Source organism: Arachis hypogaea, chromosome 3, assembly GCF_003086295.3.
Source record: "Arachis hypogaea cultivar Tifrunner chromosome 3, arahy.Tifrunner.gnm2.J5K5, whole genome shotgun sequence".
NCBI lineage: Eukaryota > Viridiplantae > Streptophyta > Magnoliopsida > Fabales > Fabaceae > Arachis > Arachis hypogaea.
In genome coordinates, this window is record NC_092038.1 from 55292520 (window position 1) to 55364608 (window position 72089).

The 72089-nt window shown below is 36.8% G+C and overlaps 2 non-coding genes across 2 annotated transcripts; both read right to left on the bottom strand.

Annotated features, from left to right (window-relative positions):
• Nucleotides 1-35161: 35161 nt before the first annotated feature.
• On the bottom strand, nt 35162-35269 carry LOC112793268 (small nucleolar RNA R71). Its single transcript, XR_003197969.1, has one exon. It is a non-coding gene; the product is annotated as a small nucleolar RNA R71 (small nucleolar RNA).
• Nucleotides 35270-43874: 8605 nt separating this feature from the next.
• Nucleotides 43875-43982, bottom strand: LOC112793269 (small nucleolar RNA R71). The gene has a single exon (XR_003197970.1). It is a non-coding gene; the product is annotated as a small nucleolar RNA R71 (small nucleolar RNA).
• Between the last annotated feature and the right edge of the window lie 28107 nt (nt 43983-72089).

Sequence of the window (72089 nt, forward strand, 5' to 3'; positions counted from 1 at the left end):
AATGTATCAGACATATATCCTAAATACCACAAGCACAATTCAGAATATGCATTAAAGCATAAGCAGTCCATTCCTCAGGCTCACGAGAACAAACTGCTTTGATACCATAATGTAACACCTTAATATTCAAATCCTTATGCTCGAGTCATAAGTCAATGATATTACGGTAGTACAACTCTCAGGTGGATTATAATACATACATACATACATATATATATATATATATATATATAATTGAAAGGAAGTATAAATCGAGAAACCTGAAAAGAGTGAAAATAAAATCGCAAATTCGTAACATTCACATATCGACAATTAGAAGACAAAGCGTGAATCGAAAATGATAGGAAGATTTAGCCATAAAGAAGAGTAAAAATAAGACAAAGTATAGTTATGTAACATAAGTAAATAGCCACTAGTCGCGACCTGCAAAGTTTAGGCCGGCTAGGGTACAGTATAATAGTAGTTGACAACAATATCTCCTAATCACTTCCAAATGATACATAAAGGCCTCTATAGGCAAGTCCCAAAGGAGATCAATAAAAAATATAAGTTTTCAAAATAAAGGTGGAGAGAATCTAAGCAAAATATAAAGCAGAGAATACAAAGGTCTTTGCCAGCTCTCAGATGAACCACAACTCACTGCTGAGCACCTAGACCTGCATCTGAAAAACAATAGATATATACAAAATGAGAACCCCCGACCCATGGTTCCCAATATGAAAAAAGTGCAAAATAAATGCAATGCACTATAATAAAAATTCACTAGACATCCTAAACTTTCTTTATTCATATATTCATCTTAGGTTCTCACTAATCCATGAATTACGCAACTGTTCTAGGGGATACTAAGTCTAGTCAACTCCTCATCTTTCCCTTCTTTCCAAACCTCTTAACACTCAATTCCGAACAAAACCATAGATAGTAAATTTGAATTTAGTGCTTAAATATCAATTATCTCATTCTCAACCTGGAGCAAGTAAAATCACTTCACTGTATCTACCCAGGGAGCTCAAGTTACCTCATTCAATAATCATCATTTTAAATTAATCATCTCATTATTTCATTTCAACAAGAACATCCCTCAGCATCAACTGACACCAGCATGAGGGACCTTTCAGTTGTACAAATACAAGCAATATGATGAGTCCATATTTGACGATAATTTCTGGCTTGAATTGGATGGATTTCATCATATAAACTCACAATCAGCAAAAAAGCATACTTTTGTGATTTCTCTCTAATTTAGACCTAAATATGAAAACATGCATTTTTGTGCTTAAATTGAGCAATTTAATTCCACTTTTTATTCCATTCGATGCCGTGATGTGTTTTGTGAGTGATTTCAGGTCAATTAGGCAAGAATGAGTTGGTAGAAGTGGAAGGAAGCATGTAAAAAGAAGAGATTTCATGGAAAATACAAAAGGAAAGCACACATTCAAGTGTGCGTACGCACAACCTCCTGTGCGTACGCACAAGTGCAAAAACCAGTAAGTGTGCGTACGCACACATTTGTGCATATGCACAAGTCCTAGCGCGTGACTTCATTAATGAAGCACGGGGCTCGCAATTTTTGGGGCTCTTTGGCCCAATTTTGGAAGGCTAGAGGTTGAATTGAGTGCTATATGAAGGGGATTCATTCCATATCAAAGCATTAGCTTATGATTAGCTTAGGGAGCTCACTTTTAGGGTAGAAAAACACATTAGGAGTATGAGTAGTGTAATATAGAAAATTCTCTGTTAAGGTTTACTTAATTTCCATTGTAACATTTTATAGTTAAGTTTGATCTTAGATTTTGCTTATCTCATTGTAAGTACTCTTTAATTTCCTCCTTAATTTTACTACTCTAGCTACTTTGTCTTATGGTTCAAGCATTTTGTTAATATATGCAATTTTGGTTTCTTGAAGTTTTGGTTAATGAATTTAGTGTTTTATGGTTTATATTTGCTTGATTGCATGTTTATTGTTGATATTGTGAATAGTTTGGTTATAGTTTTCACTTTCCTTTGCAATTTTACATGTTTTGCTTTTATGCTCACAAGGTGTTTGTGAAAATGCCAACTATAGATTTTGAGTAGATTTTCACACCTTGGCTTGGAAATTGAGTTCCTAGGATACTAGGGTCATAATGTCTGACATTTAGTGGTAATTCTTGGGTAGTTAGTTGGCTCTTGTTTCCATTGACGCTAGCTTTTTGCTAAGTAATTAGTAAGTTAGCTAGGACTTATGAATTAAGGTCAATTATGCTTGTTTGACTTACTCCTCGATATTAGGGGTTGACGAAGCGTCACTGACTTATCATAGTTGTCATAGTTGATGTTATGAAGATGATAGGATTCTTTAATTCTCATTCCCAAGTCACGGCTCTTTTATGCATTTATAGCATTTTCACTAGTTTTGATCTTACTTCCCTTTAATATCCTTTTTGATCATTGGTTAGTTCATTTATTTCTTAGTTCTTTTAGTCTTTCGTTCTATACTTCAAAATCCCCTTTTCCTCAGAACTAAGAGTGTGACATCTTAATTGCATTGTCCGAGGAAGACGACCTGAGGTTAATTACTCTCGGTTATTTTTATTAGAAATTAAACTTTGATAGTGGGAGTTAGTTGCCGGTTTGGTCTATACTTGAAACAGAAGTTATTTTAAGTGGAAAAATCCAAACTGGTGCAATTCTCACTCATCACAATACAGATAAGTAATACAAAATTAAGGCACAAGTAGAACAAGTAGCACAAAATCAGGTAACATAGCATATATGATTTAGAAATCCAAAACAAATAGGCAAACTCAAACAAGTCAAACATATGCAAATGATGAATGATTGTCCTATCGTTGATGATATCATCTGTCGGTTACATAGCTAACCCAACATGTCTTGCTAGCTAACCATTGGACCGTCCCTGCGAGCGCACATCCCCAAGCTTAAAATCATAATCATTCAATATAAAAATATGAATGGGGGAGAGCTCATCTAGAAAGGTCTAAGTCTCCAGCCAAACTTACGACGCATGGTCAATAGAGTCTCGGATCTCCACCTGGAGCAAGTGGAGCCGACCCACTGCATCTACCCAAGAAAATCCGAAACTCAGATAATTTCTCAAACCTCAAGTCATTCTCAACTGGGAGCAAGTGGGGGCTAACCATTGTATCTACCCCAGGAGTTTCAAACCAAACCCGGAGCAAGTGGAATCACTCCACTGCATCTACCCAAGTAGGTATATCTCACCACGTCTAGGAGTAAGTAGAATCGCTCCACTAAATCTACCAAGGCAGGTGTATCACAATCAAAATCATATTCAATATTATTTTCATAACCATAATCACTCTCATCATCATTCTCGTCTTAATTCATACCCAATCCCCAATTTAACTCATTCATCATCAACCATTCATCATCATACTTACTCCTAATCGATCTCCGTCATCTCTCATTATCACAACCCTTCTTATTATACTTAATCACGATCAATTCATCGTTATCTCTCATTATCAAAAATTATTCCCATCATACTTAATTAATCAGTCATTCTCAATTCACTAAATCAACTAAAAAATTCTCATTCCCAACTTTTTTACACTCTAGTTCACCGGCTCTAGACTAGTATTGAAGTTTATAAAGATTTAGGAGGCCAAAAGAATGGTTAAAATACTTAAAAACACAATTTTTCAAAATCTGAGGGTTTCGTGTACACATGCAGGTGGCTCGCGTACGCATGCAATGAAAATTGGGGATGTCACGTATGCGAGATTTGGTCGCGTACGCGAGTCTTGTAGAAAAGGTAAAAAGCTGTTAAGTGTAAAAATCAGTTTTTGACCCCAATTTTCAAAGCTTCATAAGTTTTGCTACAAAATTCCTTTTTCAACCATTCTTGAACCGTTGGAAAGATCGTTAAAAGTACTTTCATAAAAATATAGTTTTAAAGAATTCCCAACTTCAAATACCAAGTTATGGACTGCTAAAGTTGGTCAAAAATCAATTTTTACCTAAAAACAGAAATCATCAATTTTTTTAAGGTTCACAAGTCAAATTTATTTTCATCTATCAAATTGACCCCAAACGAAGAAAATTCACCAATTTACACTCAACCAAATTCAAACACATCTCATCTATATAATCCAACCCAAACTCATCACATTCCACTCCTAAATTCCTAAATTCTCGTTATTCAATAATCATTCCATTTATTCACACATTCAATATCAAAAATCTATTCAATCTCATATGACATCACACAATACACACATCAACTCACTTTTCTTACCTTGTCCGGCCTCCAACCCAAAATTCACGGCCTCCAGTCCAACATCCATATATATATATATGTGTGTGTGTGTGTGTGTGTGTGTGTGTGTGTGTGTGTGTGTGTGTGTGTGTGTGTGTGTGTGTGTACACACACACACACATATATATGTATAACTCACAAATCACACAATTCATTATCCAATACTAATTCCAACAACACATCAATTACGCACTATTACATTAATCTCATCCAAACCCTCAAATACCATAACATATTATCTATGCTTATCGAATTCATCCAAATACATAATTCAAACCTAATTCTAGGGGCATTTAACCTAGGAATTCTCATCACACCACATGTTACTTAAATGAAACATAAATCGTACCTCTTGGAAGTCAAATTCAAGCCCTCACTTGGGAGTCTCTACCAAAACTCATCTCCAAGCTCCACCAAACACTTTCACAAGCAAGATTCATGTTCCAAAAGTGTACCAAATACTCTAATACACACATTACATACATACATCAACTTAAGGCTCACAAAATCTCATAAATTACAAGGGCTAGAGAAAAATAAAAAATGGGCAAAGGACAAGGAAATACTTATCACAATAACTATATAGAATCGAAAAGGGCAAAAAAGCGACGCGTGGCCGTAAATGGCTCGTTGATGCGTGAGCATCTTTCCTATCTTTTCCTAGTGAATTTACAACTAATTTGTTGAGTTTAATAAAGAATTAATTATCTTTTAGCCAATATGGATGCTACTTTGAGTCTTTTGCAATTTTTTTTATTTTAGGTAGCATTCGGCGGAATTTGATGGAGTTTCTGCAGCACAAGAATCAAAGGAGATGGCAGCGAGAAGCGACACGTACGCGTGACTGACGCGTATGCCTGACTGATGCATACGCATGACTGACACGTACGCATGATTTGGAGCTTTACATTGCGACGCGTGCGCGTGACTGACGCGTACGCGTGATTTGAAGATTTGCTCAGCGACGCGTGCGCGTGACCGACGCGTCCGCATGACTTGCGAAAAAGACCATCGACGCGTACGCGTGACTGACGCGTACGCGTGACATGCGCCACGTGCAGAAAATGCTGGCGGTGATTTCTGGGCCCCATTTTAGCACCCAAGTTAGGCGCGGATCCAGTGAAGCCAAGTGGTCCCCACGTTACAAGACGCGGAGTAGTTAGTTAATTCTGGTTTAAATTCAAATTTGATTTTAAAATAGGAAAAGATATTATCTTAATTTTAGATATTAGATTTTAAATTAATTAGGATTAGTTATAAAAAGGGGAGACTTCTCTTCCATTAGGAGGTTCCATTCGGGGGATTCCATTAGGGAATTCTATACAAATTTACATTCCACATTCTTGAGCAACTAATCCTCCATTGTTAAGGTTAGGAGCTCTGTCTATTTGTATGGATTGATTCATTTGATCTTTCTAATTTAATTCATGTTTTAATTTATATTTCAATAATTGTTTTTGTTCTTTATTTTATGAATTTGGGTGGAACGGAAGTATGACCCATGTTCTAATTGAGTTCTTGTAAAACTTGGAAAAACTTTTTACTTGAACAACAGCTTGAAAACATATTATCCTGAATTTCTAATTATTTGTATTTAACGGGATACGTGACATATAATCCCCTTATTTTTGGATAATTAGGATTCTTGTGGCATATAAACTGAAATTTGATCATCACCATCTAATTGGATTTAATTGACCAAGGAATTGGCAGTTAATGAATTTTAGAGGAGACTAGGAAGGTCTAAGGAATTAGGGTCTAGTCGCATATAGTTTGCCATGAATTAAATCATACATGATTAAAATAGTTAGTAAGAAAAGTTAATCCGGAAAAATAGATAACTTTGAAGCCTTAACTATTTTCTCCATATTTTATTCCCAATTTATTTATTTGTCTATCCTTTTTATATGCTGAGTTCGAATTTAAACATTTTGAATATCTCAAAACCCTTTTCTGCTTGCCTAACTAAGCCAATCAATCAATCATTGTTGCTTGATCCATCAATCCTCGTGGGATCGACCCTTACTTACATAAGGTATTACTTGGTACGACCCGGTGCACTTGTCGGTTAGTTTGTGGGTTGTAAAATACTGCACCAAGTTTTTGGCGCCGTTGCCGGAGATTGACTGTGATTGACAACTATTAGTTGTTTGATTGCTTAGATTAGCCGTTTTAGTTTTAATTTTATTTAATTTTTGTTTTAGTATTATTTTCAAAAAAAATATTTTGATTTGTTTTATTTAAATTTTTTTCTCTTAATTTTTGAAATTAAGTTTGGTGTCCCTGTAGTAATTTTTCTTTAAAAAAATATATTTTTTAAAAATCTTAGTATCTTTCTTTGTTTAATTTTTGAATTTATAGTTCACTTCCTTTCATTTATTTTCGAATTTTTATTTATTTTTATTATTCTTTATTTTATTCCACTTCAAAAAAAAATTGTTTTGTCTTCTTTGCTTTCCTGTATACCACATGGTGCGTTTAATCCTTTTTGGTATTTTGTGCTAAGGAAAAATAATGGAGAGAGATCACATGGGTTACTACTCACACCCGAGTAGTGATTCATATTATGGCAGATGGAAGAGCTATCCAAATTTTGGTTGGCAAGGTCAAAACCAAAGAGACTTCAATGCTCCATGTTTCAACTATCAAGAGCCACCACCTCTATATTCATATCAAGAACCACCATCTCATTATTCATATCAAGAACCATCATCTTTCTACCCATACCAAGAGCCACCATCTCCCTATTCATATCAAGAACCATCATCTCCTTCTTATTCATATCAAGAGCCACAATTTCCTTATTCATCTCAAATACCATCAGATCTTGAGCTCCTCATGAAAGAATTCCTACATGATATAAAGACGAGTGTCAAAAATGTAGAGAATTATGTGCAGACGATGATCAAGAACCAGGAAGGAGAACAAGCAAATTCCCTCCCAAGAGATATAATGCAAGATCCTATGGAAGAAAGTGAGGAAACCAATCAAAGGAGTTTATACTCCAGTGAATTAGAGAACTTTCCACCATCACATATGGAAGACGAGGAAGACGCACAACCTCCCATGCCCTTGGTAAGCAATGAAGAAGAGATTGAATTAGAAGAAAGCTACCAAGAGGAAGAGGTTGAAATTGAGGAAGCTTGCAAAGAGGTAGAAGAATTCAAAGAAGAACACAAGGGAGTGGAGCTTGCAAGACCTCTTCCAAAGCCATCACCATCTAATACAACATTCAAGTGGGTAAAATTCCTATCCTTAACCTTTACTTTCCCACTTGAATACAGGCTACTAGAGACGGATGGTCAACTTAGAGCTCTTTGTAGCATTAAGAGTAAGAGGAAGATGGTTAGTGGCAAGAGTTGTCAAGCAAGGTTCAATATGGTTGCATGCTCCAAATTGAAGTGCAAGGATTGGTGTAGAGCTAAATTGAATGGGTCTAAAAATTTATTTGGATGTCTCTGTGAGAATTCAGATTGCTTTCCACCAGGTGAAAATAATGGTAATCCCCAAGAAGACGGGTGTAAAAGCAAGGTTTGGGACCCTAGAATTCATTCCTACAATCAACACTCTTGGGGCCTTGTCACTTGCTTCAACTTGCTCAAAGGCGTTAGGCGCCTAGTTTGGGATCCCGATAGCCATGGGAATTACAAACATTGGTAGAAATTCCTGGATCAGTAAAAGCACAAGCCCCCATGAAAAGGAGCTCACCACATATCCAACTTAAGGACTTTAACTAAAAGTGCTTGGTGGGAGACAACCCACCATGGTATGATCGTTCCTTTTCATTCTTAGTTATTTTTTTTGTAGTAGCAATTTTTTTACTTATTTGATTTTTATTGAGTTCTTACTAATTTTCTGATCATGCAGCCATTTTAGAATAGGAACCAGATAATTTATAAAAAAAAGAGAAGAGGAGCATATGACGCGTACGTGTCATATGCATGTGCATGAAAAAATAAAATTTGACAGAGAGTTGAGCGGGAGTAGTGCTGGAAGCATGGTGGAAGCACAAGGCACATCACGCGTACGCATAACCCACGCGTGCGCGTCGTTTGCACTTTTTGCCTTCCACACGTGCGTGTAATGCGTACGCGTGACCTTGAAATTCGACGTAAATATGTGTTTGGGCAGAGACTTGTGCTGGTTTGGGGTTGGAAGTGTGCTAGAGGCACAAATTTGATCACGCGTACGCATCCCTGACGCGTGCGCGTCATCTGCACAAATGGCCATCCACGCGTGCGCGTGCATGACGTGCACGCGTTGATTGAAAATCTGGGTTCCCAAGCCACGCGAACAGAGAGTTGTGCGTGCGCGCGGCTGGCTTCGCGCGAATCGCACAAAACCCATGGCACACAGACAGTGCCTGACGCTAACGCGTCCTAAAGAAAATTCGCGACCCACGCGTACGCGTGCTGCACGCGTACGCGTCGCCTTCGTTGCACAACTACACTTGTTCGTGTTGGAAATAATACACCATTCCCCCTTGAGAAAATACCTTTCACAGAGAAATAAAATAGACACAATCACAACACAAGAATTTAACATGGAAAATCCAATTACTGGAGAAAAAAACCATGGCCATTGCCAAATGACAACCAGAGAATATCACTATGTGAAAATTGTTACAACACATAGACTTCTTTCTCTCTAACACCGGCACCCCAGTACACCCACACTCTCAAAGCAAATATTTAACTACACCTCACAACACTCTCTAATAAAAAAGGTATAGAGGAAAAGAAAAGTCAGATACAAGCTTTAAGTGTTTCTGACTGGTGCAAAAAATATGGAGAACTTAGCCTCATATTTATAGTCTAGGCCACCCACTCCATTTGCTATCCTAAGCAATGTGGGACTAATTCAACCAAATTCTAACAATCTTCACCTTGATTGAAATAGTCACACATCTTCAGCTTCCATAGTCAACACCGACAATTCTTTGCTGCCATTGTCTATACCGACAATCATAGTTCAGAGAACTATCATACTCCACCATGAAAGTATACTCACTTGGAATTAGACCACTCCAAGCATTTTGCCTTGGTACAAATCGAAACCTTGCTGAAAATTTATGGTGCAACTTCCAAATTGGCTTTTCCTGGAAGTTCTTCAGCCATCGACATAACTCCGCCACACACCTTGCATCTCAACGCCAACCATTGTCCGTGTGCAATTGTGGACCCAATTGCCACAACTTATCCTTATCCATGGCAGTGCGGTAATACCATGAGGATACTTCTTGTCTTCTAGAGAACATCATCTTCTCTCATAGAGAGAGTAATATTGCAAGTATCAGATTGAGAGCCTTTTTCTGAAACCGCATTACCTGGACAATTTTTCTTTACATGCCCAGGCTTTCCACATTTCCAGCATGTTACACTCCTTCCACGATTTCCTTTTCCATAATTGTCACCTCTAGCTACAAGCGCCAAATTTGATGAAGTGCTACCCTCATTTTTCATTCTTCTTTCTTCAGTAATGAGCTTACTGGAAACTTCTTCAAAATTCAAAGTTTCCTTCCCATACATTAAAACAGGTTTGATATACTCATAGGAAGAAGGAAGAGACAATATAAGCCTCAGTGCCTTATCTTCATCATCAATTTTCACTCCAATTGCCTCTAATTCAGAGACAATACCATTGATAGCACTAAGATGGTCGGAGATTTTCACATTGTGATCCATGCATAGATTATGGAACTGCTTCTTCAATAACAACTGATTTAAGATGCCCTTTGCCTGATACAACCCTTCGTGTTTATCTCAAAGTTCCTTGGCTGTTTTCATTCCTTGCACATTTGCAAGAACATTCTTAGCCAAACACAGGCGAATAGCACTTGCAGCTCTCAAATCTAGTTCCTCCCATTTTTCATCCTTCATACCAGAGATCTTCTCCTTCAACGCCTTGTGCAAACCTGATTGTATCAACACATCCTTGACTTGTATTTGCCACAAGCCAAAATTGATTCTTCCATCAAATTTCTCTATTTCAAGCTTCACAACACTTGAATATCCTGACATTGTTGCAACCGTATACTGAAATAGTATAACTCAACTGTAGACCGTGCACTAGGAAGGGTCCCTAGGAAAGAGAGGTAGGTCACTGATGAGCGGATAATTTATACGCTTTTTGGCATTGTTTTTAGGTAGTTTTTAGTAAGTTCAAGCTACTTTTAGGGATGTTTTCATTAGTTTTTATGTTAAATTCACATTTCTGGACTTTACTATGAGTTTGTGTGTTTTTCTGTGATTTCAGGTAATTTCTGGCTGAAATTGAGGGACTTGAGCAAAACTCTGAAAAAGGCTGACAAAAGGACTACTGATGCTGTTGGAATCTGACCTCCCTGCACTCGAAATGGATTTTCTGGAGCTACAGAACTCCAAATGGCGTGCTCTCAACGGCGTTAGAAAGTAGACATTCAGAGCTTTCCAGCAATATATAATAGTTCATACTTTATTCGGAAATTGACGACGTAACTTGGCGCTCAACGCCAAGTACATGCTGCTGTCTGGAGTTAAACGCTAGAAACACGTCATGATCCGGAGTTGAACGCCCAAAACACGTTATAACTTGGCGTTCAACTCCAAGAAAAGCCTCAGCTCGTGGATAGATCAAGCTCAGCCCAAGCATACACCAAGTGGGCCCTGGAAGTGGATTTATGCATCAATTACTTACTCATGTAAACCCTAGTAGCTAGTTTAGTATAAATAAGACTTTTTACTAGTGTATTAGTCGTCTTTTGACCACGTTTCATCTTTGGTCTCAGTTTTGTTTTATTCTTCATCTTAGGAGGCCATTGAGCACGTTTTAGGGGGCTGGCCATTCGGCCATGCCTGAACCTTTTACTTATGTATTTTCAACAGTGGAGTTTCTGCACACCATAGATTAAGGGTGTGGAGCTCTGCTGTACCTCAAGTTTAAATACAATTATTATTACTTTCTATTCAATTCTCTTCTATTCTTATTCCAAGATATACGTTACACTTAACTTTGATGAATGTGATAATCCGTGACACTCATCATCATTCTCACCTATGAACGCGCGTGACTGACAACCACTTCCGTTCTACCTTAGGCCGGGCGCATATCTCTTAGATTCCCCAACAGAATCTTCGTGGTATAAGGTAGATAGATGGCGGCATTCATGAGGATCCAGAAAGTCTAAACCTTGTCTATGGTATTCCGAGTAGGATTCTGTGATTGAATGACTGTGACGAGCTTCAAACTCCTGAAGACTGGGCGTGATGACAAGCGCAAAAGAATCAAGGGATTCTATTCCAACCTGATTGAGAACCAACAGATGATTAGCCGTGCTGTGACAGAGCATAGGAACGTTTTCACTGAGAGGATGGGATGTAGCATTGACAACGGTGATGCCCTACATACAGCTTACCATGGAAAGGAGTAGGAAGGATTGGATGAATGTAATAAGAAAGTAGAGATTCAAGAGGAGCACAGCATCTCCATACGCCTATCTGAAATTCCCACTATTGATTTACATAAGTATTTCTATCCCTTTTTATTTTCTATTTATTTATTAATTTTCGAACTCACCATAAACCAATTTAATCTGCCTAACTGAGATTTACAAGGTGACCATAGCTTGCTTCATACCAACAATCTCTGTGGGATCGACCCTTACTCACGTAAGGTATTACTTGGATGACCCAGTACACTTGCTGGTTAAGTTGAACGGAGTTGTGGAAAGAAAAAGCTTCTCTAACAGTGCCTAGAACTCTTGTATCACAATTTCGTCCACCAAGTTTTTGGCGCCGTTGCCGGGGATTGTTCGAGTATGGACAACTGATGGTTCATCTTGTTACTCAGATTTGGTAATTTTCTTTTCAAAAACTTTTTCAAAATTTTTCTTTTTCGTTTTTTCCAAAAAAAATTTCGAAAATAAAAATTAATAAAAATCCAAAAAGAATTTAGAAAATCGTAAAAATCAAAAATATTTTGTGTTTCTTGTTTGAGTCTTGTGTTAATTATTAAGTTTGGTGTCAATTGCATGCTTTTAAAATTTTTCTTGCATTTTTTCGAAAATCTCATGCATTCATAGTGTTCTTCATGATCTTCAAGTTGTTCTTGACAAGTCTTCTTGTTTGATCTTGATGATTTATTGTTTTGTGTTGTTTGTTGTTTTTCATGTGCATCTTTGCATTCATATTTTCCAAACATTAAAAATTTCTAAGTTTGGTGTCCTGCATGTTTTCTTTGCATCAAAAATTTTTCAAAATTATGTTCTTGATGTTCATCATGATCTTCAAAGTGTTCTTGGTGTTCATCTTGACATTCATAATGTTCTTGCATGCATTAAGTGTTTTGATCCATAATTTTCATGTTGTAAGTCATTTTTGTTGTTTTTCTCTCTCATCATTAAAAATTCAAAAAAATCAAAAAAATATCTTTTCCTAATTTTCTCCAAATTTTCGAAAATTTGAGTTGACTTGGTCAAAAATTTTTAAAATTAGTTGTTTCTTATGAGTCAAGTCAAATTTTCAATTTTAAAAATCTTATCTTTTCAAAATTTCTTTCAAAAATCATATCTTTTCCATTTTTTCTTTTTTTTGAAAATTTTCAAAAATCTTTTTCAAAATCTTTTTCAAAATCTTTTTCTTATCTTTATATCTAATTTTCGAAAACTCATTAACAATTAATGTGATTGATTCAATAATTTGAAGTTTGTTACTTTCTTGTTAAGAAATGTTCAATTTTTAAGTTCTAGAATCTTATCTTGTAGTTTCTTGTTAGTGAAGTAAGTGATTTTAAATTTAAGAATGAAATCTTTTCTTTTATCTTATCTTTTTCAAAAATTTTATCTTTTTCAAAATTTGATTTCAAAATATCTTATCTAACTTCTTATCTTCTTATCTTTTTCAAAATTTGATTTTAATATCTTTTTCAACTAACTCTTTGACTTTTTGTTTGTTTCTTATCTTTTTCAAAACCACCTAACTACTTTTCCCTCTCTAATTTTCGAAAATATCTCATCTCTTTTTCAAAAATTCTTTTTGTTTTAAATTTTAATTTTAATCTTATCTTATCTCTAATTTTCGAAAATTACTAACCTCTTTTTCAAAATTGTTTTCGAAATTCTCCCTCTCTATTCTTATTCTATTTATTTATTTAATTACTAACACTTCTCTTCACCCCTCTCCACCTAATATCCGAATCCCCTCTTCTACAATCTTTTTTCCTCTCTTCTTCTACTAACATAAAGGAATCTCTATACTGTGACATAGAAGATTCCTCTTTCTTTTCTTGTTTTCTCCTCTTTCATATGAGCAGGAACAAGGAAAAAGGCACTCTTGTTGAAATTGATCCAGAACCTGAAAGGACTCTGAAGAGAAAATTAAGAGAAGCTAAATTACAACAATCTAAAGGTAACCTTTCAGAAATATTAGAGCAAGAGAAGGAGATGGCAGCCGAAAATAATAATAATGCAAGGAGAATGCTTGGTGACTTCACAAAGCCAACATCCAAATTTGATGGAAGAAGCATCTCCATTCCTGCCATTGGAGCCAATAATTTTGAGCTGAAACCTCAGCTAGTTGCCTTAATGCAACAAAACTGCAAGTTTTATGGACTTCCATCTGAAGATCCTTACCAGTTTTTAACTGAGTTCTTGCAGATCTGTGAGACTGTAAAGATGAATGGAGTTGATCCTGAAGTCTACAGACTCATGCTTTTCCCTTTTGCTGTAAGAGACAAAGCTAGAATATGGTTGGATTCACAACCCAAGGATAGCCTGGACTCCTGGGATAAGCTAGTCACTGCCTTCCTGGATAAATTCTTTCATCCTCAAAAGCTGAGCAAGCTGAGAGTGGATGTTCAAACCTTCAAACAAAAAGATGGTGAATCCCTCTATGAAGCTTGGGAAAGATACAAGCAGCTGACCAAAAGATGTCCATCTGACATGTTTTCAGAATGGACCATATTAGATATATTCTATTATGGTCTATCTGAATTTTCGAAAATGTCATTGGACCATTCTGCAGGTGGATCTATTCACCTAAAGAAAATGCCTGAAGAGGCTCAAGAACTCATTGACATGGTTGCAAACAACCAATTCATGTACACTTCTGAGAGGAATTCCGTGAATAATGGGATACCTCAGAAGAAAGGAGTTCTTGAAATTGATGCTCTGAATGCCATATTGGCTCAGAACAAAGTGTTGACTCAACAGGTCAACATGATCTCTCAAAGTCTGAATGGATGGCAACATGCATCCAACAGTACTAAAGAGGCAGCTTCTGAAGAAGCTTATGATCATGAGAACCCTGCAATGGCAGAGGTTAATTACATGGGTGAACCTTATGGAAACACCTATAATCCATCATGGAGGAATCATCCAAATTTCTCATGGAAGGATCAACAAAAGCCTCAACAAGGCTTTAACAATGGTGGACGTAATAGGCTGAGCAATAGCAAGCCATATCCATCATCTTCTCAGCAACAGACAGAGAATTATGAACAAAACACTTCTAATTTAGCCAATCTAGTCTCTGATCTGTCAAAGGCCACTTTCAGTTTCATGAATGAAACAAGATCCTCCATCAGAAATCTGGAGGCACAAGTGGGCCAGCTGAGTAAGAAAGTCATTGAAACTCCTCTCAGTATTCTCCCAAGCAATACAGAAGAGAATCCAAAAGGAGAGTACAAGGCCATTGATGTGATCAATGTGGCCAAATGTACAAGGGAGGAGGAGGACGAAAATCCTAGTGAGGAAGACCTCCTGGGACGTCCTTCAAACAAGAAAGAGTTTCCTATTAAGGATCCAAAGGAATCTGAGGCTCATATAGAGACCATAGAGATTCCATTAAATCTCCTTCTGCCATTCATGAGCTCTGAAGACTATTCTTCCTCTGAAGAGGATGAAGATGTGACTGGAGAGCAAGTTGCTCAATATTTAGGAGCTATCATGAAGCTGAATGCCAAGTTCTTTGGTAATGAGACTTGGGAAAGTGAACCTCCCTTGCCCATTAATGAACTAGATACCTGGATTCAGCAAAATCTACCTCAAAAGAAACAAGATCCTGGCAAATTCTTAATACCTTGTACCATAGGCACCATGACCTTTGAAAAGGCTCTATGTGATCTGGGGTCAGGGATAAATCTTATGCCACTCTCTGTAATGGAGAAGCTGGGGATCATTGAGGTACAACCTGCCTTGTTCTCATTACAATTGGCAGACAAGTCATTGAAACAAGCTTATGGAATAGTGGAGGACGTGTTAGTAAAGGTTGAAGGCCTTTACATCCCTACTGATTTCATAATCTTAGACACTAGGAAGGAAGAGGATGAATGCATCATCCTTGGAAGACCTTTCCTAGCCACAGCAGGAGCTGTGATAGATGTCAATAGAGGTGAATTAGTCCTTCAATTGAATGTGGACTACCTTGTGTTTAAGGCACAAGGCCATCCCTCTGTGACAAAAGAGAGTAAGCATGAAGAGCTTCTCTCAGTTCAGAGTCAAAAAGAACCCCCACAGTCAAACTCTAAGTTTGGTGTTGGGAGGCCACAACCAAACTCTAAGTTTGGTGTTAAGATCCCATATCCAAACTCTAAGTTTGGTGTTGGGACTATACAACATTGACCTGATCACCTTTGTGGCTCCATGAGAGCCACTGTCAAGCTATTGACATTAAAGAAGCGCTTGTTGGGAGGCAACCCAATTTTATTTATCTAATTTTTATTTTATTTTATTTTATTGTTATTTTGTGTTTTATTAGGTACATGATCATGTGGAGTCACGAAAAAAATCATAAAAATTAAAAACAGAAGCAAAAATAGCAGAAAAAAAATTCACACCCTAGAGGAAGCACAGGCTGGCGTTCAACGCCAGTAAGATGCATCTGGCTGGCGTTCAACGCCAGAACAGAGCATCAACCTGGCGCTGAACGCCAAAAACAAGCAACATTCTGGCGCTGAACGCCAGGAATGTGCCTAGAGAAGAAAAGCTGGCTCTGAACGCCAGTAACAAGCATGAAACTAGCGTTCAACGCCAGAAACATGCTTTACATGGGCGTTGAACGCCCAGAATGTGCACCACACGGCGTTTAAACGCCAGAATGGTGTGCAAAGGCATTTTACATGCCTATTTGGTGCAGGGATGGAATTCCTTGACACCTCAGGATCTGTGGACCCCACAGGATCACCTCAGGATCTGTGGACCCCACAGGATCCCCACCTACTATATTCCTACCTTACCTCCTAATCCTATTTTTGTGATGACTATTCCCCATGTCACACTTCCCAACACTCTTCACCAATCACCTCAATTCCTCTTCCCAATCACCCCCTTCACCACTCAAATCCATCCACTCTTCCCCATAAATCCCACCTACCTTCAAAAATTCAAAACCATTTTCCCACCCATTCCCACCCTAAATGGCCGAATACACACTACCCCCTCTCCCTATATATACCCTTCCATTCTACTTCATTTTCACACAACACAACCCCCTCTTCTTCACCTTGGCCGAACCTCCATCTCTCCCTCTCTACCATATTCTCTTCTTCTTCTTCTTCTCTTCTTTCTTCTATTGCTCGAGGACGAGCAATATTTTATGTTTGGTGTGGTCAAAGCACAATCTTTTTTGTTTTCCACTACCATCAATGGCACCTAAGGCCGGAGAATCCTCTAGAAAAGGAAAAGGGAAGACAAAAGCTTCCACCTCCGAGTCATGGGAGATGGAAAGATTCATCTCCAAGAGCCATCAAGACCACTTCGATGATGTTGTGGCAAAGAAGAAGGTGATCCCTGAGGTCCCTTTCAAGCTCAAGAAAAATGAGTACCCGGAGATCCGACATGAGTTCCGAAGAAGAGGTTGGGAAGTCTTAACCAACCCCATGCAACAAGTCGGAATCTTAATGGTTCAAGAGTTCTATGCCAATGCATGGATCACTAGGAACCATGATCAAAGTATGAACCCGAATCCAAAGAATTATCTCACAATGGTTCGGGGGAAATACTTAGATTTTAGTCTGGAAAATGTGAGGTTGGCGTTTCACTTGCCCATGATGCAAGGAGATGAACGCCCCTACACTAGAAGGGTCAACTTTAATCAAAGGTTGGACCAAGTCCTAATGGACATATGTGTGGAAGGAGCTCAATGGAAAAGAGACTCCAAGGGCAAGCCAGTTCAACTAAGAAGACTGGACCTCAAGCCTGTGGCTAGAGGATGGTTGGAGTTCATTCAACGCTCCATCATTCCCACTAGCAACCGATCTGAAGTTACTGTGGATCGGGCCATCATGATTCATAGCATCATGATTGTTGAGGAAGTAGAAGTTCATGAAGTCATCTCCAATGAATTCTACAAAATAGCCGACAAGCCCTCCACCATGGCAAGGCTAGCTTTTCCTCACCTTATTTGCCATCTATGTTACTCAGCTGGAGTTATCATAGAAGGAGACATCTCCATTGAAGAGGATAAGCCCATCACCAAGAAGAGGATGGAGCAAGCAAGAGAGATCCTTCACGGTTCTCAAGAGATGCATGAGGAAACTCATCATCAACAAATCCCTGAGATGCCTCAAGGGATGCACTTTCCTCCTAACAACTTTTGGGAGCAACTCAACACTTCCTTAGAAGATTTGAGCCACAATGTTGAACAATTAAGGCTGGAACATCATGAGCACTCCATCATTCTCCATGAAATAAGAGAAGATCAAAGAGTAATGAGGGAGGAGCAACAAAGGCAAGGAAGGGACATAGAAGAGCTTAAGGACATTGTTGGTCCTTCAAGAAGAAGACGCCACTAAAGGTGGATTCATTCCTTGTTCTTTATTTCTTTCTATTTTTCGGTTTTTAATGTTGTGTTTATCTATGTTTTGTGTCTCTACTCCATGATCATTAGTATATAGTAACCATGTCTTAAAGCTATGAATAAATTCCATTAATCCTTCACCTCTCTTAAAGGAAAAATGTTTTAATTCAAAAGAACAAGAAGTACATGAATTTCGAATTTATCCTTGAATTTAGTTTAATTATATTGATGTGGTGACAATACTTTTTGTTTTCTGAATGAATGCTTAAACAGTGCATATTTTTGATCTTGTTGTTTATGAATGTTAAAACTGTTGGCTCTTGAAAGAATGACGAACAAAGAAAAATGTTATTGATGATCTGAAAAATCATGAAATAGATTCTTGAAGCAAGAAAAAGCAGTGAAAAATCAAAAGCTTGCGAAAAAAAAGAGAGAAAAGTGGCGAAAAAAATAGAAAGAAAAAGAAAAAGCAAGCAGAAAAAGCCAATAGCCCTTAAAACCAAAAGGCAAGGATAAAAAGGATCCAAGGCTTTAAGCATCAATGGATAGGAGGGCCCAAGGAAATAAAATCCAGGCCTAAGCGGCTAAATCAAGCTGTCCCTAACCATGTGCTTGTGTCATGAAGGTCCAAGTGAAAAGCTTGAGACTGAGTGGTTAAAGTCGTGATCCAAAGCAAAAAGAGTGTGCTTAAGAGCTCTGGATACCTCTAACTGGGGACTCTAGCAAAGCTGAGTCACAATCTGAAAAGGTTCACCCAGTTATGTGTCTGTGGCATTTATGTATCCGGTGGTAATACTGGAAAACAAAGTGCTTAGGGCCACGGCCAAGACTCATAAGTAGCTGTGTTCAAGAATCAACATACTTAACTAGGAGAATCAATAACACTATCTGAACTTCTAAGTTCCTAGAGAAGCCAATCATTCTAAACTTCAAAGGAAAAAGTGAGATGCCAAAACTGTTCAGAAGCAAAAAAGCTACAAGTCCCGCTCATCTAATTATAATTAATATTCATTGATATTTTGGAATTTATAGAATATTCTCTTCTTTTTATCCTAATTGATTTTCAGTTGCTTGGTGACAAGCAACAATTTAAGTTTGGTGTTGTGATGAGCGGATAATTTATACGCTTTTTGGCATTGTTTTTAGGTAGTTTTTAGTAAGTTCAAGCTACTTTTAGGGATGTTTTCATTAGTTTTTATGTTAAATTCACATTTCTGGACTTTACTATGAGTTTGTGTGTTTTTCTGTGATTTCAGGTAATTTCTGGCTGAAATTGAGGGACTTGAGCAAAACTCTGAAAAAGGATGACAAAAGGACTGCTGATGCTGTTGGAATCTGACCTCCCTGCACTCGAAATGGATTTTCTGGAGCTACAGAACTCCAAATGGCGCGCTCTCAACGGCTTTAGAAAGTAGACATTCAGAGCTTTCCAGCAATATATAATAGTTCATACTTTATTCGGAAATTGACGACGTAACTTGGCGCTCAACGCCAAGTACATGCTGCTGTCTGGAGTTAAACGCTAGAAACACGTCATGATCCGGAGTTGAACGCCCAAAACACGTTATAACTTGGCGTTCAACTCCAAGAAAAGCCTCAGCTCGTGGATAGATCAAGCTCAGCCCAAGCATACACCAAGTGGGCCCTGGAAGTGGATTTATGCATCAATTACTTACTCATGTAAACCCTAGTAGCTAGTTTAGTATAAATAAGACTTTTTACTAGTGTATTAGTCGTCTTTTGACCACGTTTCATCTTTGGTCTCAGTTTTGTTTTATTCTTCATCTTAGGAGGCCATTGAGCACGTTTTAGGGGGCTGGCCATTCGGCCATGCCTGAACCTTTTACTTATGTATTTTCAACAGTGGAGTTTCTGCACACCATAGATTAAGGGTGTGGAGCTCTGCTGTACCTCAAGTTTAAATACAATTATTATTACTTTCTATTCAATTCTCTTCTATTCTTATTCCAAGATATACGTTACACTTAACTTTGATGAATGTGATAATCCGTGACACTCATCATCATTCTCACCTATGAACGCGCGTGACTGACAACCACTTCCGTTCTACCTTAGGCCGGGCGCATATCTCTTAGATTCCCCAACAGAATCTTCGTGGTATAAGGTAGATAGATGGCGGCATTCATGAGGATCCGGAAAGTCTAAACCTTGTCTATGGTATTCCGAGTAGGATTCTGTGATTGAATGACTGTGACGAGCTTCAAACTCCTGAAGACTGGGCGTGATGACAAGCGCAAAAGAATCAAGGGATTCTATTCCAACCTGATTGAGAACCAACAGATGATTAGCCGTGCTGTGACAGAGCATAGGAACGTTTTCACTGAGAGGATGGGATGTAGCCATTGACAACGGTGATGCCCTACATACAGCTTGCCATGGAAAGGAGTAGGAAGGATTGGATGAATGTAATAAGAAAGTAGAGATTCAAGAGGAGCATAGCATCTCCATACGCCTATCTGAAATTCCCACTATTGATTTACATAAGTATTTCTATCCCTTTTTATTTTCTATTTATTTATTAATTTTCGAACTTACCATAAACCAATTTAATCTGCCTAACTGAGATTTACAAGGTGACCATAGCTTGCTTCATACCAACAATCTCTGTGGGATCGACCCTTACTCACGTAAGGTATTACTTGGATGACCCAGTACACTTGCTGGTTAAGTTGAACGGAGTTGTGGAAAGAAAAAGCTTCTCTAACAGTGCCTGGAACTCTTGTATCACAATTTCGTCCACCAGTCACAATGGACACACTTAAATACCAGGTCTTTCCTTAGCCAGAACCTTTCCAAACTGCACTCTCACAGTGTCACACTGCCTTCCAGCAACAACAATAGCAACCAAAGATCAACCTCAAGCTACAGGACAAAATTCTTTTCTGATGTGGAAGGTCAGACTAGGCTACAACCACAAAGCATGCTAAGAATAAATCCCACCGAACCGAAGCTCTGATATCACTTATTGGGAATAATACACCATTCTCCCTTGAGAAAATACCTTTCACAGAGAAATAAAATAGACACAATCACAACACAAGAATTTAACGTGGAAACTCCAATTACTGGAGAAAAAAACCACGGCCGTTGCCAAATGACAACCAGAGAATATCACTATGTAAAAATTGTTACAACACATAGACTTCTTTCTCTCTAACACCGGCACCCCAGTACACCCACACTCTCAAAGCAAATATTTAACTACACCTCATAACACTCTCTAATCAAAAAGGTATAGAGGAAAAGAAAAGTCAGATACAAGCTTTAAGTGTTTCCGACTGGTGCAAAAAATATGGAAAACTTAGCCTCATATTTATAGCCTAGGCCACCCACTCCATTTGCTATCCTAAGCAATGTGGGACTAATTCAACCAAATTCTAACAGTTCGCCGCCTAGTTTTAATTTTCTTTCTCTCTCTCCCAATCCTAATTCTCTCTTGTTCCTTTATCCTTTTATTCTTCTTTCATCTTATTATTTGTTTTTGTTTTCAGATTTTCTTTGCTTGAGCAAACATTTAAGTTTGGTGTTGACGCTTTGCTCAAAGCTTTTCTGTTTATTCCTATGGCACCAAAAGGGAGGCGAATCATCTTCACAGAGGAGCACAACCTGAAGAATAAAGAGACCGCTAGGATAACTAAGGTGGTTGAGTTCCTTTCATATTTTTTTATTCCTTCCCTCTTTTTCTATATTACGCTCTGGTTTCCTGTTATTTTTCTTTGTTTGTTGCATGATCCTTTATTAGTTAGAATCCTAGGACTAGTTAATTTTCTCCTAATTGCTTTAATTCTGAAAAGATGTCTCATGTATTACTCACTGAACTTGAATTCAAATAAAAAATACAGAAGTGATGTATTGCATGAGAAATTGAGTTAATTTTAAAAGTAGTCTTATTTACTTAAATGTGGTGGTATTTTCTGTAATTCTGAATGCATGACATGAACAGTGCATATTTTTGATAGTGAAGTTTATGAATGTTAAAATTGTTGGCTCTTGAAAGAATGATGAGAAAAAGAGAAATGTTATTGATAATCTAAAAAATCATAAAATTTATTCTTGAAGAAAGAAAAAGCAGTGAAAAATAAAAGCTTGCGAAAAAAATAAAGAGAAAAAATGAAAAAAAAAGAAAAAGCAAGCAGAAAAAGCCAATAACCCTTTAAACTAAAAGGCAAAGGGTAAAAAAGATCCAAGGATTTGAGCATTAATGGATAGGAGGGCCCAAATGAATAAAATCCTGGCCTAAGCGGCTAAATCAAGCTGTCCTTAACCATGTGCTTGTGGCGTGAAGGTGTCAAGTGAAAAGTTTGAGACTGAGCGGTTAAAGTCGTGATCCAAAGCAAAAAGAGTGTGCTTAAGAACTCTAGGCACCTCTAACTGGGGACTCTAGCAAAACTGAGTCACAATCTGAAAAGATTCACCTAGTTATGTGTCTATGGCATTTATGTATCCGGTGGTAATACTGGAAAACAAAATGCTTAGGGTCACGGCCAATACTCATAAAGTAGCTATGTTCAAGAATCAACATACTGAACTAGGAGAATCAATAACACTATCTGAATTCTGAGTTTCTATGGATTCCAATCATTCTGAACTTCAAAGGATAAAGTGAAATGCCAAAACTATTCAGAATTGCAGTTGTAAACCCCACTATAAGAAGAGACATGAGCTTAATCAAACTCTCATTCTCATGCAAATTCACATCCTAAGCTTATATTAGTTTTGGTTGCTTGAGGACAAGCAACAGTTCAAGTTTGGTGTTGTGATGCATGAGCTTCTTTCCTATCTTTTCCTAGTGAATTTGCATCTAATTTGTTGAGTTTAATAAAGAATTAATTATCTTTTAGCCAATATGGATGCTACTTTGAGTCTTTTGAAATTTTGTTTATTTTAGGTAGCATTCGACGGAATTTGATAGAGTTTCTGCAGCACAAGAATAAAAGGAGATGGCAGCGAGGAGCGACGCGTACGCGTGATTTGGAGCTTTACATGGCAATGCGTGCGCGTGACTGACGCGTACGTGTGATTTGAAGATTTGCTCAGCGATGCGTGCGCGTCACCGACGCGTCCGCGTGACTTGCGAAAAAGACCATTGACGCGTACACGTAACCTGCGCCACATGCAGAAAATGCAGAAAACGCTAGGGGTAATTTCTGGACCCCATTTTAGCATCCAAGTTAGGCGCGGATCCAATGAAGCCAAGTGGTCCCCACGTTACAAGATGCGGAGTAGTTAGTTAATTCTGATTTAAATTCAAATTTGATTTTAAAATAGAAAAAGATATTATCTTAATTTTAGATATTAGATTTTAAATTAATTAGGATTAGTTATAAAAAAGGGAGACTTCTCTTCAATTAGGAGGTTCCATTAGGGGATTCCATTAGGGAATTCTATACAAATTTACATTCCACATTCCATGAGCAACTAATCCTCCATTGTTAAGGTTAGGAGCTCTGTCTATTTATATGGATTGATTCATTTGATCTTTCTAATTTAATTCATGTTGATTTATATTTCGATAATTATTTTCGTTCTTTATTTTATGAATTTGGGTGGAACGGAAGTATGACCTATGTTCTAATTGAGTTCTTGTAAAATTTGGAAAAGCTCTTTACTTGAACAACAGGTTGAAAACATATTATCCTGAATTTCTAATTGTTTGTATTTAACGGGATACGTGACATATAATCCCCTTATTTTTGGATAATTAGGATTCTTGTGGCATATAAACTGGAATTTGATCATCACCTTCTAATTGGATTTAATTGACCAAGAAATTGGCAGTTAATGAATTTTAGAGGAGACTAAGAAGGTCTAAGGAATTAGGGTCTAGTCACATATAGTTTGTCATGAATTAATTCATACATGATTAAAATAGTTAGTAAGAAAAGCTAATCCAGAAAAATAGATAACTCTGAAGTCTTAACTCTTTTCTCCATATTTTATTCCCAATTTATTTATTTATCTATCCTTTTTATATTCTGAGTTCGAATTTAAACCTTTCGAATATCTCGAAACCCTTTTCTGCTTGCCTAACTAAGTCAATCAATCAATCATTGTTGCTTGATCCATCAATCCTCATGGGATCGACCCTTACTCATGTAAGGTATTACTTGGTACGACCCGATGCACTTGCTGGTTAGTTTATGGGTTGTAAAATACCGCACCACTCGTCAATCGAAGCTCCAGAGAGAAAGTTATGGTGATTTGAAGTTAGGTGGAGTTATGGTTTCTCTCTTCTCACCTCTCTCTTTTCATTTCAGCACTAAATACAATAAATGAGGGCTATGGTGGCTGAATGGCTTTAAGTTGGAGTTTATATATGTTGGGTTTGGGCCCAACTTAGACCAGATTCACATATATGGCCTGTTTGACCCACTTTTGGGCTAAAACCTTTAAGATTAGCGTTTTAATGCACGTTTAGTTATTCTTACCTTCTCAATTACAACTTTTAAGTGTTTAACCTTTCTTGCTAAAAATTAATTTTCTAAGTTGCAGTATCGGACAGATCTCAGCCGATACTGATGGTCAAATTTCTAGTGCACCTTTTTATGTAAAAAAACTATGTTTTCCAACTCAGAAAAATTCACTGAGTCTGAATATCATATTTAAATCATCAAATTCCAATTGCTAAATTTTCTAACTATATTCGCTCATATTCAATTTATTATTTAATTAATTACGGTTTGGCCATATTTTACACAAAGTATACCAAATAAGAGAGAGGGTCATTAGCAGTTGTAATCAGCAGATCATCTGGAATTTCAACTTTGAATCCTCACCAATAGCAGAACTAATATTTTCATTTCCAGCATCAAGTATCCAATTAGCAAATCTCTTCATTTCACCATCATGTTGATTTGAAGAAGACATTAGAAGCCTCATGTTCGTATGAAGCTTAGAACCTTTACAAAATGACCACATATGGGATGAGTAAATAGCTGATGACAATATATCGTGTCTACTCCTTTTCGGAATCACCGAAAGTATTTGTCAGAAATCACCTTCTAGAACCACAACCTTACCACCAAATGGTTGATGTGTCTTATGTTGATCGGTAACTGACATAAGATCCTTAAGCGTCCGATCAAGTGCTTCAAAGCACATTTTATTGAGTATTTGAGCTTCATCCCAAATTATTAAGCTACTTTGGATGAGCAACTCAACCTTCAAACTGTCATGCTTTTTGTTTCAAGTAGATTCATCAGCAATTATAATGGGTATTGAAAACCTAGAATGAGTCGTTCTGCTACCAGGCAGAAGTAAAGACGCAATTCCATTGGATGCTACATTTAAAATAATCTTTCCTCTAAACCAAATAGTAGATGAAAGTCCATTCCAAATAAATGTCTTACCACACTCACCATTCTCATAAATGAAGCAAAAACCATCAGAGTCTGTAATAACAGCATTGAGTATCTCATCAAATACTAATCTTTGCTCACGAGTCATCTTTTGTTCCGTATATAAGTTCAAATGAGTCAACTCATTTGTGTCATATGCTAACTCCTCCTCTATTAGCATATTCTGAAAAAGGTGAACATCAGACAAGTCAAGATATGGCATTGATTGATAGTCTCTTAAAGATCTCGCATTGCTGTTGAGTATCTTCTCAATCTCAATAAGGCAAAAGTTTTTTAATTCATCATTAGTCATGTTTAATCCTAGCAAAAGTACATGATGGTTTTATGAAATATTTAATAAGTAATTCCAAAATAAAAACCGTTAAATTATTAATAAAAATAAAGTAATTAGAGAATATAATCTTCATATAAAAAAAGATATAGTGAAAAAAACCTTGATTTTTCAATGTTTTTCTCCTCTTGTATAGTATCCCGTTAGCTATAATGTCCAAGTTGCATTCCAAACACAATCTGGTTTGCTAACGCTATTAGATATCAGTAGCATCACAAATAATTTTCTCAATTGATGACCAGTGATGAGCGGATAATTTATACGCTTTTTGGCATTGTTTTCATATAGTTTTTAGTAAGTTTAAGCTACTTTTAGGGATGTTTTCATTAGTTTTTATGTTAAATTCACATTTCTGGACTTTACTATGAGTTTATGTGTTTTTCTGTGATTTCAGGTAAATTCTGACTGAAATTGAGGGATTTGAGCAAAACTCTGAAAAAGGCTGACAAAAGGACTGCTGATGCTGTTGGAATCTGACCTCCCTGCACTCGAAATGGATTTTCTGGAGCTACAGAACTCCAATTGGCGCGCTCTCAACGGCGTTGGAAAGTAGACATCCAGGGCTTTCCAGAAATATATAATAGTCGATACTTTATTCGAAGAATGACGACGTAACTTGGCGTTAAACGCCAAGTACACGCTGCTGTCTGGAGTTAAACGCCAGAAAAACGTCATGATCCGGAGTTAAACGCCCAAAACACGTCATAACTCAAAGTTTAACGCCAAGAAATGCCTTAGCTCGTGGAATGATCAAGCTCAGCCCAAGCATACACCAAGTGGGCCCCGGAAGTGGATTTATACATCAATTACTTACTCATGTAAACCCTAGTAGCTAGTCAAGTATATATAGAACATTTATCTATTGTATTAGATATCTTTTGACCACTTTGAAGTCTTTAATCATTCGGTCACTTGATCATGGAGAGGGCTGGCCACTCGGCTATGCCTGAACCTTTTGCTTATGTATTTTCAACGGTGGAGTTTCTGCACACCATAGATTAAGGGTGTGGAGCTCTGCTGTACCTCAAGTATTAATGAAATTCTATTTTCTTTTATTCAAATCTCTCTTATTCTTATTCCAAGATATTCATTCGTACCCAAGAACATGATGAATGTAATGAGTCAGATTACCCTCATTATCATTCTCACTTATGAATGTACGTGATTGACAACCACTTCCGTTCTACATGCAACAGAGCTTGAATGTATATCTCTTAGATTCCCCAACAGAATCTTCGTGGTATAAGCTAGATAGATGGCGGCATTTATGAGGATCCGGAAAGTCTCACCTTGTCTGTGGTATTCCGAGTAGGATCCTGGGAATCCGGAAAGTCTAACCTTGTCTGTGGTATTCCGAGTAGGATTCCGGTAATGAATGACTGTGACGTGCTTCAAACCTGTAACCTGCTAGGCATTAGTGACAGACGCAAAAGAGGGATTCTATTCCAGTAGGGGAGGGAACCAACCGGTGATTAGCCGTACTGTGACAGAGTGCGTGAGCATTAGTTTTCACTGCGAGGATGGGATGTAGCCATTAGCCATGGGTGATGCCTCCAGACTGGTTAGCTATGCGAGTGACAGCCGCATAGGATATTTCCCCGAGAGGAAGAAAGTAGCCACAGTTGATGGTGAACCCCTATACAAAGCTTGCCATGGAAAGGAGTAAGAAGGATTGAGTAGAAGCAGTAGGAGAGCAGGCGTCCCTGGGCTCTACAGCATCTCCATCCGCTTATCTGAAATTCCTACCAATGAATCTGCATAAGTATTCTATCCCTTTTATTATTTCCTTTTATTATTTTATCTTGAATCTAATCAAGTATCATGTTTAATTCGCCTGACTGAGATTTACAAGGTGACCATAGCTTGCTTCATACCAACAATCTCTGTGGATTCGACCCTTACTCACGTAAGGTTTATTACTTGGACGACCCAGTACACTTGCTGGTTAGTTGAACGGAGTTGTGAGAATAAACAGTGCCCTAAGAGTAAATATATGCTAAAGCTCAAAAGATAGAAATCACAATTTCGTCCACCAAGTTTTTGGCGCCGTTGCCGGGGATTGTTCGAGTATGGACAACTGACGGTTCATCTTGTTGCTCAGATTAGGTACTTTTCTTTTCAAAAATCTTTTTCAAAAATTTTTCTTTTATTTTTCGTTTTTACAAACTATATTTTTCGAAAAAAATTAATAAAAATACAAAAAAAAATTAGAAAATCATAAAAATCAAAAATATTTTGTGTTTCTTGTTTGAGTCTTGTGTTAATTTTTAAGTTTGATGTCAATTGCATGCTTTTAAAAATTTTTCTTGCATTTTTCGAAAATCTCATGCATTCATAGTGTTCTTCATGATCTTCAAGTTGTTCTTGACAAGTCTTCTTGTTTGATCTTGATGATTTCTTGTTTTATGTCTTTTGTTGTTTTTCATGTGCATTTTTGCATTCATATTTTTCATGCATTAAAGATTTCTAAGTTTGGTGTCTTGCATGTTTCTTTGCATAAAAAATTTTTCAAAATTATGTTCTTGATGTTCATCATGATCTTCATAGTGTTCTTGGTGTTCATCTTGACATTCATAGCATTCTTGCATGCATCTTGTGTCTTGATCCAAAATTTTCATGTTTTGGGTCATTTTTGTGTTTTTCTTTAAAATTCAAAAATCAAAAAATATCTTTTCCTTATTTCCCTCCAAAATTTCGAAATTTTGGGTTGACTTAGTCAAAAATTTTTAAAATTAGTTGTTTCTTACAAGTCAAGTCAAAATTTCAATTTTAAAAATCTTATCTTTTCAAAATCTTTTTCAAAAATCATATCTTTTTCATTTTTTTTCCATATTTCGAAAATTTCAAAAATCTATTTCAAAATATCTTATCTTTTTCTTATCTTCTTATCTTTTTCAAAATTTGATTTCAAATCTTTTTCAATCAACTAACTAACTTTTTGTTTGTTTCTTATCTTTTTCAAAACCACTTAACTATTTTTCCCTCTCTAATTTTCGAAAATTCTCCCTCTCTTTTTCAAAAATTCTTTTTGTTTTAAATTTTAATTTTAATTCATCTTTAATTTTCGAAAATACTAACCCCTTTTTTCAAAAATTATTTTCGAATTCTTCTCCTTCTCCTCTCTTATTCTATTTAATTATTTAATTACTAACACTTCTCTTCAACTCTCTTCATCCACAAATCCGAATTTCCTTCTTCATTCTTCTACCTCTTTCTTCTTCTACTAACATAAAGGAATCTCTATACTGTGACATAGAGGATTCCTCTTTCTTTTCTTGTTTTCTTCTCTTTCTTATGAGCAGGAACAGGGAAAAGGGCACTCTTGTTGAAGTTGATCCAGAACCTGAAAGGACTCTGAAGAGAAAATTAAGAGAAGCTAAATTACAACAATCCAGAAACAACCTTTCAGAAATTTTCGAACAGGAGAAGGACATGGCAGCCGAAAATAATAATAATAATAATGCAAGGAGAATGCTTGGTGACTTCACAAAGCCAACATCCAAGTTTGATGGAAGAAGCATCTCCATTCCTGCCATTGGAGCCAATAACTTTGAGCTTAAGCCTCAACTAGTTGCATTAATGCAACAAAACTGCAAGTTTTATGGACTTCCATCTGAAGATCCTTATCAGTTCTTAACTGAGTTCTTGCAGGTCTGTGATACTGTAAAGATGAATGGAGTTAATCCTGAAGTCTACAGACTTATGCTTTTCCCTTTTGCTGTAAGAGACAGAGCTAGAATATGGTTGGACTCACAACCTAAGGATAGCCTGGACTCCTGGGATAAGCTGGTCACTGCCTTTCTGGATAAATTCTTTCCTCCTCAAAAGCTGAGCAAGCTGAGAGTGGATGTTCAAACCTTCAAGCAAAAAGATGGTGAATCCCTCTATGAAGCTTGGGAAAGATACAAGCAGCTGACCAAAAGATGTCCATCTGACATGTTTTCAGAATGGACCCTATTAGATATATTCTATTATGGTCTCTCTGAATTTTCGAAAATGTCATTGGACCACTCTGCAGGTGGATCTATTCACCTGAAGAAGACGCCTGAAGAGGCTCAAGAACTCATTGACATGGTTGCAAACAACCAGTTCATGTATACCTCTGAGAGGAATTCCGTAAATAATGGGGTACCTCAGAAGAAAGGAGTTCTTGAAATTGATGCTCTGAATGCCATATTGGCTCAAAACAAAATGTTGACCCAATAGGTCAACATAATCTCTCAAAATCTGAATGGATTGCAAAATGCATCCAACAGTATTAGAGAGGCAGCTTCTGAAGAAGCTTATGATCCTGAGAACCCTGCCATGGCAGAGGTTAATTACTTAGGTGAACCTTATGGAAACACCTATAACTCATCATGGAGAAATCATCCAAATTTCTCCTGGAAGGATCAACAAAAGCCTCAACAAGGCTTTAACAATGGTGGACGCAATAGGCTGAACAATAGTAAGCCATATCCATCATCTCCTCAGCAACAGACAGAGAACTCTGAACAAAATAATTCTAATTTAGCTAATATAGTCTCTGATCTGTCAAAGGCCACTTTTAGTTTCATGAATGAAACAAGATCCTCCATTAGAAATTTGGAGGCACAAGTGGGCCAGCTGAGTAAGAAAGTCATTGAAACTCCTCCCAGTACTCTCCCAAGCAATACAGAAGAAAATCCAAAAGGAGAGTGCAAGGCCATTGATTTAATCAAAGTGGCCGAATGCATAAAGGAGGAGGAGGACGAAAATTCTAGTGAGGAAAACCTCCTGGGATGTCCCCCAAGCAAGAAGGAGTTTCCTATTAAGGATCCTGAGGAATCTGAGGCTCATTTAGAGACCATAGAGATTCCATTAAATCTCCTTCTGCCATTCATGAGCTCTGAAGAATATTCATCCTCTGAAGAGGATGAAGATGTGACTGGTGAGCAAGTTGCTCAATATCTAGGAGCTATCATGAAGCTGAATGCCAAGCTGTTTGGTAATGAGACTTGGGAAAGTGAACCTCCCTTGCTCATTAGTGATTTAGATACTTGGATTTAGGAAACTCTACCTCAAAAGAAACAAGATCCTGGCAAGTTCTTAATACCTTGCACCATTGGCACCATGAGCTTTGAAAAAGCTCTATGTGATCTTGGGTCAGGGATAAATCTGATGCCACTCTCTGTAATGGAGAAGCTGGGAATCATTGAGGTACAACCTGCCTTGTTCTCATTACAATTGGCAGACAAGTCAGTAAGACAAGCTTATGGAATAGTGGAGGACGTTCTAGTAAAGGTTGAAGGCCTTTACATCCCTGCTGATTTCATAATCCTAGATACTAGGAAGGAAGATGATGAATGCATCATCCTAGGAAGACCTTTCCTAGCCACAGCAGAAGCTGTGATAGATGTTGATGAGCGGATAATTTGTATACTTTTTGGCATTGTTTTTAGTATGTTTTTGTTATGATCTAGTTAGTTTTTAGTATATTTTTATTAGTTTTTAGTTAAAATTCACTTTTCTGGACTTTACTATGAGTTTGTGTGTTTTTCTGTGATTTCAGGTATTTTCTGGCTGAAATTGAGGGACCTGAGCAAAAATCTGATTCAGAGACCAAAAAGGACTGCAGATGCTGTTGGATTCTGACCTCCCTGCACTCGAAGTGGATTTTCTGGAGCTACATAAGCCCAATTGGCGCGCTCTCAACAACGTTGGAAAGTAGACATCCTGGGCTTTCCAGCAATATATGATAGTCCATACTTTGCCCAAGATTTGATGGCCCAAACCGGCGTTCAAAGTCACCTCAAGAAATCCCAGCGTTAAACGCTGGAACTGGCACCCAAATGGGAGTTAAACGCCCAAACTGGCACTAAAGCTGGCGTTTAACTCCAAGAGGAGTCTCTGCACGAAATTTGCTTCATTGCTCAGCCCAAGCACACACCAAGTGGGCCCGGAAGTGGATTTTTATGTCATTTACTCATTTCTGTACACCTTAGGCTACTAGTTCTTATAAGTAGGACCTTTTACTATTGTATTTTGATCTTTGGACATCTAGTTCTTAGATCATGATAGAGAAGACTTTGGTAGCTATCTTCATTTTATGCTATCTTAGATCATTGGGAGGCTGGCCATTCGCCCATGCCTAGACCTTATGCTTATGTATTTTCAACGGTGGAGCTTCTACACACCATAGATTAAGGTGTGGAGCTCTGCTGTACCTCGAGTATTAATGCAATTACTATTGTTCTTCAATTCAATTCCGCTTGTTCTTGTTCCAAGATATCACTTGTTCTTCAACTTGATGAAGGTGATGATTGACGCCCATCACCATTCTCACTCATGAACAAAGTGACTGACAACCACTCTTGTTCTACAAGCATTTGAGGCTTGGTGAATATCTCTTGGATTCCTGATTGCACGATGCATGGTTGATCGCCTGACAACCGAGTGCTCGCCTGACAAACGAGCCAACCATTCCGTGAGATCAGAGTCTTCGTGGTATAGGCAGGACCTGATGGCGGCATTCAAGAGAATCCGGAAGGTCTAAACCTTGTCTGTGGTATTCTGAGTAGGATTCAATGATTGAATGACTGTGACGTGCTTCAAACCTGTAACCTACTGGGCGTTAGTGACAGACGCAAAAGAGTGATTCTATTCCGGTAGGGGAGGGAACCAAACCGGTGATTAGCCGCACTGTGACAGAGTGCATGAGCATTAGTTTTCACTGCGAGGATGGGAGGTAGCTGCTGACAACAGTGAAACCCTACACGAGCTTGCCATGGAAAGGAGTAAGAAGAATTGGATGAAGGCAGTAGGAAAGCAGAGAGACGGAAGGGAAGGCGTCTTCATACGCTTATCTGAAGTTCCTACCAATGAATTACATAAGTATCTCTATCTTTACCTTTGTGTTATTTTCGTTCATCACTATATCCATTTGAGTTTGCCTGACTAAGATTTACAAGATGACCATAGCTTGCTTCAATACTAACAATCTCCGTGGGATCGACCCTTACTCACGTAAGGTTTATTACTTGGACGACCCAGTGCACTTGCTGGTTAGTTGTGCGAAGTTGTGTAATGCCATGGTATTGAGCTTCCACGTTCTTGGAGCCATTACCGGGGATTATGAGAGTTGTGAAAAAGTATTGTTCACAATTTCGCGCTACCAAGTTTTTGGCGCCGTTGCCGGGGATTGTTCTAGTTTTGAGCAAGCCTTTGGTAACATCAGTGCCAAGATCCGGCAACAACATCAAGTTTTTGGTGTTATTGCCCGGGATTGTTCAGGCTGGACAACTGACGGTTCATCTTGTTGCTTAGATTAGGTGTTTATTTTTTTTTCGAAATTCTTGAAGATGAATTCTAGAGTTTCATGATGATTTGTTGAAATCTGGCTGGCTGAGAAGCCATGTCTAATCTCATTGGACCGAGGTTTCAACTTATCACCACAAGAGCTTGTTGATTTTTATCAATTTTGCTTTTGGAGCAGTGATCTGCTAAGGCTTGGCTGGCCTCTGGCCATGTCTAGTGTTTTGGACCGAAGCTTTCTTTGAAAGCTTGGCTGGCTGTGAAGCCATGTCTAATTCCTGGACCGGAGTCTTAGACTAGCATTGCACTGATTCCTGGAATTCTCATTAAGAATTTTGATATCTTTTTCCACTTAATTTTCAAAAAACACAAAAAAAAATTGAAAAAAAAATCATAAAATCCAAAAATATTTCTTGTTTGAGTCTAGTCCCATCATAAGTTTGATGTCAATTGCATGCATTCATATGTCTTATTGATCTCCAAGATGTTCTTGATGATTTGCTTGATCTGATCTTTGAATTCTATTGACTTGAGTGTTTTGTGTGTCTCATATGCATTTTCGTTTTGTTAGTGTCAGTAGTATACAAACTGCTAAGTTTGGTGTCTTGCATGCATTGTCATTTGATTCTTGTTGCATTTTGGTTTGTCCTTATTATTAAAAATCCAAAAATATTTTTAATTTGTGTCTTTTCAAGTCAATAATACAGAGAATTGAAGATTCAGAACATACAGCAGAGGAATTGCACAGAAAAAGCTGGGCGTTCAAAACGCCCAGTGAAGAAGGACAGACTGGCGTTTAAACGCCAGCCAGGGTACCTGGTTGGGCGTTTAACGCCCAAAAGGGTAGCATTTTGGGCGTTAAACGCTAGAATGGATACCATTCTGGGCGTTTAACGCCAGGATGGCTAAAGGGGGAAGATTTTGTTTTCAAATCAATTTTTTTCTAAGTTTTCAAAATTTCTTCCAAATCAAATCTTTTTCAAATCAATTTTTCAATCAAATCTTTTTCAAAATTAACTTCTTTCCTTTTTCAAAGAAACTTACTATCAATTAATGATTTGATTCAACATTTCAAGTATGTTGCCTTTTCTGTTGAGAAAGGTTTAATGTTTGAATCATATCTTTTCTTGTTAAGTCAAGTTTTTAATTTTCAAATCAAATCTTTTTAAAATATTTTTCAAATCATATCTTCTCAATCACATCTTTTTAAAACCAATCATATCTTCTTAACCACATCTTTTTCAAAATAGTTTTCAATCAAATGTTTCTGATTTCTAATTTCAAAATCTTTTTCAAAAATCATTTGATTTCTTTTCCCTTTTCATTTTCGAAAATTAAGTAATGTTTTTCAAAAATATTTTTTAAATTTTCCACTTAATTTTCGAAAATGACTTCCCTCCTTCTCACATCCTTCTATTTATGGACTAACACTATCCCTTAATGCAAAATTCGAACTCCATCTCCTTTGTTAAGTTCGAATTTTCCACTTCTGTCTTCTATTCTTCTTTTCCTCTGACACCTAAAGGAATCTCTATACTGTGACATAGAGGATTCCACATTTTCTTGTTCCCTTCTCTTTCTTATGAGCAGGAGCAAAGACAAAGGCATTCTTGTTGAGGCTGATCCTGAACCTGAAAGGACCTTGAAGAGAAAGCTAAGAGAAGCCAAAGCACAACTCTCTTTAGAGCACCTGGACGAACTCTTCAAGGAAGAAGAACAAATGGCAGCCGAAAACAACAACAATGCCAACAATGCAAGGAAGGTGCTGGGTGACTTTACTGCACCTACTCCCGACTTCTTTGGGAGAAGCATCTCTATCCCTGCCATTGGAGCAAACAACTTTGAGCTTAAGCCTCAATTAGTTTCTCTAATGCAACAGAATTGCAAGTTCCATGGACTTCCACTGGAAGATCCTCATCAGTTTTTAGCTGAGTTCTTGCAAATCTGTAACACAGTCAAGACTAATGGGGTTGACCCTGAGGTCTACAGACTGATGCTATTCCCTTTTGCTGTAAGAGACAGAGCTAGAACATGGTTGGATTCTCAACCTAAAGAAAGCCTGGACTCTTGGGAAAAGCTAGTCAATGCCTTCTTGGCAAAGTTCTTTCCACCTCAAAAATTGAGTAAGCTTAGAGTGGAAGTCCAAACTTTCAGACAGAAGGAAGGAGAATCCCTCTATGAAGCTTGGGAAAGATATAAACAATTGATCAGAAAGTGTCCCACTGATATGCTTTCTGAATGGAGCATCATAGGTATTTTCTATGATGGTCTCTCTGAACTGTCCAAGATGTCTTTGGATAGCTCTTCTGGAGGATCTCTTCATCTGAAGAAGACGCCTACTGAAGCTCAAGAACTGATTGAAATGGTTGCAAATAACCAATTCATGTACACTTCTGAAAGAAATCCTGTGAACAATGGGACTAGTCAGAAGAAAGGAGTTCTTGAGATTGACACTCTGAATGCCATTTTGGCTCAGAATAAAATATTGACCCAACAAGTCAATATGATTTCTCAAAGTCTGTCTGGAATGCAAAATGCACCAAGCAGTACTAAGGAAGCTTCATCTGAGGAAGAAGCTTATGATCCTGAGAACCCTTCAATAGAAGAGGTGAATTACATGGGAGAACCCTATGGAAACACCTATAATCCTTCATGGAGGAATCATCCAAATCTTTCATGGAAGGATCAACAGAGACCCCAACAAGGTTTCAATAACAATAATGGTGGAAGAAACAGGTTTAGCAATAGCAAGCCTTTTCCATCATCTTCTCAGCAACAGACAGAGAGTTCCAAGCAGAATAATTCTGACTTGGCAACCATGGTCTCTGATCTAATCAAAACCACTCAAAGTTTTATGACTGAAACTAGATCTTCCATTAGGAATCTGGAAGGACAAGTGGGTCAGCTGAGCAAGAAAATTACTGAACTCCCTCCAAGTACTCTTCCAAGCAACACAGAAGAAAATCCAAAAGGAGAGTGCAAGGCCATCAATATGGCCGAATTCTGGGAGGAAGAAGAGGCAGTGAACGCCACTGAGGAAGAACTCACTGGGCGTCCACTGACCTCCAATGAGTTCCCCAATGAGGAACCTTGGGAATCTGAGGCTCAAACTGAGACCATAGAGATTCCATTGGACTTACTTCTGCCATTCATGAGCTCTGATGAGTATTCTTCCTCTGAAGAGGATGAATATGTCACTGAAGAGCAAGTTGCTAAATACCTTGGAGCAATCATGAAGCTAAATGACAAGTTATTTGGAAATGAGACTTGGGAGGATGAACCCCCTTTGCTCACCAAAGAACTGGATAACTTGTCTAGGCAGCAATTGCCTCAAAAGAGGCAGGACCCTGGGAAGTTTTCTATACCTTGTACCATAGGCACCATGACCTTCAAGAAGGCCTTGTGTGACTTAGGATCAAGTGTAAACCTCATGCCCCTCTCTGTAATGGAGAAATTAGGGATCTATGAGGTACAAGCTGCAAAAATCTCACTAGAGATGGCAGACAACTCAAGAAAACAAGCCTATGGACTTGTAGAGGATGTTCTAGTTAAAGTTGAAGACCATTACATCCCTACTGATTTCATAGTCCTAGAGACTGGGAAGTGCATGGATGAACCCATCATCCTTGGCAGACCCTTCCTAGCCACAGCAAAGGCTGTGATTGATGTTGATAGAGGAGAGTTGATCATTCAAGTGAATGAAGAATCCTTGGTGTTTAAGGCCCAAGGATATACCTCTGTCATCATGGAGAGGAAGCATGAAGGGCTTCTCTCAAAACAGAGCCAAACAGAGCCCCCACAACCAAACTCTAAGTTTGGTGTTGGGAGGCCACAACCAAACTCTAAGTTTGGTGTTGAACCCCCACATTCAAACTCTAAGTTTGGTGTTGGGAGGTTCCAACACGGTTCTGAGCATTTCTGAGGCTCCATGAGAGTCCTCTGTCAAGCTAATGACAATAAAGAAGCGCTTGTTGGGAGGCAACCCAATGTTTTATAATTAATTATTTTCTTTTGTTATTTTATCTTTTTTGTAGGTTGATGATCATAAGAAGTCACAAAAACAATGAAAAAAGCAAAAACAAAATGAAAAACAGGAAGAAAAACAGCACACCCTGGAGGAAGATGCTGCTGGCGTTTAAACGCCAGTCAGCCTAGCAGTTGGGCGTTTAACGCCCAGTCTGGCACCCTTCTGGGCGTTTAACGCCAGAAAGGGGCACCAGACTGGCGTTAAACGCCAGTAAAGGGCAAGAACCTGGCGTCAAACGCCAGGAATGGGCACCAGCCCGGCGTTTAACGCCAGAAATGGCTCAAAACGTGGATTTTGATGCCATTTGGTGCAAGGATGCCTTTTCCTTGACACCACAGGATCTGTGGACCCCACAGGACCCTACCATCACTCTCTCTCTTCTTCCCCCATTCACCAATCACCTCAACACCTCTTCCCCAAAAACCCCTCACCTATCAAATCCCATCTTTCTCTTCACCACTCACATCCATCCTTCATAAACCCCCACCAACCTCACCCTTCAAATTCAAACCACTTTCCCTCCCAAACCCACCCATCATGGCCGAACCCTTTACCCCCTCTCTCCTATATATACCCTTCTTCAACCCTTCATTTTCACACAACCTAAACACCACTTCTCCCCCTCTTTGGCCGAACACACCACCATCTCCCTCTTCCTCATTTCTTCTTCTTCTACTCTCTTCTTTCTTCTTTTGCTCGAGGACGAGCAAACATTTTAAGTTTGGTGTGGTAAAAGCGTTGCTTTTTCGTTTTTCCATAACCATTATGGCATCCAAGGCCGGAGAAACCTCTAGAAAGAGGAAAGGGAAGGCAAAGGCTTCCACCTCCGAGTCATGGGAGATGGATAGATTCCTCTCAAAGGTGCATCAAGTCCACTTCTATGAAGTTGTGGCCTTGAAGAAGGTGATCCCCGAGGTCCCTTTTTCACTCAAAAAGGGTGAATATCCGGAGATCCGACATGAGATCCGAAGAAGAGGTTGGGAAGTTCTTACCAACCCCATTCAACAAGTCGGAATCTTGATGGTTCAAGAGTTCTATGCCAATGCATGGATCACCAAGAACCATGACCAAAGTGTGAACCCGAATCCAAAGAATTATCTTACTATGGTTCGGGGGAAATACTTGGATTTTAGTCCGGAGAGTGTGAGGGTGGCGTTCAACTTGCCTATGATGCAAGGAGATGAGCATCCTTACACTAGAAGGGTCAACTTTGATCAAAGGTTGGACCAAGTCTTCACAATTATATGTGAAGAGGGCGCACAATGGAAGCAAGATTCAAGAGGAAAGCCGGTCCAATTGAGAAGGCATGACCTCAAGCCCGTGGCTAGAGGGTGGTTAGAGTTCATACAACGCTCAATCATCCCCACTAGCAACCGGTCCGAAGTTACCATAGACCGGGCCATCATGATCCATAGCATCATGATTGGAGAAGAAATAGAAGTTCATGAGGTTATAGCCCAAGAACTCTATAAAGTGGCGGACAAGACCTCCACCTTGGCAAGGTTAGCCTTTCCTCATCTCATTTGTCACCTCTGTTATTCAGTTGGAGTTGACATAAAGGGAGACATCCCCATTGATGAGGACAAGCCCATCACCAAGAAAAGGATGGAGTACACAAGAGATCCCACTCATCATGAAATCCCTGAAATTCCTCAAGGGATGAATTTTCCTCCACAAAACTATTGGGAGCAACTACACACCTCCCTAGGAGAGTTGAGTTCCAACATGGGACAACTAAGGGTGGAGCATCAAGAACACTCCATCATCCTTCATGAGATTAGAGAAGATCAAAGAATCATGAGGGAGGAGCAACAAAGACGAGGAAGAGACATTGAGGAGCTCAAGCACTCCAGAGGATCTTCAAGAGCAAGAAAGAGCCGCCATCACTAAGGTGGACCCGTTCTTTGATTTCCTTGTTATTTGTTCTTCTGTTTTTCGAAAATTTATGCTTATGTTTATCCATGTTTGTGTCTTGTGATCATTAGTGTCTTAGTGTCTATGCCTTAAAGTTATGAATGTCCTATGAATCCATCATCTTTCTTGAATAAAAATGTGCTTAATTGAAAAAGGAAGAATTGCATGAATTTTGAATTTTATAATAGTTTAATTATTTTGATGTGGTGGTAATATTTTTGTTCTCTGAATGTATGCTTAAACAGTGCATATGTATCTTGAAATTGTGGTTCATGAATGTTGGCTCTTGAAAGAATGATGAAAAAAGAGACATGTTACTGAGGATCTGAAAAATCATTAAAAATGATTCTTGAAGCAAGAAAAAGCTATTCAAAAAAAATCGAAAAAAGAAAAAGAAAAAGAAAAAGAAAAACGAAAAAATAGAGAATAAAGAGTTGTGATCCAAGGCAAATAAGAGTGTGCTTAAGAACCCTGGACACCTCTAATTGGGGACTTTAGCAAAGCTGAGTCACAATCTGAAAAGGTTCACCCAATTATGTGTCTGTGGCATGTATGTATCCGGTGGTAATACTGGAAGACAGAGTGCTTTGGGCCACAGCCAAGACTCAATAAATAGCTATGTTCAAGAATCATCATACTTCACTAAGAGAATCATTAGCACTATCTGGACTCTGAGTTCCTAAAGAAGCCAATCATTCTGAATTTCAAAGGATAGAGTGAGATGCCAAAACTATTCAGAAGCAAAAAGTTAAAAGCCCCGCTCATCTAATTAATACTGATCTTCATAGATGTTTTTGGAATTCATTGCATATTCTCTTCTTTTTATCTTATTTGATTTTCAGTTGCTTGGAGACAAGCAACAATTTAAGTTTGGTGTTGTGATGAGCGGATAATTTGTATACTTTTTGGCATTGTTTTTAGTATGTTTTTGTTATGATCTAGTTAGTTTTTAGTATATTTTTATTAGTTTTTAGTTAAAATTCACTTTTCTGGACTTTACTATGGGTTTGTGTGTTTTTCTGTGATTTCAGGTATTTTCTGGCTGAAATTGAGGGACCTGAGCAAAAATCTGATTCAGAGACCAAAAAGGACTGCAGATGCTGTTGGATTCTGACCTCCCTGCACTCGAAGTGGATTTTATGGAGCTACAGAAGCCCAATTGGCGCGCTCTCAACGGCGTTGGAAAGTAGACATCCTGGGCTTTCCAGCAATATATGATAGTCCATACTTTGCCCAAGATTTGATGGCCCAAACCGGCGTTCAAAGTCACCTCAAGAAATCCCAGCGTTAAACGCTGGAACTGGCACCCAAATGGGAGTTAAACGCCCAAACTGGCACTAAAGCTGGCGTTTAACTCCAAGAGGAGTCTCTGCACGAAATTTGCTTCATTGCTCAGCCCAAGCACACACCAAGTGGGCCCGGAAGTGGATTTTTATGTCATTTACTCATTTCTGTACACCTTAGGCTACTAGTTCTTATAAGTAGGACCTTTTACTATTGTATTTTGATCTTTGGACATCTAGTTCTTAGATCATGATAGAGAAGACTTTGGTAGCTATCTTCATTTTATGCTATCTTAGATCATTGGGAGGCTGGCCATTCGCCCATGCCTAGACCTTATGCTTATGTATTTTCAACGGTGGAGCTTCTACACACCATAGATTAAGGTGTGGAGCTCTGCTGTACCTCGAGTATTAATGCAATTACTATTGTTCTTCAATTCAATTCCGCTTGTTCTTGTTCCAAGATATCACTTGTTCTTCAACTTGATGAAGGTGATGATTGACGCCCATCACCATTCTCACTCATGAACAAAGTGACTGACAACCACTCTTGTTCTACAAGCATTTGAGGCTTGGTGAATATCTCTTGGATTCCTGATTGCACGATGCATGGTTGATCGCCTGACAACCGAGTGCTCGCCTGACAAACGAGCCAACCATTCCGTGAGATCAGAGTCTTCGTGGTATAGGCAGGACCTGATGGCGGCATTCAAGAGAATCCGGAAGGTCTAAACCTTGTCTGTGGTATTCTGAGTAGGATTCAATGATTGAATGACTATGACGTGCTTCAAACCTGTAACCTACTGGGCGTTAGTGACAGACGCAAAAGAGTGATTCTATTCCGGTAGGGGAGGGAACCAAACCGGTGATTAGCCGCACTGTGACAGAGTGCATGAGCATTAGTTTTCACTGCGAGGATGGGAGGTAGCTGCTGACAACAGTGAAACCCTACACGAGCTTGCCATGGAAAGGAGTAAGAAGAATTGGATGAAGGCAGTAGGAAAGCAGAGAGACGGAAGGGAAGGCGTCTTCATACGCTTATCTGAAGTTCCTACCAATGAATTACATAAGTATCTCTATCTTTACCTTTGTGTTATTTTCGTTCATCACTATATCCATTTGAGTTTGCCTGACTAAGATTTACAAGATGACCATAGCTTGCTTCAATACTAACAATCTCCGTGGGATCGACCCTTACTCACGTAAGGTTTATTACTTGGACGACCCAGTGCACTTGCTGGTTAGTTGTGCGAAGTTGTGTAATGCCATGGTATTGAGCTTCCACGTTCTTGGAGCCATTACCGGGGATTATGAGAGTTGTGAAAAAGTATTGTTCACAATTTCGCGCTACCAAGTTTTTGGCGCCGTTGCCGGGGATTGTTCTAGTTTTGAGCAAGCCTTTGGTAACATCAGTGCCAAGATCCGGCAACAACATCAAGTTTTTGGTGTTATTGCCCGGGATTGTTCAGGCTGGACAACTGACGGTTCATCTTGTTGCTTAGATTAGGTGTTTATTTTTTTTCGAAATTCTTGAAGATGAATTCTAGAGTTTCATGATGATTTGTTGAAATCTGGCTGGCTGAGAAGCCATGTCTAATCTCATTGGACCGAGGTTTCAACTTATCACCACAAGAGCGTGTTGATTTTTATCAATTTTGCTTTTGGAGCAGTGATCTGCTAAGGCTTGGCTGGCCTCTGGCCATGTCTAGTGTTTTGGACCGAAGCTTTCTTTGAAAGCTTGGCTGGCTGTGAAGCCATGTCTAATTCCTGGACCGGAGCCTTAGACTAGCATTGCACTGATTCCTGGAATTCTCATTAAGAATTTTGATATCTTTTTCCACTTAATTTTCGAAAAACACAAAAAAAAATTGAAAAAAAAATCATAAAATCCAAAAATATTTCTTGTTTGAGTCTAGTCCCATCATAAGTTTGATGTCAATTGCATGCATTCATATGTCTTATTGATCTCCAAGATGTTCTTGATGATTTGCTTGATCTGATCTTTGAATTCTATTGACTTGAGTGTTTTGTGTGTCTCATATGCATTTTCGTTTTGTTAGTGTCAGTAGTATACAAACTGCTAAGTTTGGTGTCTTGCATGCATTGTCATTTGATTCTTGTTGCATTTTGGTTTGTCCTTATTATTAAAAATCTAAAAATATTTTTAATTTGTGTCTTTTCAAGTCAATAATACAGAGAATTGAAGATTCAGAACATACAGTAGAGGAATTGCACAGAAAAAGCTGGGCGTTCAAAACGCCCAGTGAAGAAGGACAGACTGGCGTTTAAACGCCAGCCAGGGTACCTGGTTGGGCGTTTAACGCCCAAAAGGGTAGCATTTTGGGCGTTAAACGCCAGAATGGATACCATTCTGGGCGTTTAACGCCAGGATGGCTAAAGGGGGAAGATTTTGTTTTCAAATCAATTTTTTTCTAAGTTTTCAAAATTTCTTCCAAATCAAATCTTTTTCAAATCAATTTTTCAATCAAATCTTTTTCAAAATTAACTTCTTTCCTTTTTCAAAGAAACTTACTATCAATTAATGATTTGATTCAACATTTCAAGTATGTTGCCTTTTCTGTTGAGAAAGGTTTAATGTTTGAATCATATCTTTTCTTGTTAAGTCAAGTTTTTAATTTAGAAATCAAATCTTTTTAAAATGTTTTTCAAATCATATCTTCTCAATCACATCTTTTTAAACCCAATCATATCTTCTTAACCACATCTTTTTCAAAATAGTTTTCAATCAAATGTTTCTGATTTCTAATTTCAAAATCTTTTTCAAAAATCATTTGATTTCTTTTCCCTTTTCATTTTCGAAAATTAAGTAATGTTTTTCAAAAATATTTTTTAAATTTTCCACTTAATTTTCGAAAATGACTTCCCTCCTTCTCACATCCTTCTATTTATGGACTAACACTATCCCTTAATGCAAAATTCGAACTCCATCTCCTTTGTTAAGTTCGAATTTTCCACTTCTGTCTTCTATTCTTCTTTTCCTCTGACACCTAAAGGAATCTCTATACTGTGACATAGAGGATTCCACATTTTCTTGTTCCCTTCTCTTTCTTATGAGCAGGAGCAAAGACAAAGGCATTCTTGTTGAGGCTGATCCTGAACCTGAAAGGACCTTGAAGAGAAAGCTAAGAGAAGCCAAAGCACAACTCTCTTTAGAGCACCTGGACGAACTCTTCAAGGAAGAAGAACAAATGGCAGCCGAAAACAACAACAATGCCAACAATGCAAGGAAGGTGCTGGGTGACTTTACTGCACCTACTCCCGACTTCTATGGGAGAAGCATCTCTATCCCTGCCATTGGAGCAAACAACTTTGAGCTTAAGCCTCAATTAGTTTCTCTAATGCAACAGAATTGCAAGTTCCATGGACTTCCACTGGAAGATCCTCATCAGTTTTTAGCTGAGTTCTTGCAAATCTGTAACACAGTCAAGACTAATGGGGTTGACCCTGAGGTCTACAGACTGATGCTATTCCCTTTTGCTGTAAGAGACAGAGCTAGAACATGGTTGGATTCTCAACCTAAAGAAAGCCTGGACTCTTGGGAAAAGCTAGTCAATGCCTTCTTGGCAAAGTTCTTTCCACCTCAAAAATTGAGTAAGCTTAGAGTGGAAGTCCAAACTTTCAGACAGAAGGAAGGAGAATCCCTCTATGAAGCTTGGGAAAGATATAAACAATTGATCAGAAAGTGTCCCACTGATATGCTTTCTGAATGGAGCATCATAGGTATTTTCTATGATGGTCTCTCTGAACTGTCCAAGATGTCTTTGGATAGCTCTTCTGGAGGATCTCTTCATCTGAAGAAGACGCCTACTGAAGCTCAAGAACTGATTGAAATGGTTGCAAATAACCAATTCATGTACACTTCTGAAAGAAATCCTGTGAACAATGGGACTAGTCAGAAGAAAGGAGTTCTTGAGATTGACACTCTGAATGCCATTTTGGCTCAGAATAAAATATTGACCCAACAAGTCAATATGATTTCTCAAAGTCTGTCTGGAATGCAAAATGCACCAAGCAGTACTAAGGAAGCTTCATCTGAGGAAGAAGCTTATGATCCTGAGAACCCTTCAATAGAAGAGGTGAATTACATGGGAGAACCCTATGGAAACACCTATAATCCTTCATGGAGGAATCATCCAAATCTTTCATGGAAGGATCAACAGAGACCCCAACAAGGTTTCAATAACAATAATGGTGGAAGAAACAGGTTTAGCAATAGCAAGCCTTTTCCATCATCTTCTCAGCAACAGACAGAGAGTTCCAAGCAGAATAATTCTGACTTGGCAACCATGGTCTCTGATCTAATCAAAACCACTCAAAGTTTTATGACTGAAACTAGATCTTCCATTAGGAATCTGGAAGGACAAGTGGGTCAGCTGAGCAAGAAAATTACTGAACTCCCTCCAAGTACTCTTCCAAGCAACACAGAAGAAAATCCAAAAGGAGAGTGCAAGGCCATCAATATGGCCAAATTCTGGGAGGAAGAAGAGGCAGTGAACGCCACTGAGGAAGAACTCACTGGGCGTCCACTGACCTCCAATGAGTTCCCCAATGAGGAACCTTGGGAATCTGAGGCTCAAACTGAGACCATAGAGATTCCATTGGACTTACTTCTGCCATTCATGAGCTCTGATGAGTATTCTTCCTCTGAAGAGGATGAATATGTCACTGAAGAGCAAGTTGCTAAATACCTTGGAGCAATCATGAAGCTAAATGACAAGTTATTTGGAAATGAGACTTGGGAGGATGAACCCCCTTTGCTCACCAAAGAACTGGATAACTTGTCTAGGCAGCAATTGCCTCAAAAGAGGCAGGACCCTGGGAAGTTTTCTATACCTTGTACCATAGGCACCATGACCTTCAAGAAGACCTTGTGTGACTTAGGATCAAGTGTAAACCTCATGCCGCTCTCTGTAATGGAGAAATTAGGGATCTATGAGGTACAAGCTGCAAAAATCTCACTAGAGATGGCAGACAACTCAAGAAAACAAGCCTATGGACTTGTAGAGGATGTTCTAGTTAAAGTTGAAGACCATTACATCCCTACTGATTTCATAGTCCTAGAGACTGGGAAGTGCATGGATGAACCCATCATCCTTGGCAGACCCTTCCTAGCCACAGCAAAGGCTGTGATTGATGTTGATAGAGGAGAGTTGATCATTCAAGTGAATGAAGAATCCTTGGTGTTTATGGCCCAAGGATATACCTCTGTCATCATGGAGAGGAAGCATGAAGGGCTTCTCTCAAAACAGAGCCAAACAGAGCCCCCACAACCAAACTCTAAGTTTGGTGTTGGGAGGCCACAACCAAACTCTAAGTTTGGTGTTGAACCCCCACATTCAAACTCTAAGTTTGGTGTTGGGAGGTTCCAACACGGTTCTGAGCATTTCTGAGGCTCCATGAGAGTCCTCTGTCAAGCTAATGACAATAAAGAAGCGCTTGTTGGGAGGCAACCCAATGTTTTATAATTAATTATTTTCTTTTGTTATTTTATCTTTTTTGTAGGTTGATGATCATAAGAAGTCACAAAAACAATGAAAAAAGCAAAAACAAAATGAAAAACAGGAAGAAAAATAGCACACCCTGGAGGAAGATGCTGCTGGCGTTTAAACGCCAGTCAGCCTAGCAGTTGGGCGTTTAACGCCCAGTCTGGCACCCTTCTGGGCGTTTAACGCCAGAAAGGGGCACCAGACTGGCGTTAAACGCCAGTAAAGGGCAAGAACCTGGCGTCAAACGCCAGGAATGGGCACCAGCCCGGCGTTTAACGCCAGAAATGGCTCAAAACGTGGATTTTGATGCCATTTGGTGCAAGGATGCCTTTTCCTTGACACCACAGGATCTGTGGACCCCACAGGACCCTACCATCACTCTCTCTCTTCTTCCCCCATTCACCAATCACCTCAACACCTCTTCCCCAAAAACCCCTCACCTATCAAATCCCATCTTTCTCTTCACCACTCACATCCATCCTTCATAAACCCCCACCAACCTCACCCTTCAAATTCAAACCACTTTCCCTCCCAAACCCACCCATCATGGCCGAACCCTTTACCCCCTCTCTCCTATATATACCCTTCTTCAACCCTTCATTTTCACACAACCTAAACACCACTTCTCCCCCTCTTTGGCCGAACACACCACCATCTCCCTCTTCCTCATTTCTTCTTCTTCTACTCTCTTCTTTCTTCTTTTGCTCGAGGACGAGCAAACATTTTAAGTTTGGTGTGGTAAAAGCGTTGCTTTTTCGTTTTTCCATAACCATTATGGCATCCAAGGCCGGAGAAACCTCTAGAAAGAGGAAAGGGAAGGCAAAGGCTTCCACCTCCGAGTCATGGGAGATGGATAGATTCCTCTCAAAGGTGCATCAAGTCCACTTCTATGAAGTTGTGGCCTTGAAGAAGGTGATCCCCGAGGTCCCTTTTTCACTCAAAAAGGGTGAATATCCGGAGATCCGACATGAGATCCGAAGAAGAGGTTGGGAAGTTCTTACCAACCCCATTCAACAAGTCGGAATCTTGATGGTTCAAGAGTTCTATGCCAATGCATGGATCACCAAGAACCATGACCAAAGTGTGAACCCGAATCCAAAGAATTATCTTACTATGGTTCGGGGGAAATACTTGGATTTTAGTCCGGAGAGTGTGAGGGTGGCGTTCAACTTGCCTATGATGCAAGGAGATGAGCATCCTTACACTAGAAGGGTCAACTTTGATCAAAGGTTGGACCAAGTCTTCACAATTATATGTGAAGAGGGCGCACAATGGAAGCAAGATTCAAGAGGAAAGCCGGTCCAATTGAGAAGGCATGACCTCAAGCCCGTGGCTAGAGGGTGGTTAGAGTTCATACAACGCTCAATCATCCCCACTAGCAACCGGTCCGAAGTTACCATAGACCGGGCCATCATGATCCATAGCATCATGATTGGAGAAGAAATAGAAGTTCATGAGGTTATAGCCCAAGAACTCTATAAAGTGGCGGACAAGACCTCCACCTTGGCAAGGTTAGCCTTTCCTCATCTCATTTGTCACCTCTGTTATTCAGTTGGAGTTGACATAAAGGGAGACATCCCCATTGATGAGGACAAGCCCATCACCAAGAAAAGGATGGAGTACACAAGAGATCCCACTCATCATGAAATCCCTGAAATTCCTCAAGGGATGAATTTTCCTCCACAAAACTATTGGGAGCAACTACACACCTCCCTAGGAGAGTTGAGTTCCAACATGGGACAACTAAGGGTGGAGCATCAAGAACACTCCATCATCCTTCATGAGATTAGAGAAGATCAAAGAATCATGAGGGAGGAGCAACAAAGACGAGGAAGAGACATTGAGGAGCTCAAGCACTCCAGAGGATCTTCAAGAGCAAGAAAGAGCCGCCATCACTAAGGTGGACCCGTTCTTTGATTTCCTTGTTATTTGTTCTTCTGTTTTTCGAAAATTTATGCTTATGTTTATCCATGTTTGTGTCTTGTGATCATTAGTGTCTTAGTGTCTATGCCTTAAAGTTATGAATGTCCTATGAATCCATCATCTTTCTTGAATAAAAATGTGCTTAATTGAAAAAGGAAGAATTGCATGAATTTTGAATTTTATAATAGTTTAATTATTTTGATGTGGTGGTAATATTTTTGTTCTCTGAATGTATGCTTAAACAGTGCATATGTATCTTGAAATTGTGGTTCATGAATGTTGGCTCTTGAAAGAATGATGAAAAAAGAGACATGTTACTGAGGATCTGAAAAATCATTAAAAATGATTCTTGAAGCAAGAAAAAGCTATTCAAAAAAAAAATCGAAAAAAGAAAAAGAAAAAGAAAAAGAAAAACGAAAAAATAGAGAATAAAGAGTTGTGATCCAAGGCAAATAAGAGTGTGCTTAAGAACCCTGGACACCTCTAATTGGGGACTTTAGCAAAGCTGAGTCACAATCTGAAAAGGTTCACCCAATTATGTGTCTGTGGCATGTATGTATCCGGTGGTAATACTGGAAGACAGAGTGCTTTGGGCCACAGCCAAGACTCAATAAATAGCTATGTTCAAGAATCATCATACTTCACTAAGAGAATCATTAGCACTATCTGGACTCTGAGTTCCTAAAGAAGCCAATCATTCTGAATTTCAAAGGATAGAGTGAGATGCCAAAACTATTCAGAAGCAAAAAGTTAAAAGCCCCGCTCATCTAATTAATACTGATCTTCATAGATGTTTTTGGAATTCATTGCATATTCTCTTCTTTTTATCTTATTTGATTTTCAGTTGCTTGGGGACAAGCAACAATTTAAGTTTGGTGTTGTGATGAGCGGATAATTTGTATACTTTTTGGCATTGTTTTTAGTATGTTTTTGTTATGATCTAGTTAGTTTTTAGTATATTTTTATTAGTTTTTAGTTAAAATTCACTTTTCTGGACTTTACTATGAGTTTGTGTGTTTTTCTGTGATTTCAGGTATTTTCTGGCTGAAATTGAGGGACCTGAGCAAAAATCTGATTCAGAGACAAAAAAGGACTGCAGATGCTGTTGGATTCTGACCTCCCTGCACTCGAAGTGGATTTTCTGGAGCTACAGAAGCCCAATTGGCGCGCTCTCAACGGCGTTGGAAAGTAGACATCCTGGGCTTTCCAGCAATATATGATAGTCCATACTTTGCCCAAGATTTGATGGCCCAAACCGGCGTTCAAAGTCACCTCAAGAAATCCCAGCGTTAAACGCTGGAACTGGCACCCAAATGGGAGTTAAACGCCCAAACTGGCACTAAAGCTGGCGTTTAACTCCAAGAGGAGTCTCTGCACGAAATTTGCTTCATTGCTCAGCCCAAGCACACACCAAGTGGGCCCGGAAGTGGATTTTTATGTCATTTACTCATTTCTGTACACCTTAGGCTACTAGTTCTTATAAGTAGGACCTTTTACTATTGTATTTTGATCTTTGGACATCTAGTTCTTAGATCATGATAGAGAAGACTTTGGTAGCTATCTTCATTTTATGCTATCTTAGATCATTGGGAGGCTGGCCATTCGCCCATGCCTAGACCTTATGCTTATGTATTTTCAACGGTGGAGCTTCTACACACCATAGATTAAGGTGTGGAGCTCTGCTGTACCTCGAGTATTAATGCAATTACTATTGTTCTTCAATTCAATTCCGCTTGTTCTTGTTCCAAGATATCACTTGTTCTTCAACTTGATGAAGGTGATGATTGACGCCCATCACCATTCTCACTCATGAACAAAGTGACTGACAACCACTCTTGTTCTACAAGCATTTGAGGCTTGGTGAATATCTCTTGGATTCCTGATTGCACGATGCATGGTTGATCGCCTGACAACCGAGTGCTCGCCTGACAAACGAGCCAACCATTCCGTGAGATCAGAGTCTTCGTGGTATAGGCAGGACCTGATGGCGGCATTCAAGAGAATCCGGAAGGTCTAAACCTTGTCTGTGGTATTCTGAGTAGGATTCAATGATTGAATGACTGTGACGTGCTTCAAACCTGTAACCTACTGGGCGTTAGTGACAGACGCAAAAGAGTGATTCTATTCCGGTAGGGGAGGGAACCAAACCGGTGATTAGCCGCACTGTGACAGAGTGCATGAGCATTAGTTTTCACTGCGAGGATGGGAGGTAGCTGCTGACAACAGTGAAACCCTACACGAGCTTGCCATGGAAAGGAGTAAGAAGAATTGGATGAAGGCAGTAGGAAAGCAGAGAGACGGAAGGGAAGGCGTCTTCATACGCTTATCTGAAGTTCCTACCAATGAATTACATAAGTATCTCTATCTTTACCTTTGTGTTATTTTCGTTCATCACTATATCCATTTGAGTTTGCCTGACTAAGATTTACAAGATGACCATAGCTTGCTTCAATACTAACAATCTCCGTGGGATCGACCCTTACTCACGTAAGGTTTATTACTTGGACGACCCAGTGCACTTGCTGGTTAGTTGTGCGAAGTTGTGTAATGCCATGGTATTGAGCTTCCACGTTCTTGGAGCCATTACCGGGGATTATGAGAGTTGTGAAAAAGTATTGTTCACAATTTCGCGCTACCAGATGTCAACAGAGGAGAGTTAGTCCTTCAATTGAATGGGGAATACCTTGTGTTTCAAACACATGGCCATCCCTCTGTGACAAAAGAGAGTTAGCATGAAGAGCTTCTCTCAGTTCAAGGTCAAGAAGAGCCCACACAGTCAACCTCTAAGTTTGGTGTTGTGAGGCTACAACCAAACTCTAAGTTTGGTGTTCAAATTCCATATCCAAACTCTAAGTTTGGTGTGGAGACAACACACTAAATTGACCTGATCATCTTGTGGCTCCATGAGAGCCACTGTCAAGCTATTGACATTAAAGAAGCGCTTGTTGGGAGGCAACCCAATTTTATTTATCTAATCTTATTTTATTTTGTTTTGGTGTTATTTTTGTGTTGAATTAGGTACATGATCATGAGGAGTCACAAAAAAAATCAAAAAAAAATTAAAAACAGAGTCAAAAACAGAAGAAAAAATTTTTCACCCTGGAGGACGCACGGGCTGGCGTTCAACGCCCAGAAGATGCATCTGGCTGGCGTTCAACGCCAGAACAGAGCATCTTTCTGGCGCTGAACGCCCAAAACAAGCTACATCCTGGCGTTTAACGCCAGGATGCGCACACAGAGGACAATCTGGCGCTGAACGCCAGAAACAAGCTTGAAATTGGTGTTCAACGCCAGAAACAAGCATCACATGGGCGTTTAACGCCCAGAACATGCACCAATGGGCGTTTGAACGCCAGAATGATGCATGAAGGCAATTTACACGCCTATAGGGTGAAGGAATGGTATTTCTTTTCACCTCAGGATCTGTGGACCCCACCTCAGGATCTGTGGACCCCACAGGATCCCCACCTACCTTTTCTTTTAATCCTAATCACACTCTCCTAATCCAAATCTCATTTTCAATGTCACACTTCCCAAAAACCTTCACCAATCACCTCAACCCCTCTTCCCAATTTCCCCATGCACCATTCACATCAACCTCCTCTTCCCCATAAACCCCACCTACCCTCATCAAATTCAAATTCAATTTCCCACCCATTCCCCCCCCCCCAAAATGGCCGAAACCCAACCCTTCCTCTCCCTATAAATACCTCTTCTTTCTTCTTCATTTTCACACAACAAAAACCCCTTCTTCTCTCCTATAGCCGAACCCCCTCCTCTCCTTCTCTACCAAAATTTTCTTCTTCTTCTTCTACTCTTCTTTTCTTTTTTGCTCGAGGACGAGCAAATTTTAAGTTTGGTGTGGTAAAAAGCCTAAGCTTTTTATTTTTCATTCACCATCAATGGCACCCAAGACCGGAGTTTCCTCAAGAAAAGGAAAAGGGAAGGCAAAAGCTTCCACTTCCGAGTCATGGGAGAAGGAGAGATTCATCTCCAAGAGCCACCAAGACCACTTCTATGATGTTGTGGCAAAGAAGAAGGTGATCCCCGAGGTCCCTTTCAAGCTCAAAAAGAATGAGTATCCGGAAATCCGACATGAAATTCAAAGAAGAGGGTGGGAAGTCATAACCAACCCCATGCAACAAGTCGGAATACTGATGGTTCAAGAGTTCTATGCTAATGCATGGATCACTAGGAACCATGATCAAAGTATGAACCCGAATCCAAAGAACTATCTCACAATGGTTCGGGGAAAATACTTAGATTTCAGTCCGGAAAATGTGAGGTTGGCGTTTCATCTACCCATGATGCAAGGTGATGAACGCCCCTACACAAGAAGGGTCAACTTCAATCAAAGGTTGGACCAAGTCCTAATGGACATTTGTGTGGAAGGCGCCCAATGGAGAGTAGACTCCAAAGGTAAACCAGTCCAACTAAGAAGACTGGACCTCAAGCCTGTAGCTAGAGGATGGTTGGAGTTCATCCAAAGATCCATCATCCCTACAAGCAACCGATCTGAAGTTACTGTGGATCGGGCCATCATGATTCATAGCATCATGATTGGAGAGGAAGTGGAAGTTCATGAAGTCATATCCAATGAACTCTACAAAATAGCTGACAAGCCTTCATACATGGCACGGCTAGCCTTCCCCCACCTCATATGCCATCTATGTTATTCAGCCGGAGTTATCATGGATGGAGATGTCTCCATTGAAGAAGACAAGCCCATCACAAAGAAGAGGATGGAGCAAACAAGAGAAGTTCCTCACGGCCCTCAAGAAGAACATGAGGAAGTTCATCATCAACAAATGCCTCAAGGAATGCACTTTCCTCCCAACAACTATTGGGAGCAACTTAGTACCTCTTTGGAAGACTTGAGCCATAATGTTGAACAATTAAGGGTGGAACACCATGAACACGCCCTCACTCTCCAAGAAATAAGAGAAGATCAAAGAGCAATGAGGGAGGAGCAACAAAGGCAAGGAAGGGACATAGAAGAGTTGAAGAACATCATTGGTCCTTCAAGAAGAAGACGCCACTAGAGGTGGATTCATTCCTTGTTCTTTATTTTCTTTCTGTTTTCGGTTTTTAAGTATTGTGTTTATCTATGTTTTTGTGTCTCTACTTCATGATCATTAGTGTGTAACCATGCCTTAAAGCTATGAATAAAATCCATTAGTCCTTCACCTCTCTTAAAAGAAAAATGTTTTAATTCAAAAGAATAAGAAGTACATAATTTTCGAAATTATTAGTGAATTTAATTTAATTATATTGATGTGGTGGCAATACTTTTTGTTTTCTGAATGAATGCTTGAACAGTGCATATTTTTGATCTTGTTGTTTATGAGTGTTAAAATTGTTGGTTCTCGAAAGAATGATGAACAAAGAGAAATGTTATTGATGATCTGAAAAACATCATGAAATTGATTCTTGAAGCAAGAAAAAGCAGTGAAAAAAAAAAAGTGGCGAAAATTTTAAAGCAAGGATCCAAGGCTTTGAGCATTAATGGATAGGAGGGCCCAAGGAAATTAAAATCCAGGCCTAAGCGGCTAAATCAAGCTGTCCCTAACCATGTGCTTGTGTCATGAAGGTCCAAGTGAAAAGCTTGAGACTGAATGGTTAAAGTCGTGATCCAAAGCTAAAGAGTGTGCTTAAGAGCTCTGGACACCACTAACTGGGGACTTTAGCAAAGCTAAGTCACAATCTGAAAAGGTTCACCCAGCTATGTGTCTGTGGCATTTGTGTATCCGGTGGTAATACTGGAAAACAAAGTGCTTAGGGCCACAGCCAAGACTCATAAGTAGCTGTGTTCAAGAATCAACATGCCTAACTAGGAAAGTCAATAACACTATCTGAAATTCTAAGTTCCTAGAGAAGCCAATCACTCTGAACTACAAAGGAAAAAGTGAGATGCCAAAACTGTTCAGAAGCAAAAAGCTACAAGTCCCGCTCATCTAATTAAATTAATATTCATAGATATTTTGGACTTTATAGTATATTCTCTTCTTTTATCCTATTTGATTTTCAGTTGCTTGGGGACAAGCAACAATTTAAGTTTGGTGTTGTGATGAGCGGATAATTTATACGCTTTTTGGCATTGTTTTCATATAGTTTTTAGTAAGTTTAAGCTACTTTTAGGGATGTTTTCATTAGTTTTTATGTTAAATTCACATTTCTGGACTTTACTATGAGTTTGTGTGTTTTTCTATGATTTCAGGTAAATTCTGACTGAAATTGAGGGATTTGAGCAAAACTCTGAAAAAGGCTGACAAAAGGACTGCTGATGTTGTTGGAATCTGACCTCCCTGCACTCGAAATGGATTTTCTGGAGCTACAGAACTCCAATTGGCGCGCTCTCAACGGCGTTGGAAAGTAGACATCCAGGGCTTTCCAGCAATATATAATAGTCCATACTTTATTCGAAGAATGACGACGTAACTTGGCGTTAAACGCCAAGTACACGCTGCTGTCTGGAGTTAAACGCCAGAAAAACGTCATGATCCGGAGTTAAACGCCCAAAACACGTCATAACTCAAAGTTTAACGCCAAGAAATGCCTTAGCTCGTGGAATGATCAAGCTCAGCCCAAGCATACACCAAGTGGGCCCCGGAAGTGGATTTATACATCAATTACTTACTCATGTAAACCCTAGTAGCTAGTCAAGTATATATAGAACATTTATCTATTGTATTAGATATCTTTTGACCACTTTGAAGTCTTTAATCATTCGGTCACTTGATCATGGAGAGGGCTGGCCACTCGGCTATGCCTGAACCTTTTGCTTATGTATTTTCAACGGTGGAGTTTCTGCACACCATAGATTAAGGGTGTGGAGCTCTGCTGTACCTCAAGTATTAATGAAATTCTATTTTCTTTTATTCAAATCTCTCTTATTCTTATTCCAAGATATTCATTCGTACCCAAGAACATGATGAATGTAATGAGTCAGATTACCCTCATTATCATTCTCACTTATGAATGTACGTGATTGACAACCACTTCCGTTCTACATGCAACAGAGCTTGAATGTATATCTCTTAGATTCCCCAACAGAATCTTCGTGGTATAAGTTAGATAGATGGCGGCATTTATGAGGATCCGAAAAGTCTCACCTTGTCTGTGGTATTCCGAGTAGGATCCTGGGAATCCGGAAAGTCTAACCTTGTCTGTGGTATTCCGAGTAGGATTCCGGTAATGAATGACTGTGACGTGCTTCAAACCTGTAACCTGCTGGGCGTTAGTGACAGACGCAAAAGAGGGATTCTATTCCAGTAGGGGAGGGAACCAACCGGTGATTAGCCGTACTGTGACAGAGTGCGTGAGCATTAGTTTTCACTGCGAGGATGGGATGTAGCCATTAGCCATGGGTGATGCCTCCAGACTGGTTAGCTATGCGAGTGACAGCCGCATAGGATATTTCCCCGAGAGGAAGAAAGTAGCCACAGTTGATGGTGAACCCCTATACAAAGCTTGCTATGGAAAGGAGTAAGAAGGATTGAGTAGAAGCAGTAGGAGAGCAGGCGTCCCTGGGCTCTACAGCATCTCCATCCGCTTATCTGAAATTCCTACCAATGAATCTGCATAAGTATTCTATCCCTTTTATTATTTCCTTTTATTATTTTATCTTGAATCTAATCAAGTATCATGTTTAATTCGCCTGACTGAGATTTACAAGGTGACCATAGCTTGCTTCATACCAACAATCTCTGTGGATTCGACCCTTACTCACGTAAGGTTTATTACTTGGACGACCCAGTACACTTGCTGGTTAGTTGAACGGAGTTGTGAGAATAAACAGTGCCCTAAGAGTAAATATATGCTAAAGCTCAAAAGATAGAAATCACAATTTCGTCCACCACCAGATGCAAGTTCAGCTATCTCGTTAATAACTGCAATGAATTCTCTATCGTCACACAGTAGTCCCATGGGATAGTAAGCATCTTGGAAGTTAGAATATATAATCCCATTAACTGTCCTAATACACCCATATGTTGTGCAACCTCTCTGAACGGTTAACAAAATTTTCATATAGTAAATATCACTTGTACCCACTGTAACATAGTTTAACTTCCCGATAGGATATCCTCTTTTGCATAGATGCTATTCTCTTGCTTCTCTATAATAAAAAATTAATTTGAAAACTCAGCATATGTCAAAGTTTGACCTGCTTCAAATTCTGTGTTGACCTCCATCCATGTTAAGAACATCATACACATCCCTTCCTCTTCTTTCATAATTTCTTCAAGATCATCATCATCTTTAAAGATGATATTTTGCTCTTCAGGCAAATGAAAAGTTAATCTCATCACTGAAGGCCACCTTTGATGAATATCATAAGCCAAAATTTTTCACAAAGCCTCACATGCAGACTGTAACAATTCTAATTTTTGCACTGATGCGAGTTTTTCTTAAAATAATATTTTAAAGCGATTAGTTTTATTTTGACGAGTCGACTTCGAACCCCAAAATAAAAAAATGGTAATATAATTTTATTATTATGTTATTTATTTATTTTACTTGCTCTAATTATAATGAAGCCTAGATAATAATATTGATATTATTATTATCAAGTCCGATGGTTACCGATAAAAACTTAATTATTGTTATTTCTTGATGAGCTTAGAGTTACTAAAATTCCATCAAACATCTTTTAATTCCTAAGTTACTAATGTCATTTGTATTAGTAACTTATACATATTATTATTATTATTATTATTATTATTATTATTATTATTATTATTATTATTATTATTATTGCTACCGAAAAAAAGAAACAAAAGAAGGGATAGAAACGTGAATTACATTAAGCAATGTTATCCCATTAATGATTAACATGCCTTTCTTCTAATTCAATATGACCGAACCGGAGAAAGAAAGAAAAGAGAGATTTCAATTCAAAACCACCTAGTAATATAACATTGACACATAATCCTTTAACTGACAACTCACCCTTCCATTAAGATCAAAAACACTTCCCTTAATTTGTTAAACATATTGCATGAAGAAAGGGTAAAGTGACCGAGAGCTTTCATCAAAGAAACCGTAACCCTCCACCATTTTCTTCCTTTGATTTCACTTAATCCATAATCCCAATAAAAAATCTAATCCGGTAAAAGCGTTTGTATCTTCCTCTTCTACGTGTTGGTGTTACTTTTGTCCGGTGAAAGTCGACAGTAACGTAGCTTCTCTACCCTTTGAGTTTGGCCAACTGGAGTTCTAAGAGGCACAGAGAATTTCAGACATTTTTCCCTTCAGCAGCTCGGTCAGAAGGCTCTTCTGAAGCTTCGCATATTTTGATTTCGTACAAAGGTAGGATTTTGGTAAATTTTCATCGGTTAAATTGATATTTGATAAGTGAATTGATGTTGTGATTATTTGTTGGTTGAATTTATATTGATATTTATGATAAGTTTGAGGTTTGGAGGGTTTAAGTGCAGCTAGGAACTGAGTTATTCTGATGATTGTGATTTCTGGATTACAGTAGGATAATTTGAAAATGTTAAAAGTTACCGGTTTGATTTATTCAAAATGATTTGAAAAGAGTGTGGAAAATGGTTTTGATGAAACCCGAGAAGGGTGGCAGAGTCCAGATTTTAGGGGAGGTGCCACCGAAATCTTGCTATAAACCTTAAGAATTGATTTAAAATTTATTTAGAAGAAAAAGATTGAATTTGAGAAATGGTATTATTTGATTTTTGATTTATTTAAAAAAAAGAATTATTTTATATTTTTAAATTATTTAAGAAAAGTACTATGTTTAAGTTTTATTTGAAAATGAAAAGGGGCTGAAGTTTTGAATTTGACTCAAGGATTTTATTTGGAGGAGTTTTAGTGAACTTCAAAAGTAATTAAGTTTTGCCGAAGGATTCCGTTTGGAAACAACTTGAAAAATGTTAAAGAATTTGTGTTAAAAATAAAAGGGAGATTAGTTTTGGTTTTAAAAGAAAGAGAGAAGACAAACCGGCACGTGTGATTATGAAATAATTAAAAAGGTCACAAGAGGGTGACGGAGAGTAAATAGTTATAGTGTTGTTGTGAAAATGTTAAGCCGTGGGCTTGATGCGTGAGTAATTGTACAGGAATTCCGTGTATATGGAATGGCTTTCAGGAGAAAGTGGCACATGCTTCAGCTGGAGAATCAGCGCCTGCAAGTACTTGCAGAGGTCATGTTCGGTATACTTCAGCTGGAGAATCAGCACCTGCAAGAAGTAGAAACTTGCAGAGGTTATGCCGCTGGAATGCCTTATCTGACTTGCGAGTCGGATTGCGTCGGGCGCGGGTCGAAACCGACAAATGAGCTCATTACCTACGATAGGACCAGACATGCATCATCCTTATTGTGCATTTGCATTTTACTTGATTTGGTGAAATTATTTGTGATTGCCGTTCTGTGTTTATGCATTCCTCACTGTTACTCTGAATTGTGGTAATTAGATGCTTCTCTGTAGTTCTTGTATAGTTCATTGTGAATTACTTGAACTATGGTAACCCTGACTAAACTAACTACCCTCGACCCTACTAAGAACCCCCCAGTTCTTACCCCTTTTCTTCCTCCCCTTCAAATGGAAACCGGAGTTATATTTTACGAGATGGACCCTCCCTATATATACGAGGATATAGTACAGCATAGGTTTTATGTAGTAGCTGCGGAGATTAGGACTCGTGTGTACGTTCTGCGTGATCATCCTTTCAGCCACCCGATTGACACTCCAGAGTTTAACCCCGACATGCGCTTTGAGTTCCCGCTGCAGTGGCTTCACCCGGATGCTCCATTTCACCCGTTTCATGACGGGCCGGTGCCTCACCAGCATCCTGATCAGCCTGTGGATCAGGTGGACCCTGAGCCTGAGCCCATGGAGGAGCATATTCCAGAGCCTGTACCGGAGGAGGATATCCCAATGGAGTATATCTCAGTATCTTCATCTGAGCCATCTTCTGAGGAGCTGTTCACCATCTCTATTAGTGGACCGGTGAGTGTTGGTCAGACCAGTAGCACGAGTGTCAGTGCTCCTCCTGAGATTATAGAGATTTCTGATGACGAGGACGAGGACCGTGAGGAGTATTTTGATGTGGTTGTGATCTCCTCTGACGATGATACCTAAGACCTGAGAGCTGCGGTTGTGCCTTTTGATAGTTTTTTTTTGTATTAGCCTAGCTTTTGTGTTAATCTCTCACTTTTGGTTAGACTCACTGAGAGAGTAGGGTGTACATAGTTGACTAGGCTAGTTCGGGCGCCAGCTTAGGAGTTTTTCTGTATGAACCAGGGCCTGGAGTGTTGATTTGTACATAGTAATATTTCTAAAGGGTGGTATGCTAACTTATGATATATATATATATACACACACACGATAGTACCTATATGCGTATGTATGGCCTATGCTATGTGTCGTGGATATATATAATGCTGGCTTGTGTATGATTTGTTTAATTTCCTATTATGGCTTGTGTATATTTAGTTAGCTGTCCTCGCGAATCTTTTTATAAAGTAAAAGTCTTTTCAAAACTCGATATTACGCTAACCCGATTATAGACTTAATAATAAATAGTAAAAGTTTCAGGTGAACAAGTTGGTGACACTTGATTTCTAGTATGATCATGACTTACTGGGATTGGGTCGTTACATAGACAAATACCTACAATCATAAAATTGTTTAATCTCATCAATAATCTGAGTATCCTTTCCACTAGAAGCTTCCTTTGAAACTCTAACTGCTACCCTATTTAAACCTTTATTCACATATTTGAACAAATATTTGATAGCATTTGACTTGTTGCAGTACTCTACATTAACATGCGTTTGATAAAACATCAGCAGATATACATTATATGGAACCACATTCCTATTATCCATATGGACTCCCTTCTTCTCAGTAACTACTCCTGTGTCTCATCTTCTATATGATGAGTATCCACTATCATCGATAACTGTAGTGCTACTGAATATTTTGGGATAATATTTGATGCAGTACCCATCTTTCATGTAAGGAAGTTTTGAGAAAGTTCTACCATATGGTCCATGAATCATTTATGTAGACACAACTCTATACAATTTCAGGTATTGAATAGGATCGGGCAACTCTGACGATATTAACCGATCAATTGAGTTGTCATTGTTATCTTATGGTCTCTACTCAACCATGAAAGAATGTGAGCATGTGACAGGCCTCTTTTTTGGAATTCCACCATGCACATCCCTTATAACAAAAAGATAAAAAAAAATATGTTATAAATAAACTATCTATTTTATATATGTGCTTTCATAAACTAAAGGTGATAATAGAAAATCAATAATATGTTAAAAATAAACAAATATTTTGCCATTTATTTTATAATAATTTGAAAGAAAATTTCTCTAAAAATAATATTGGATGATGAGCAATACTTGCATCTAGCATTCCAAATAGAATTCCTTGCTTAAAATATGAGATTATCATGCCAAGCTTAATTTTAAATACTCTACACGATATATCCAGTCGGTCTTCAACCTATAAGTTCCTTGGATTGTTAACTCTGTCAATCTCATGTCAACTTGAGTTACATATCATTGTGATGAAGAGGTTTGGATATCTATATTTCTTACAAATTACCATAACATCTATATCTCATGCCACCAGTGAAGGACACGAATAGGATGACATGTTTACCTGTTTTGGAAAAAGGAGTTTCACCCCTAACAAATGCACTTTGAATCCCCTTGTTTATGTTACTCCTCACCTTATCTTAGTTGTTTCGATAGTAGGTTAACCTTTGTGCTTCAATAATGAAAAAGCAATCAATCAAGAACTGTTGAAATAGTCTTCCACCATTGACAATGATTGCATACTTGATCCTTCTTTCTTGTTTTCTAAACACTATGAACTTCCTTAACCTCACACATTGTCTCTTTCTATTTCCATCAGCCCTATGAGATTCTCACAAAGAAATGTCTTCTTGGTAGCCATCTTCACCGTATGAAAACATCATAGGATACTGAAAAAGAATAAATATGGTATGTGTATCATGAGTCCTTTGTAGATGTTTGGACTTTAATTGAACTATAATATCACACCCTGCATCTCCAGAATCAACATTGCCTACTATTAGAGCTGCAACCTCGTTAGAAGATGGTAGATTTTAGACTCTCGCATCTTTTGATCTTCTACGGTACAATCGCAACCTTATATTTGTGATATTTTCTTAATTTAGGTAGTTCCTCAGTGTCCTAAATGAGTGAGCAAGAATATTATGTTGATCGATCATGCCCTTGAGGTCTAGAACCAAGGATTGATCAAGGTTGTTGCTATTTGTTCTTAAACTGTATGAAAGATTAATTAAAAAATATTGGTATTCATAATTAACCAAAATCATAGTACAAATTATCTTGATATAGATCTAATCAGTTTGAAATGTATGATACAAACCTGAAAATCTCTATCCTGTTTGAGACCTCATTTACTATATCATAAATATATAACTGCGCGAATTTCGGCTTTTGTCCCTCAACTGGAACCAAGCTTCTAATTCTGTGGTAGTTTTGTCCACTCATAATGAACTGGGGAGGACCTGTCCTATCATTGATGGAGGTCTCAATTTTTCCGTCCAGAGACGTAAAGCAAAACATGTTATTATAAGTTATTATATTATGCCTAAAGTGTTGGCTTTTTTGGTCTGCTTCAGATATTAAATCTTGTAAGAGCTGAGGTGGACGTTGCAAAAATGGCAGTTGTACCTTCTCTCGCATACAACATATTGGAAACTCAATATTAGATCTTGTTTTGACTTCTCTGATCTCTCCTTATACTACATCATAGCATTGCAACACTGGCAAAAAAATTTCGGTTCACCAATGTCTATCATATTTAATAATCCCCAAGATAGTAAATTCTGTTTGACTTATATCTGCAATAAATACTATATAAAAAATATTCATTTTCTTCACCATGTGAAGTATAAAAATAATATTTACAAAAAATTATTGATTTCTATAATTTATGGATTAAAAAGATGAGATCACATAATGCAATTTTATTGTACAAAGATCAAGGTTTAAGTTTTATGTGCACACTAATCAAATACAAAAAATATAATATATAACAATCTCTTTGTAAGAATTTTAAAAACTTGTATACTAATCGATAATTTTTTGTTTACAAAAAGCATAATAATAGTAAATAATAAAGTGTTGATATTGCTACTTCTTAAATTACCTATATTCTCAGCAACATCAAATATGACTGGGTATTCAATTTGCATAGAATTATCTACTACAGTCGTGTTTTTAGTAATATCATCTACTTCTTCAAAAATTTTTGCAAGATTTATAGCCAATTCCTTCAACAATGATTTCTTTTGTCTCAGGTGTCTTCCCTTTTCACCTATGCACACTATTTCTAATTATTTGGTTAGTAAATTTGAATTAGATGTAGTTATCCCTGTAATAATTAGAGATAATACATCAATTATCTTATACTATAAAAAAATTAATCTATTCTTAAATTCAAAAACAAATTACATTATATTATCACTGCTACTGACTATGTTGGTAATTTTGCTACATGTCATCATCATGTGTGTAAGATGCCCTTGTAATGATGTATTATCTATCAAGAGCATCATGATTTGATAAAATTTTTGAACCAGCTGAGTTATAAATCTATATTATAAAGGTAGGATTAAAGGTAGAAGAAGTGGAAACTTTAGCTTTGTGATAAGTACAATCTATCATGATTATCTTACTATGCCTCCTTTGAAGTAACATAATTTTCTCTTCAGTCTTGCATCTTTTTGCGATCTAGATCGATTTGTGTACTCTTGTACATTTATAGTAATTATATAACATATAAGAATAATTATTTTAATAGACCAATTGAAAAACTAAATGATTGATCTTTGAATATGGAACATTAAAAATATCTAAGCATATTAGCATCATACATTGACTTTGTAACTGGTGAATATTGTTTGATGTTTGTTGAAACTATTGTTGACTTGTGTGATGACATAAGCTATTATATGCTCCATTTGTGTTAGCCAAATTACTAACACCGCTAGGATTGACGCATTATGTTTTTTCACCTATAGAGTGTGGACTAATGGTTGTAGATCTTGGTTGATATGGTGTTGAGTTATTACCTAGTAAGATAATTCGACGTATTAGTTTTGAATATATATTTTCTGTTAAAAGTTTATTACACAAATAGTAAAAATTCACAAAAAAAAAATTAGTTTTTGAGAAATTTGTGAATGCATATTACAATTAAATAATTTTACTCTAGCAAATAGTAGAACGACAACAGCTCCATCTTTATTGCCAAAATCTAAAAAAATATTTAATTCTTGTGCATAATTGTCAAAAAATATACTCTATTGTTTTTATGTGAATTGCAATGTTAAATATTAAATATACTTTCTTAATTAGCAATTAGATACATAGGACTTAACATTATAAATTAAAAAACACTAATTACAACTTAAAAACTAACACAATAAAATTGAACCAAATTACATACGTATTTTACAATTTTAAATTCAAAACATTAATAATCCTATAAAATTGTACTAAACTACGTATATATTTTATATTTTAATACCGTCCAAAATAATATTACAATATTAAAATAAATAATTTATAATTTATACCAACTAAAATATTAAAATTTATATGCATTATATAAATTTATTGTCATGCATCCTTAATATAAAAATCATTATATTAATAGGGTATCCAATATTTACAATAATAAAGGATACCAAATAAGTTTACTATTAGAAAATTGTAAATTGCTCATTGCTAACTTTAACGGAACTCAACTTTATTTATTTATTTATTTTCACACAAAAGACTATATACTTAATACTTAATAACTAAAATTTAAAAATTCAGTTAAAAAGTTAATATTATAATAATAAAATATTTCGTTCTTTAAAAAATATTTCAAACAAACTAATCTATACACATTTATGAAGGAATTGAATTGATTCGTAATTTTTTCTAAGGAATTGAATTGATTCGCGAAAAATTAGGTTTAAATTTATAGCTAAAGAATTCAAAAAGAATTGATTATCCATCATTGAATTTCAGTTCAATAACATTGTACTTGATAGTTTTGTGATCCTTTTCAAGAGTCTTCTCACTTTCAATTCCAGTAAAATAGCCAACATATAAAATAGATTAACATAAAAAAAAATTTGTCAATAACTTTGCTAAAAAAAATTGATGAGATAAATAAATTTATCAATGAATTTGTTTTTTTTTTAAACAATAAACTTACCAACCAAATATGTGTAATCGAATCCAAAAGCATTAAGAGTGTCAAAACTCACAAAACTAAATTCATATTGTAGAATACTTGAGGATTCCGGAAGTATCCCACAATATAATTGATTCATAGTTAGGATTTTTTAAACCTTAATTGATATTGATTTAAATTTAAAATATAAAATTATTGTTGTGATACGAAAACTAATTGAATAATTACTAATTATTATTGTTATTACGTAAAAATTACTAATTGAATAACTATGGATTATTATTGTTATTACGTGATTTAAATAGAATCATTTTGTTTTTTCAAAAATTTTAATACCTTTTCTTTAGAATATATGGCAACAACCTAAGTAGATAATGCATACGTGGATTTCAAAATTTAAGAATAACCATTTAAGTAGATAATTTAAAATTTAAAAAATAAGAACTTAAATAAATTAACTTAAGTAAATAACTTAAAAATTAGAAAAGTAACAACCTAAACCTAAACAAATAATAAGTTATAATTTATAAATAAAATTTAAAAATTTTCTAATAACGACACCGAAGTAAATAAATTCTTAAACTCAACATATAAGTGCCACATTAGCAAAAAATCTCCCAATCTATATTACTATAAAGATATTAACCACTACACCCTAGAACGCTCTATGCATGAATAGTTTCTAAAAAATAACATAAATTGTCCTAGGGTCTCCAGCTTTAGTAGTTATATATAAATCGTTCCAGGATAGATTTACGTATTTTGAGACTAAAACACAAGAGAATAGCACGATTTATGTGCAACAGCTAATCCTCGACACCTAAGCTCGATTTATGCTCAATTTGACTAACCGTCAAGATCCAGCCATAATTTATGCTCAAAATGATAAAATAAATGATTATGGTTAAAAATATAACTGTATGATTTGCTTCCTGAGTTGCAGGATCACATTAATAAAGTATAGAACTCATAATTGAGTACACGTGGCACATATTATAGTAATTAAGAGAGAAAATATTGTTATAAGTCCAAAGTTTGTTTATATTATGTTCAATTAGTTATATTATTTTTTGTTATATGTCTAAATAATTTATAAATATAAAGATATTTTTTATTTCTTGAATTAGGTTTTAAAATTGAGATAAACTCAGTTTTAGTTTTAATAGAATATTAAAATGAATTTGATCTAATATTGTTGACTTTTTAACTACAAGTATTCACACAGTAAATATTTCACAAAATTAATTTAAGTACGTCAAGTACTGAACTCAATTTTTTGTTAAACTCTACATTTACTATGTATTTTGATTTTCTCACTTCATTTTTATCCAGTATAATGCTGTTGGTAGTAAATTAAATATCCAAATTTTTTTCATAACAACACCAATTTCATCTTAGAAAAATAATAATAATAATAATAATAATAATAATAATAATAATAATAATATATTTTTAAAATGTAAAATTATCAATATTTCAACATTTGAAAAAATAAAGCAATGATTTTTTCCTTTTGTATGGGTTGGTGTCAAATATTTTTTAGATATATTCACTACAACATTATAGATTATTTTTTAGGGTTATACGTGTAAAAAAAAGAATTAAAATTTGTCAAAATAACAAATTTTGACATTATTTTAACTATAAAAATATGTTAATAAAAGTTCTGTCAAAAATAATATTTTTAACATATAAGTAATTGTGAAAAAAATTTAAATCTTATTTTGATAAATATTGGCTGTAAAAAATAATTTGTTAAAAAAATTTGAGAATATATTTTCTGTGATAGTTATTAACCGTCAAAAATACTATTTATTTTGACACTTATTGACTATGAAATATTCTCAACAAAAATTTTTAACAAAGAATGAGATGAGATCTTGAAACTGAAGAATAAATTGAGATTTTGAAGATAAAGAATGAGTAATATGATCCCAAACTGAGAGCAGTGTGAAGTCAAAATTGATCGAGCCTAAAGACGAAGAGAAATAGTGGAGTAAATTGAAAACAAATGAGTGTCAAAATTGAGAAGTAATTTTCTACGGTCAAATTATTCATCAAGAAAACATAGAGAATTTGACATTTGTGATATTTGTCAAAAATATATATTAATTTTGACATTTAGTTATGGTGTTAAAAAATAAAGTGTTAAAATAGCTCTCTTTTCTTGTAGTGATTTGAGTACAAATTAAAATTATGTCTAAATATAAATACCAATTTTGTTTAACTCATTTGCTTTTATCATTTTGAGCATAAATCGTAGCTGAGTCTTGAGGGTTAGCCAAGTTGAGCATAAATTGCGCTTGAATGCTGAGGCTGTTGCATATAAATCCTTCTACCTTGGAATGATTTATATATAACTACTAAAACTGGCTAGCTTGGGACAATTTATATGTTATTCTTCAGAAACTATTCATACATAAATCGTTTTAGGGTATAGTGATTAACATATTATATAAACTATATGCCGAGGGACGATTTATATATTATTAGGAATAGAAAATTTGTGTTTTGAAAAATGCTTCAAGGGAATCAGGTAATTTTAGAAAGTGTTTATTTTATTTAACTAAAAAAGTCTAAAAAATTTAGATATCTCAATGTCTCAATTGTAGTATCAACAGAAATTAAAAAAATAAAATTAGAAAAAAAAATAAGATACCACAGGCAAAGTAAAATGTAAAAATTAAAAGGGAAAAAAAAGAAAAAGATGAAGAAAAACAAATAAAAGTAAAGAACTTTAATTAAAAATAAAAAATAGAATATATGTTTGAGTTCAGACTTTAAAAAAATTATTTAAGATTTCCAGTTTTATTCTGTGATACTAGAGAGGCCAAGTGTATTTTTGGGTTTTTAAGTGTTTTGCCTAAAAGAATTGAGTTCATTATAATGTTTACCCAAAATTCTATTTATAGACTAATCTAATATCAATTGAAAATTACTTCTATAATATTTTTGCTAGTTTTTAAATTTGAATTAGTAATTGTTTCCGCACTTGTTTTCTTGATGCTTTACATTGCTACCTTTGTCGGTTATGTCTTTGACCAAATATGTCCAATAACATCGTACAACCTCCTTTGTATCATTCAAATTTTTTTCTTAGATAATTTTTTTTGCCTAACATAATACCTCTAAGATTTCTCAATTGAAGACATGCAATGATTGAAAATGTAAAAACTTAGTTATTTATTGACAGCTCCTATTGACATTTATCTTACTTTTGACAAGTTGAGGGTATCAATTAATATTTATCTTATTTGTTGACCAATTGACATTAGGAGTGTCAAGTGTCTTTAAGTTGATACATTAAGCACATACTTGCTTGACAAATTGAATGCTAATCAATAATAGACTTAACGGAATTCTTAAGTCTATAAAAGTTTTTATATTAAAAGTTGAATACCTGTTTATTAATAAAATTTATTCTCTTGTATGAAACTTATAAGCGTGTTAAATAATATCTATTTTAACTTTTGGCACATTTAATGTGTGCAATTGACCTTTATCTTAAAGGTAACTTTTCAATTAAGAGTTTTTTACACATACTCTTTCATTGTTCTAATTGACACAAATTGTTTAACTTCAGAAGTAACATAACTTCTAAAGTAATTTCTTTCACATGTTAACCTCCAAGTATCAATTAGATTTGATAAAATTATTAATCCTATGAAATCTCTATCCTCATTCTAATACTTTTGACTCTAGATGTCAATAGATTCAACAAAATTTTTAAGCCAATTATGCTTTTGTACTTGTGAATTACATATCAAAATGTCAATGAGAGATTGTCTTTACCATGATTTTAAACTCGATATATAATTTTTTTAAATAAAACTATAACAATGTAAATAAAATAGTTAGAACCAAAAGACAAGAAAGATATAGAAACTTAAAAGATAAAAAAAGGAAAAAGAGAAACCAAAGCAGATAAGAATGAATAAGAAAGACTAAAGAGATATAGAAATAGAAAAAAAGAGGAAAAATTAACGAAGTAAGAATACTACGATAAATAAGAAAGAGAAAAGAGGAAGAGAAAGAAGAGAGAAAAGAAAAAAATAAATAAGAAAAAAGAAAAGAGTTAAAGAAAAGAAAAAGGAAAGAAAGAAGATAAAAGTGAGAATGAAAAAAATATGAAAAGAAGATAGAAAAAAATGAGATTCTTATCTTTTTTTAAAAAAACATCATTATCAAAATTACCCTTTATTTATACAAAAGTCATTTACCTTGTCCTTCAGAAACTTTTTTCGATCATCTTCTACATGGCTTATTTATTGATGATTATTCAATCCTTCTTGTATCATCTCTTTATACTTTTCTTATTTCTGAGTATTCAGCTGTTCAATTTGTCTAACATTTTCAGCAAAATGGGTCATGTCATGATATTGTTGATTTACAAACTTTTTTCTAATTCTAAATTCTAATCCATTTATGGACATTTTGATAATGTCAAATTCTAGAACTAGAGTAAAGTATCAATTTCTTATGTTTCTGAATTTAATCAGATACTTAGCAATTGGTTCTCCTTCATTGCATTTGATAGAGAATAAATCACTTAAACTCACTCTTAATTCAACACGAAAAAATTGTTTATGAAATCTTTTTCTAGCTACATCTAAGAGTGAATTAAATTTGGCTTTAGATTAAAAAATCACGTAAAGACATTGTTTGTCAATGAGGAGGGAAAGAATTTTATTTTAAAATACTCATTTGACGCCACATCATTGATTTCGATAATGTAGCGAGTAAGGTGCTCTACTGACAATTCTTCATCTTCTACATAAAATATAGTTAATAACTTAAGAAACTTTTATCTCTCAGACAATTCAATTTGCTGGATAAATTCAAGAAAAGAAAACACAAAGTGAGATCGATTTGCAAATCCAACATTAAATTCCAATCTTTTTCAGAATTTGTTCAATCACTTGATTGACATATTGTCCTCTAATGTCATTTTGTATAAGAACTTGTTTAATATTTTATTGTAGTCCAGTATCATCTTTTATTACATTACCATCATTTTGATCTTGTCTACCCAAATACATATCATGTTCAAGAGGATTTTGTTCTGCATTTATCTCTTGTACTTCAATAAAAAAAATTTTTATCTTTTATACTAACTATTTTAGCAATTTAATTTACTTTATAGATTAATTGCTCATACTTTATATTTGTCAAATCAATAAAAGAATTAAGTATTTTTGTCATATGATAAGTTAATATATTAGGCAAATTATAATTATTCACATTTATCCGTTGATAAAACTTTGCCAATGTATCAACAGTAACCATAAAGCTTTCTGACAATAATGTTATTGACATATTAGAAAAAACTGGACTTGTATTTTGAGAAATAGAAAAATAATTATCCCTTATTGTACTCTTATTTGAAGAAGTAGGCAATTAACCAAGTGAAGTCCGTGGCATAAAAGTTGAAAATTTTTTCATAGCAGCACTAACACATAGATTATGGCAAACATGATTTTGAATTGGTGAGTAAAGAAGATTAATCAAACCTTGTGTAGCTATGAAGGGGACAAATTCCGGTGATAAACTATTAGATGGCCACCCATAGTGTTTGTATGAGATGCACTTCATCCATGATGGATATGGCCATGCCATCATGTCTCATTGACAATAAAGTAACCTCCATGGTGTGAGGTATGAAAATATTTTCAATTTTTTTTTCTCTTTCATTACTAAAAGTAGAAGAAGATATTACAAATGAACTTGACATGTCAATTGACACTAACTTTTGAGTATCTAAAAACAATTTTGACACTACATAAATCGTATACAAGTTCAGTACTTGTGTTTTTTTTTTTTTTTTTGACAAAACTATAAGCTATTGACAATATTTCATTGGGTGTGCTAATTTATTTGACTCAATTTTTGTTCTATTTTTAATAGAAAATATAGGTATCATAATGTCTATTTTGTAGTGTCAACAGAAATTAAAAAATAAAAGAAAAAATACAAGGCGTCAGAGACAAATAAAAAATACAAATATTAAAAGAGAAAGGAAGAAGAAAATGAAGAAAAATAAATAAAAGTAAAGAACTTTAATTAAAAATAAAAAATAAAATATAAGTTTGAATTCAGATTTTAGAGGAATTACTCAAAATTCCCAATTTTATTCTCTGAAGTTGAAATTGTTTTAGCAAAAGTTGTAAAAATCGAACTAATTATTGAATCAATTAAGTGATAGTTCAATAGTCTAACTAGAATAAAATCATAATTGAATGGATTTAATCGAATATAAAAAAATCATTAAAAATTCAATATACAATTTTAAAGATTTAAATTTAATATTTTTAAATTAATAAAATTTAAAATTTTACTATTTGATATAGTAATTTGTTTATATTTTATTATTAAAAATTCAAAATAAAAAACTTTTAATTAATTATTAAAATCTAATCAAACTCAATTTCTTGACAATCAAGATAACCAGGAGGGGAAAGGCCATTCATAAGCGGATTTGCTTGAAAAGGAGCAGCATTTTTACTATTTTTCTCCTCCTGTAAAAGAAAATCCGATAATTGCAACATCAATATTGTGAAATTGCAGACAAGTCAAAGTATATCCTCATTGGGTCTCTCTTTTATTTTGGCACTCAAAATGAATGGACGGTATCTTCAGCTATAAATTAATTATGCATAATTGAATGCTGTGTATCGAGACAATGGCTTTGGCTTTGAATTTAGATAAACGGTGTCATTTGTTCCATTTAACCAACCACGTTCAGCAAGATTCATGCATAATTTGAAGATTTGATTGTGTTTTAGCTATAATATTTGTGTCTAACCCTCTAAGACATTTATAAAATTAATAATGAGATAAAGCATTCGTTTATACTACAAATAAATACAAAATTATTTCAGAAAATCAGTAACTCCGAATAACAAAATTATTTTAGAAAATTTAACAAAACATTATCAACCATTGTCTATCAAAATTTAACAAAATAAACAAAAATGAACAAAGACAGAAAAACCAGTAACTCAAAATCAGTAAAATAACAAACTAAGAAACATAAATTGAAGCAGCTTTGCTTACGATGGCAAGGGGGACGAGAAGTGACGGCAAAGGAGGAAGAAAAGTGAATTCAGACAGAGAAGGGATCTAAGACAGAGGCTTGATGTCCGAGAGAGAGGGCTCGACGCCGAGGACAGAGACACGTGCTCAGGGTGGCCGACGACGAGGAGGACAGAGGCAGTGATGCCCGCAGCTCCGAGTAGACCTGGCAATGCAAGGTGAAGGGATCCAGGAGAAGAGTATGTGGTGTTTCGTGAGAGAGAGAGAGAGAGAGAGAGAGAGAGAGAGAGAGAGAGAGAGAGAGAGAGAGAGAGAGAGAGAGAGAGAGAGAGAGAGAGAGAGAGAGAGAGAGAGAGAGAAAAGGGTTCCGCTGGCAACTAGGGTTTATGTATTTTTATTTTTTTAAATTGAAAACTGGAAAAAAATCTTCCGGTTCAAGTGGTTCACTGGTTAACTACCGGTTCAACCGTTTATTTACCTGCTTTTGTCAGACGATTTTTCATATCAATCGAATCGACTAAGAGATCAGTTTCTGGTTAATCCGGTTGAATCGGTCGGTCTGGTTCAATTTTCAGAACACTTATGTTGCCATTTTCAAGTGTTCTCCTAAAAGAACTGAAATCATTATAATGTTTGCCCAAAATTCTATTTATAAACTAATCTAATGTCCATTAACAGTTACTTCTATAATATCTTCGCTAGTTTTCAGGTTTGAATTAGTAACCGTTCCTACAGTTGTTTCCTTAACGCTTTACATTGCTACCTCTGTCAGTTACATCTTTAATCAAGTATACCCAACAACATCTTGTCAATTACAACCTCCTTTGCATCATTCAAATTTTCTTCTTAGATAATATTATTTTTTTTTGCCTAACACATTTTTTAGTTTTATGCCCTGTTTTTATTTTTTTTTGTAAAATTCTAAAGATTGAAAATTAAAAATAAAAATAAAAATAGAAAACAAAAGGAAAGTCAAACACACGTTTTTACTAGGACATTTACAGGCTATGCAGAAATTAAATACGTCAACATGCATGTTGTTAGAATTCGATTGAAAAACAACGAAGAAACCTAATACATGTTCAATGTCTACATTTTTTATTAAGTTATTTATTACTAAGTAATTATCTAAATCAGT